We start from the raw sequence: 72089 nt of genomic DNA on the forward strand, positions 1-72089 counted from the left end.
GACCGGGACAAAAAAACTAAAAAGAAAAAAAAACTAAAAACTAATAAAAAAAACTAAAAAATCTAAAAATCTAAATAAGCTAAAAAAGAAAAAAAAAGGAAAAAAATAAAGGAGAAAAACAAAACTAAAAAACGAATGTATATACAGACCGGGACACCGGGATACAAATGACGACCGGGACACAGGGAATATAAATGACGACCGGGACACAGGGACACAACTACAACGGGGACACCGGGGGAAACAGGGGGATGTAAATGACGACCGGGACACCGGGACAGGGAATGGTCGATTAGCAATCACCATCAACAAAGCTCAAGGGCAATCATTAGAATCATGAGGTATAGATCTGAATACAGATTGTTTTCCCATGGACCATTATATGTTGCATGTTCAAGAGTCGGTAAACCTGACAATCTATTTATATGCAAAGACAATGGGACAGCAAAGAATGTTGTATATTCGCAAGTTTTACGTAGTTAAAACCATATATATATATATATATATATATATATATATATATATATATATATATATATATATATATATATATATATATATATATATATATATATATATATATATATATATATATATATATCTATCTATATTCACAGGTGGGACATAGGGACACAACTACAATGGCGCGTAACTATTATGGCGCGTAACGACTTACGCGCGCGGGGGGGCTTGGGGGGGGCGTGAAGCGCCCCCACCAACTAGGTGTTGGGGTGGCGCGAAGCGCCACCCCAACAGCTAGTATATATATATATATATATATATATCATTTATCATGAATATTTCATATTTCAGGATTTTATTTTCTGTGGTTTGTATATATAAATTAAAAGTGTGGCTCGCAAATGGTGAAATTGAATTTTAGATCTCATTTCATGTTTGGCTTCACGAAGTACGCCAGTGAATATCAAAATATTATCCCAAATTTTATTTAGACTGTTTTTTTACGACATTACTTAGTGCTATGCCAAGAAATTCCAAGTTTTTAACGAAAAATATATATTACCAGAACAAGATTCGTAGCCACTGAATATTCCTAAAGCAACTCTAGATAATTGATAACAAAAGATCAGAGCCAGTATCATCTAAGAAATAATGGTTTCATCAGACATTAATCTTCCAATGAAGAGACAAGGGGATTCTTTCTAAAAAACGAGTCATTAATGATATGGGTTTTTTTGGTTGATTTCTATAGAACTCTTGGGTGACATTTATCAAGAAGAGATCCTTTTGAGAAAGTGATTATGCTTGATGCATGAAACGATTTGATTAAGTATAGATCACAGAGGGAAGAGTTCCTTTATTAAAGTAAAAGAGAAATGTAGTAAAAGATCAAAGAGATGTGTTTTTACTTAAACTACTTAACAAATTGCTGTGTAAAAGTCATAAACTATATATTAATCATAGACACTTAAAATAGTTCTAAAATATGTATTCTTAATAAACGTTTTATGTCCACATTAACTACTTCTATACCATGTGCAGTAGCATTTTCTACATTAAATTCAACAGTCTTTCTTATATAGTCGCTATCACTTATATTAACTATTAATGCTTAACCTCTCTCATTGCCTTCCCCCTCGACTACCTATAAAATCGCTGCTTAAAATCATAACTGTTTGTACTCATGGTAGAAAAATTTTATTTGTAAATAGCACGGATAGTTAGTCTGCTCCTGGTGTGATGAGACCTTTTCAGAGGTCTGCTCCTGATGTGATGAGACCTTTTCAGAGGTCTGCTCCCGGTGTGATGAGACCTTTTCAGAGGTCTCCTCCTGGTGTGATGAGACCTTTTCAGAGGTCTGCTCCTGGTGTGATGAGACCTTTTCAGAGGTCTGCTCCTGGTGTGATGAGACCTTTTTAGAGGTCTGCTCCTGGTGTGATGAGACCTTTTCAGAGGTCTGCTCCTGGTGTGATGAGACCTTTTCAGAGGTCTGCTCCAGGTGAGCTCCTGGTGTGATCCAGGTGTTTTGATTTAAATTTATATTTGACATGCTTATGATTGTTTCACGATAAAGGTTTGACAGTTGTCTTCCTAGTCAAAGCTTTGGTTGCTCTTATAAGGAGTTATTTGGTTTTGAATAATTTTATGTAGCCCCTAATGAAAATAGTTACCGAACCCAGGATCTTATTTACCAGTCCAGATCAGAAGGGGAAAAGATATTAATTGTGAATCTTTTACCTATGGCTGTTCTAAATGAACTATCGAACTGAAACTTTCAATGACTGTTAGGTTAAAAAATATGAGTAGAGAGGGTAAGGTAGGCTAGATTGTTTTTTTTTTCACATTTGATCATCGTAAAAGCGTAAAGCGTGTAAAAGTCTTTAATAAAATTTCAATGGTGAGGTGTGGAGGGTGGGGAGGAAGGAGAGAGAGAGGCAACATACATATCTAGATGCTTTATTCATTTAGTTAGAAATGCTTGTATGATTTCACTTTTTAAAAAAGTGTAAGAGGCCCACCTCTCCTCTAAAAAGTTAGTTTAGGGAGGGTAGGGGTGGGGGAGAGGCCACTGACCTGCGTTGGCTCTTCAATAGTCCGGACTAAAACTCTTGCATATTTTGGCTCAAACGGGCGAGAGCACTAAAAAATTCAGCCAAGAGTTAGAGAAATTGAGGGTGGAAGGGCCAAGAAGGATGGACGACGGACCGAAAGATTAAAAAAAACTTCCGTATTACAATCATCGGCTTTTCACAAAGTTTTGACCATTATTAAAATAAAAATGTGCTTCTTGGAGTTTTAAGATTGGTTTTCTTGCCCTGGGCCAACATTATAATATCACTAACAAAAATGGAGGAAAAGAAACCTCTGTTTGATTTAGCAATGAGAGAGCTCCTAAAGTTTAGAAGGCACATGTGATTATATATACTCAGCAAAATCTTAGAGAAAATTTTAGATAGCCGGTTAAATGATTGACAAGAGGGTATTGGACTGGAAGAACAGGGAGGTCTTAGAAAAAGGTTATAGTACTGCGGATAGAGAGTTTATTTTGAGTGGATTAATTGAAAAGTATGGACCAGGAAAAAATAAGTTATATGTTGCATTTTTGGAAAAAAGGGTTTGATAATGTCAATAGAGTTTTGCTTGAAAAAAAGCCTACATGATATGGGGCTGCCTTCTTGTTTCAATCGTTTGGTTTTAATATGTATTTTGAAATTAGTGCAATAGCAAGAGTACGTGGGTCAGGTATTTCGAGACCTTTTAGAAAGTTAAGAAAGGAGTAAAGCAGGGAAGCGCCTTGTCACCTCGACTGTTTGGTCTTTTTATTAATGACATTTTTGAATATTTAGCAAAAAATGGGCTCCAATAGTGAGATTAGATAATAAAAACTCTTTAGATAATAATTTACAGAATCTCCTGGATCTTCAGATGATTATCTAAAGATGAAGTGCCTGCACGGAAATGTTCAGAAATCAAAAGTGGTTATATTTAACGAGAGGAATGATAAATGTGAAAGAAAATTTTGGTTTAAGGGGAAGGTGATACAAGTTGTGGATAAAGTTAAGTATCTTGGATATATTTTTCAAAGTAATGGAAGATAGAATTCTCATATAAAGGAAACTTTAAACCGGGAAGAGCAGCAATGTTTGCAATTTTCCAGAATAATGTAATGGGAATAAAAAATTAGTTGTTACATAAAAAGGTTTTTTTTTTATCGACAATAATGCCCATTCTACATTACGGAGCAGAGATTTGGGGCATGACGGAGTGGCTCAGATAGAGAGTATTCAATTAGGGTACTTTAAGAGATTGTTTTGGCTGCATAGAAGAACTCATTCCCAGTTTTTAAAAGGCAATGTAGGTACATGGCCACTAATAAATTACAGACTAGTTGCAATGATTAAATTTTAGTTGTATGTCGTCCAGTTACCGAAAGACAGGGTGCTTAAGGCCAGCTTATGAAGATTTACTATTGCAGGGAAAAAAGATCATGGCCACTAAAAATAAAAGACATTTTAGACAAAACAGGGTTTTCCTTTGTCTTGAATGAAGGTAGTGGACCAACGGATATAAATGCGAAGTTAGGAGAATGAGATTAAGATAGTACTAGAGAATCAAATGATTCAAAAAACGAGTGAGGAGATAAACAAAATCAGAAACATTAAAGTTTTATAAGGATATTAAGGTGGTTTGTGGACAGAAGTTCTACTTTAAGCTGAATCTACAAGCTAGATATTTGATGTTGTTGATGCAGCTCAAGGCTAACTGCCTGCCAATTAGTGAAAGATTTAGTATTCTAAAGAAAGATGTTCCAATGAAGGCAAATATACTTGCCCGCTTTGCAGAGTTAAAGAGGATTATTTAGTGCATTGCTTAAGCCGGTGCCTGGGGCTCTCTACGATAAGAGAAGGGAAAATTGGAAAAAACAAGTTGATACTTCCAGGTTTCTTATATAGTACGTCGCCTCAGTTTATACGCAGAGTAGCAAGGTATCTGAAAATTTTCTTAAATAAAAAAAAAATAATAATAAATAAATAAAAAATCTCAGTATAAAGTAAATGTAATGTATTATTTATGCTTTTTTCTGAGTGTTACGTGTTGTTTTCAAGGATCTTTTTTAAGTACTTAAGTATTAAGTACTAGTATTAGGTTAATGCAGTGTTTCATTTGTGTTTTATGATGATCGCTGATCAAAGTTTATGTTATTTATGTCTTTCGTTTATGTTCTTGTAATGTGTTCATAGCTGTATATTTGGCTTAAAAATGCACTTATCTATCCATCTATACTGATTCTCTAATTCAGTCCCAAATGCAGAAAATGGAATAATAAACTCAACCAAAATCACTAGTAGAAGTGGCAAACTGTTTTCAGTCTACCAAGTTTTCTATATGTTATTCTAAGAAAACATTTTGGTAATGGGGCTGGGAAGTTCTTTTTTTATCTTACATACTTTTATTTTCAATCAAAACTTCAATTTAAAACTACCACTAGCTTGCTTACCCGCTTAAAAGGAGGTTCAACTCGACAGCTGAATCGTGCCTCGAAAAAAGCTTCGAAGAGAAATTTCATATAAACTACTCGGCTGTTAAACTATAACCTTCCACCGTTAACTCTCACATTGAACGTTCTAATGCAAGAACAAGCAAACCTGTTCTTCTTGGCCCTTGCAAGAATATTTGGCTGTTTTCCAATATTTTACGTTTCATTCATCAATTTTTCCTGAGTTTCACACTTTCCGCAAACACTAAGGAGTTTGGAGTCTTACCTGAAATCAGTGCTATAAAAAAGAATAATCGGACGAAACTAAAACATCGCTCTGGCAAGACAATTAGATGGAGATCTAATGTTAAAAAATTATCCTGTAGGAATAATTATTTTTAATCTTTCAGTTTTCGAAAATTCCTACTTACAGCAAGATGTGGGAATTCATGTCTTCGCGCAAGCATGTTTTTGTGAAGACTTACGACGAAGGAATCCGGAGGGTCAAACAGAGCAAAGGAAAATATGCCTTGCTCATTGAATCTCCAAAGAATGACTATGTAAATGAAAGGCAACCTTGCGACACCATGAAGGTACAGGAACTGTATATTATAATTTTGTTAAAAACTATTTCTTTAAATTAGGAATGTTCTATCAAATTTATTTGTTCAAATTTAAGTTTTATATTTGATTGCAGAACACACATGCAGGGGAAGGTGGAGTTACCTTTTAAACGAAACAAGTTGTTTTGACCAAATATCATAATGGTGTGGCTTGAAATTCCAATTTCTGCCGTATCATTCTAGGCTAAAGGCTCTAATGTCCATATAGCCCCGTCATTCCCAACTCAGGGCTCAGGCTCCCCTGGTGGGGCATGGAAGTATTAGCGTAAAGAGCGGGGCGTTGATGAGGAAGCAGCCTTTTTCATATACGGAGTAATTTCTGTTCGTTTTAAGTTTTAATGTCGCTCCATACTTTCAGTTAAAAAAAAATTGTTTTTTTTTATTTAATTTCTGAACGTTTTTGAATTAATCCATGTTTTGAGTTTGCCTCTCCGCAGATGAATAATTAAAACGAAATATGCAAATTTATTATTTTTAGCTAGATGGCTTTCTCATAGTTTTGATCGAATGATTTTGAGAAAAAAAGAGCGGTGGAGGAGGCCTAGTTGCCCTCCGATTTCTTCGTTACTTAGAAAGGCAACTAGAACTTTTAATTTTTTACGAATGTTTTTATTAGTAAAAGATATACGTAACTTACAAATTACCTTACGTAACAAACTTTTGTATTCTCGTGTTTTTATTACGGATATGAGGGGGCTCACCCCCCCCCCCTCCCGTCAGTACCTCGCTCTTTACACCAAAGCTTAAATTTTGTCCCAATTCCTTAAGAATGACCCCTGAATCACAAAAGCCATAGAATAAATAATTGAAAATACTAAAAATACTTTAGCGTAAAGAGTGAGGTATTAGGAGGAGGTGAGCCCCTCATATGCGTAATAGAATCTATTCGTTTTAAATTTTAATGCTGCTCCTTACTTCCAGTTGAAAAAAAAAAATTTCATGCTTATTTTTTCATTGTTTTTTTTTATAATGCTAGAAAATCCTACGCTCCCTTCATGGAAATTTTGTTCCCCAATGACAAATTGGAACGTTTCCTCGATGGAAAGTTCCCACAACATATCCCCCTCTTCTCAACCCCTCTCCCAACCAAAAAATCCCCCTGAAACCGTCTGTACACTTCCCCATAACCCTTACTATGTGTAATCGCTGGTCAAAGTTTTGCAATTTGTTGCCCCTCCCACGGGGACTCTGGGGGAGTAAGTCGTCTCCAAAGACATAGTTATAAGGTTTTTCGACTACGCTGAATAAAATGGATATCTCAGAATTTTGATTAAGTGAGTTTTGGAAAATAATTAGCGTGGGAGGGGGCCTCGGTGCCCTCAAATTTTTTCGGCCACTTGAAAAGGGCACTAGAACTTTTCATTTCCATTAGAATGAGACCTCTCGCAACATTCTAGGACCGTTGGGTCGATACGATCACCCCTGGGGAAGAAAAAAAACAAATAAACACACATCCGTGTTCTGCCTTCTGGCAAAAAACACAAAATTCCACATTTTTGTATATAGGAGCTTTAAAATTCTACAGTAGAGTTCTCTCATACGCTGAATCTGATGGTGTGATTTCCGTTAAGATTCTATGGCTTTTAGGGGGTGTTTCTCCCTATTTTCTAAAATAAGGCAAATTTTCTCAGGCTCGTAACTTTTGATGGGTAAGATTAAACTTGATGAAACTTATATATTTACAATTAGCATTAAAATGCAATTTTTTCTATGCAGCTATTGGTATCAAAATTCCATTTTTTAGAGTTTTGGTTACTATTGAGCCGGGTCGCTCCTTACTACAGTTCGTTACCACGAACTGTTTGATAACACTTGTGAAGCTTTAGATGATTTGCCTCTTCTTGTGCTTCTCTTAGCTAATAAAAGCTGTGGCATCATCAAAAGTTTATGATAATTCAAAAACAAGCAAATTTTGCGAAAGAAAAAACATGGGTATTACAAATTTTTAAAATAACCACCCTATGGCAAAGCACAATTTGGGCTGCTGAATTTTTTTATTTTGTCTTTTATAGATTTTAGGCGTATTTTCAGTGACAAAAAGGCAATTAGCTTTGCGTTTTTTTTTGTAAGTATTTTGGTTTGTTCGCGTGCAAATTTATGATTTTCTAAATATTTTAAGGCTTTTGGTGAAATTTTTGAAGAAATTGCTACTGAATCAGCTGGGACTTGGTTCAAAATTGTATCGTATTTTTGGACATATGTTCATTTTTTAAAATAAAGCTAATTCAGTGTTTCTGTCGCTCACTCCCAATTGCCTTGAATAATGTGGTCAGAAATCTGCTGTTTGATGGAATATCATATGTAGTTTAAAAAATGATATACTCTTCAGGCAAGGAACTTATCACCAACGTTTCTATATAGATGCTGCATACTTATAATAACTGGCTAAATCCTTTAATTGCCTTGAATAATGTCGTCAGAAGTCTGCTGTTTGATGGAATATCATATGTAGTTTAAAAAATGATATGCTCTTCAGGCAAGGAACTTATCACCAACGTTTCTATATAGATGCTGCATACTTATAATAACTGGCTAAATCCAATAATTGCCTTGAATAATGTCGTCAGAAGTCTGCTGTTTGATGGAATATCATATGTAGTTTAAAAATGATATACTCTTCAGGCAAGGAACTTATCACCAACGTTTCTATATAGATGCTACATACTTATAATAACTGGCTAAATCCTTTAATTGCCTTGAATAATGTCGTCAAAAGTCTGCTGTTTGATGGAATATCATATGTAGTTTAAAAAATTATATACTCTTCAGGCAAGGAACTTATCACCAACGTTTCTATATAGATGCTACATACTTATATTAACTGGCTAAATCCCTTAATTGCCTTGAATAATGTCGTCAGAAGTCTGCTGTTTGATGGAATATCATATGTAGTTTAAAAAATGATATACTCTTCAGGCAAGGAACTTATCACCAACGTTTCTATATAGATGCTACATACTTATAATAACTGGTTAAATCCTTTAATTGTCTTGAATAATGTCGTCAGAAGTCTGCTGTTTGATGGAATATCATATGTAGTTTAAAAAATGATATACTCTTCAGGCAAGGAACTTATCACCAACGTTTCTATATAGATGCTACATACTTATATTAACTGGCTAAATCCCTTAATTGCCTTGAATAATGTCGTCAGAAGTCTGCTGTTTGATGGAATATCATATGTAGTTTAAAAAATGATATACTCTTCAGGCAAGGAACTTATCACCAACGTTTCTATATAGATGCTACATACTTTTAATAACTGGCTAAATCCTTTAATTTGTTTAAATAAGCCTTCAAGACAGCCTGTCATTGTACGTGATGTGTAGTCACTTAGACCAACACACTTCATCCGTCAATACCGTGACTAATGACAAAATCATTGTCAAGGTATTTTCTTACCGAAATTTTTCTACGTCTGGTGCCCGTGTATGACTCGCACAAACTTTATGACGCGCTCCTATAAAAATACCTAAAATTAAAAAGAAACTTTTCCACCATACGATAGATATGTCAATTGGTGCAAAGCTAGATATCTAGGAGCTAGTTGATTTTGCTCCATTTCTGTTTTGTTTTGTTTTTTGTTAAGAGCCTGTCGATATGGTATCTAAACTATTTAAATAACAACTACTGGACACAATTCTTCATTAGAACTAGCAAAGAGACTATAACCTTCATTATTACAGTATTGAAAAAAAGTATATAAAGTATCTCATAGGCAGTTCAACAGACAAAATAAAGCATATTGATCCGAAATGCTTTGTCTAATGGGAAACTGGACTGAGTGAATATCCTTTTATGTTCCCATTAATTCCGGCATATGCTCTAAATGGGGTTCAACCAAGCATAAAATAATGTAAAACTAATGAGCCATGCATAACGATGGGTACAAGTAAAGATGACCAGATGAAGTATAAAACTAGAACCCAAACGTATACAATTATTTTAAAAAAGAAAGAGGAAACGCCTTTTCATTTAAGATTTCGTACGAAAGAAAAGCTTAATTCAGCAACAAATTGTTCCCATTTGATTGTACCAGAATTGAATTCAACTATTCTTTTATAACTTGCTATTGTGGTCAAAACTATTTAAGCTGTATCATTCTTGCTATATTTTGCTTTCATATTATGAGCAGCAACCTACATACTATATATTGCTTACCGTGATCGTACAAAATTCGGAAGGGGCTCGTTCGATTTGGAACCAAAAGTTCTAGTTCCCTTTTTAAGATTCAAAATCTATCGTAGGACGATTCACCCCTCTCCCCCTCTACACTCTTTTTTTCAAAATGCTTCTGATGAGGATTTTGAAATACAAATATTGTTTAAAATAATCCAAAGAGCAAATAACTGTGCTTCTGGGTTTGACAACTACCCCACTAGCCCCTGGGACAAGACCTGTAAGTCATGCAAGTCGTTCATTGTTAACATATAAGGGTTTTTGGAAGGCATGACCGTGTAAATCTCGGAGGGACTCATTAGATTGGAAATTGGAAGGTATTATTCCCTTTGTAAGGGTCAAAAGTAGGGCGACTATCCCCCACGCCCAATTTTTTTCCAAATTTGTCTGATGAAAAATTCTGAGTTAGTCATTTTGTCAAAATAACCCAGTGGAAATATAATTATGCCTCCAGGGTTGACTTGACAAACCCCTCACAGCCCCCAGGGCGAAGGCAGTAGGTTATGCAAGTTGCCCCTAGTTAACATATAAGCTATTTTCTGGAAGGAGTGGTCGTATAGACTTTAGAAGAGGCTCATACAATTCTGAAACGAAAGTTTTAGTTTCCTTTTTAAGAGTCAAACGCGATTATCTTTCAACCACCCACGGACCCCACGCCCAATGGAAGTTGGCCATTGTTAACATATTAAGTTCTTATGGAAGGGGTGGTTGCATAAACTTTAGAGAAAGCTCATTCCGTTGGAAATCAAAAGTCTTGTGCACTTTTTAAGAGGCAAAAGTCGTCGGAGAGCAGCTAACCCCCCCCCCCCCCTCGCCCTCTTCCCATAAATGTATTTGATCTAAATTTTGAGACTGCCATTTTGTTCAAAGCTGTTCAAAGGTCAAATAACTGTACCTCCAGCGTTCACACCCCCCCCCCCCAAAAAAAAAAGAAAGAAGAAGAAGAAGGGCATGTTTGATGCCATATCTGGAATGTAAAGGCTAGGAAGCACGAAAAGAGTACCGGCATTGCCTCTATTGTCAAAAAACCTTAAAACTGAGTTTTACAATCGTCCTTCTTGTATATTCTTCCTCCCATCCCACTAGTAAACTGAAATTTAAAAAACAAATACAGAAATTTTGAAAAAGTTTTGAAAAATTTTGAAAACCCTCTTCCTGGAGTTTTCTATCCCCTTCTTGTATATTCCTCCTCAGCCTCTTAGTATTTCTTATAACTTTTCTACTGACTAATAGAACTAGAAGACTACTGCAGCATCATAGGTAGCCGTCCCAAGTCCCGCTTAAAAGTTAGTTTTATATTTATATGCTATTTTTAAATTTGCCTTTTATAACCCTCATAAAGTTCTATATAACGCCAAAAATGGCGCGTTTTGATGCCATATCTGAAGTGAAAAGGCTAGGAAACATAGATAGGATGCATTCATAGCCTTCATGGTCGGAAACCTTAAAACAGAGTTTTAAAATCCTTCCTCTTGTATACTCTCTATACTAGCGGTAAGTTTCATAAATAGTGGGCTGACTAGCAGAATTAGCAGGCTACTACAATCAAACAGTTCGTGGTAACGAACTTTAGTAAGGAGCGACCCGGCTTAATAGTAATCGAAACTGAAAAAAAATGGAATTTTGATACCAATAATTACATCAAAAGAATCGCATTTTAGTGCTAATTCTAAATATAAAAGTTTCATCAAGATTAGTCTCACCCATCAAAAGTTACGAGCCTAAGAAAATTTTTCATATTTTTGAAAATAGGGGTAACACCCCCTAAAAGTCACAAAATCTAAACGACAATCACACCATCAGGCTCAGCGTATCTTAGAACCTTATTGTAGAAGTTTCAAGCTCCTATCTACAAAAATGTAGAATTTTGCTTTTTTTTGCCAGAAGGCAGATCAAATAAACACGCAGATGTGTATTTATTTGTTTTTGGTTGTTGTTTTTCAAGGGTGATCGTATCGACTCAATGGTGCTAGAATGTCACGAGAGGACTCATTCTAACGGAAATTAAAAGTTCTAGTGCCCTTTTTAAGCGACCAAAAAATTGGTGGGCACCTAGGCCCCTTAACACGCTCATTTTTTCCCTAAACTCACCGGATCAAAATCGTGAGATAGCCATTTTATTCACCATAGTCGAATAACCTAATAACTATGTCTTTGGGGATGACTTACTCCCCCGCAGTCCCCGTGGGAGGGGCTGCAAGTTACAAACTTTGACCTGTGTCTACGTATAGTATTGGTTACTGGGAAGTGTAAAGACGTTTTCAGGGGGCCGTTTTTGGTTTAGGGGGGAGTTGAGAGGGGGTCACGTGGGAGCATATTTCAATGTAGGAACTACTCATGGGGGAAGAAAATTTCAATAAAGGGGGCACAGGATTTTCTACCATTATTTGAAAAAGCAATGAAAAAATAAATATGGAAAGTTTTTTTTACTGAAAGTAAGGAGCAGCATTAAAACTTAAAACGAACAAAAATTATTACGCATTTGAGGGGTTTATCTCCTCGTAATACCTCACTCTTTGCGCTAAAGTATTTTTAGTAATTTCAACTATTTATTCTACGGTCTTTATAATTCAGAGGTCATGCTTAAGGAATTTGGACAAAATTTAAGATTTAGTGTAAAGAGCGAGGTATTAACGAGGGGTGAGCCCTTTTATATACGCAATAGAAACATACTAATATAGAAGTTTGTTACGTAAGTTAATTTGTAAGTTACGTATATTTCTTACTAATGAAAACGTTTCTAAAATATTTAAAGTTCCAGTTGCCTTTTTAAGTAATCAAAAATTGAAGGGCAACTAGGCCTCCTCCCTCACTCCTTTTTTCTTAAAATCTTCCGATTAAAACTATGAGAAGGCCATTTAGCCAAAAAAAATTAATATGCAAATTTTGTTTTAATTATTTATGTGCGTAGAGCCAAGATCAAAACATGCATTAATTCAAAAACGCCCAGAAATTAAATAAAAATAAAGTTTTTTTTAAATGAAAGTAAGGCGCAACATTAAAATTTAAAACGAACAGAAATTACTCTGTATGTGAAAGAGGCTTTTCCTCCTCAATGCCCTGCTCTTTCCGCTAAAGTTTTCTACTATTTTAAAAAGTAGAGTTAAGAGAAAGAGTAAAAAAAAAATATATATTTTGGTGCTGATTTTAAATATATAAGTTTCCTCAAGCTTAGTCTTAGCCATCAAAAGTTAAGACCCTGAGAAAAATTTTCCTTATTTTAGAAAATATGGGGAAAGATCCGAAACTGTTTGATAGTGTGGTCCATAGTCATCTCCTTTTTTCTCTGTATAATTTGGGGGTCAATCTCTCTGTTATAATGATTCTATGGTTATGGTATTCAAATTCTTTTCTTCAATAAGATCCGCACCAGACACTATTATAAGGGTACGAACAGAAGTCAGGTAGGGCGATATTTTGTCCCCAACACTTTTTTAGATATGTATTTCTAGTGTGCTGGCTAAGATTTCAGGTACATACTTTTCTGGTCTTCCAGATGTTTCTTGTCTTGCGTATGCTGACGACTTGCTTCTGATTAGCCGAAAATTTTCAGAAAATTTTCAGTTCCTGATACAACTATAAAGTTGGAGATTCTTCAAAGAAAACTCCAGTACAGCTTCTGCGTGCCTATACCCTCAACACCGTCTTATCCATTTTTTTCGTTGATTTTGTTTTTCATATGACTTAAATATGATTTAAAGTTACTTATCTTATTTAATTATCCAATGAAAAACAATTTACATACATTAAAAAAAGTGCTCGATATTTAATTTTATTCTACAATTTTAATATTTAGATAAAACAAACGGTAAAAATATAAAAGAAATTTTGCATAACAGTCAATATAAACTTAGTGTTTGATTTGTTTTACGCATAAGCCTTAAAACTAACTTTTTCTCACAATTTTTGAAATGCTGATTAATCTGAGGATAGTAACTTTGAATCGGACGTCCAGCATACAAATAATGAGTTTGAATCTTCTACACAGATTACATTTTTATTTTTGGGTGTAATCCATTATCCTTAAAAGACTATAACAAATTCTTAACCTGTGGCGTGTTTACTGAAATGCTATAGATAACTCGGAGAATATCAATAATGGTCACATTTACTCCAATGTAAATATAGTCAGAAATAATTGGGAGGGCATTCTTCATTGTTTGAAATTGTAAATTCCTGAGAAGCTGGGGCTTTTGTCCTATTCTAATTGTAGAAGCAAATACATATTCAGTAATTATTTCAGAATTAGGAGATTGCCAACAATTTGTGTGGCAGATATCTTTATTGTAAGATTGCCCATTGAGTGTTTTTTTAGTCATTCTGTTCAAGTTACCCTGGATATGTGTCATTATTATAGACTTTCTATATAGCCACTAGTTGAGAGGAGTCATTTCCTGCCCATAGAAAGATTTCAACACACATCTTTAGACTAAGCGTTAACCTCCGGCACTCCCACAGCCTATCAATGCGGAAAGATCTTGGCTCTATTCCAGGAGTGAAAACAGAAATTTCGTTTGTGACCAATCCGCCTCCTTGAAATCCAGTTTCCAACTGCAAGAGAGTCTGGTTTTGAGGCAGCACCCATTATTGTCGCGACGATGGCGATGTGTTGCTTTTGAAAAATGTATGCGCAATTGGTGTCTATATAGGCTGTGAGTAGAAGCGATCTCAAAAAGCATAGATAAGTTTTATTGCAAAACGCCTGCGGGCCAGTGTTGCCAAAATTTCAAGACAAAATGTACCATAGACAAAAAAATTTACCATATCCCAATTTACACGTGGGGAAATATCCCATCAAGCAATGTATAGCTGTGCTCTGGTCACTTTGACTCTTAAAAAGGGCATTAGAGCTTCTGATTACCAATCCAAAGAGTCCCCTCCAATGCATATACGATCAACCTTTCTACACGAACTGTATATGCCCCCAGGGCATAACCTACAACCCTTGCCCTGAGAGCTGTAAGTGGGAGGGGGTCTTCCTTACAGACACAATTTCCCGACCCTTTAACTACGATGAACAGGGAGCATGTTTCCTTGGGAGGGGAATTTTTCGTAGAAGCGGAGCCAGATATAATGGCATTATTTATAAAACGATCAAAAATTAAATAAAAAAGTTCTCTCAACTGAAAGTAAGGAGCAACACTAAAACTTGAAACAAACGGAAGTTCATAGTATATGAGGGGGTTGCTCGCTTCTCGGCACCTCGCTCTTTACGCTAAAGCTTAATTTTGCCCCAATTCTTAACGAACAACTCGTGAAACACCAGGGTCGTTTAATTAGAACAATAAGTTGTTGTTCTTTAAGGCGCTAAAAAACTTAAGTGTCAAAACCGTGGTGTTGAGGAGGGGACAACCCCCTTCATATACGTAATAGCTTCTGTTTGTTTTAAACTTTAATGTTGCTCCTTACTTTTAGTTGAAATACTTGTTGTTTTTTTATTTAATAAGTTACTGAATCAAGTTGTCTTCTTGTCAAACAGTTCGTGGTAACGAACTCTAGTAAGGAGTGACCCGGCTCAATAGTAAACGAAATTCTAAAAAACGGAATTTCGATGCTAAAGATATATCAAAAGAATTGGATTCTTATGCTGATTTTAAATATATAAGTTTCATCAAATTTGGTCTTTGTCATCAAAAGTTACGATCCTGAGAAAATTTGCCTGATTTTGGAAAATAGGGGGAAACACCCCTTAAAAGTCATAGGATCTTAACGAAAATCATACCATCGCATTCAGCGTATCAGAAAACCCTATAGAAAAAATTTCAAGGTGCAATCTACAAAAATGTGGGATTTCGTATTTTTTGCCAGAGGACAAATCACGGGTACGTGTTTATTTCATTTTTTTTTTTAGGGGTCCATCTTATCGACCAAGTGATCCTAGAGTGTTGCAAGAGGGCTCATTCTAACTGAAATGAAAAGTTCTAGTGCCCTATTTAAGTGACCAAAAAAATTGGAGGGCACCTAGCCCCCTCCCACGCTCATTTTTTTCCCAAAGTCGACGGATAAAAATTTTGAGATAGCCATTTTTGTTCCGTATAGTCGAAAACTATAATAACTATGTCTTTGGGGATGACTTACCCCCCCCCCCCCACAGTCCCTGGGGGAGGGGCTGTTAGTTACAAACTTTGACCAATGTTTACATACAGTAATGGTTATTGGGAAGTGTACCGACATTTTCAGGGGAATTTTTTTGGTTTGGGTGTGGGGTTCAGGTGAGGGGGCTATATGGGAGGATCTTTCCTTGGAGGAATATTTCATGGGGGAAGAGAAATTCAATGAAAAGGGCCTATGATTTTCTAGCATTACTATTTAAAAAAAAAAAACAATGAAAATATAAACATGAAAAAGTTTTTTCAATTGAAAGTAAGGAGAAGCATCAAAACTTAAAACGAACAGAGATTTTTACGCATATGAGGGGTTCTAAAAATACTTTAGCATAAAGAGCGAGGTATTTAGGAGGAGATAAATACTTATCTCTTTATGCTAAATTATTTTTAGTAATTTCAACTATTTATTCTACGGCCTTTCTGATTCAGGGGTCATTCTTAAAGAATTGGGACAAAACTTAAGATTTAGTGTGAAGAGCGAGGTATTAACTAGGGGATAAAGCCCTCATATGTATAATCAAAAATATAAGAATATAAAAGTTTGTTATGTTAGTTAATTCTTAAGTTACGTATATTTTTTACTAATGAAAACTTTCGTTAAAAATTAAAAGTCCTAATTGCCATTTTAAGTAACCGAAAAATTGGAGGGCAACTAGGCCTCCTTCCCAACCCCACATTTCTTAAAATCGTCTGATTAAAACTAAGAGAAAGCCATTCAGCCAAAACAAAATTAATGTGCAAATTTCATTTTAATAATTTATGTATGGAGAGCCAAAATCAGACATGCATCAATTCAAAAACTTTCAGAAATTAAATAATAAAAACAAGTTTTTTGAAATGAAAGTAAGGAGCGACATTAAAACTTAAAACGAACAGAAATTACTCCGTATATGAAAGGGGCTTTTCCTCCTCGACACCCCGCTCATAAAGTTTGATTCTTTCTCGCAACTCTACTTTTTAAAACAATAAAAAAACTTTAGCGTAAAGAGCGGGGCGTCGAGGATGAAAAGCCCCTTTCATAGACGGAGTAATTTTTGTTCGTTTTAAGTTTTACTTTCATTTCAAAAAATTTTTTGTTCTTATTTTCTCGTAGACAAAAGCTGCTTTGCTTTCCTTGTATAGTGTAAATAAGGTATGGGCTAAACTTATTGAAATGTTTGAAATGAAATATTTCGTATAATTTTCATTTCAATCTTAATTTTATGGTTTTTAATATCTTTGTTCTGTATATTTAATTCATACAATTGTATGGCATAAATTAGATTTTATAATCTTATATAAATATTATACATAAAATGTTTCATATATAAACTTACAAAAGTTTAACTTATAATACAAACCTTATAAATGTATCTAACCCATTAATAAATGTTTTATTACTGAAACATTTTATATTATTGATTTCTTTTATTTCATTAAGACAGGAAGTTCTTTTAATAAAGACCTTAGCAATTCTTTAAATTACTTAAAACGGAAATATCCCTCAGGTATAATGAAAAGAGAAATCACCAATGCTACAGCACAAAAAAAAAAAAAAAAAAAAAAAAAAAAAAAAAAAAAGACAGAAGGAGAAAAGAAAGACTGTTTTCCTAAATTAGTGATTAATATAGACCAGCACTTGAATGAGGCCTTAACCCTACTCATCCATACAATCACATAGGTCAAACAGCATAGCCACACACAATCAACCATAAAGAATAATCCATGGACAGGCAGTCATGTCGTCAATAAGTATAAGTCGTCATTTACCAAACAATAGAAAAAATAATATAGACAAATAATTCAGAGGCAACACCCAACATAAGGGCTCATCAGGAGAATACACTGGCCTATATAGGGTTTCGCCACTCTAAATCCTCTACCCAGCACAGTGTTGTGGCTACCACAGAATATCCATGGCATCCCCGCGTCAGGTATCACCCCTGAAATACATGCCTATGAAAAAAAAAACAGAAAATGTAAAACAACCAAGTAAAACCAAAAACAAGCATATCCTGTTAATATATCCCTCCTTTTAGCAACAATAGGTAAATTAAATATTATAAATTGTACCAAATCACAAATATTAACACATTGCAAAAAACCTGAATGAACTAAACAATTATAGAATTCATCTTTACCATGTGGCTAATTTTTTTAGAAAATCCGCTCAATTAGAAACACAATTCAAAATAAATGGCGCTGTGACAACATTTCACGAACCTCCGAAATTAGTTAAAAATTTCTTTAAGTATTTCTAGATAATTCTTTTGATATTTATTTAAAAGTTCGTTATAATGAAAACTAAATTTTTTAAATTGCCAAGTTAATTTATTTGCAGAAAAACCTCTTGATATCAAGTTTTGGCTTAAGATTTTACATCTATTTTTAAAATCAATATAATTACTACAAATCCTTGCATAACGAAGTAACTGTGAGAAAAACGCTGAATATGTGATATTTGAGTGTATATTACTTTCAGGGAATGGGAAACTAATCACTTCAAAATCAAAATCATCCGTTTTATTATACATTTTAAAACTTAATTTATTATTATCACAAATATTAATATTTAAATCTAAGAAATGATCTTCATGACCAGCGCCATGACTAAGCTCAAGAATAAGCTCTGATGGATATATATTTTTAGAAATATCAATGAAATCCTTACAATTTAAGACCAAAATATCATCTAAATATCTTTTATTATTTGACAAAGCATGTTTTAAATTAATTGGATTATTCTTATCCATCATGTATTTATATTCTAGTTGACTTAAAAACAAGTCAGCTATAAATGGGCTGGCATTCCCCCCCCCCCATGAGAATTCCCATAATTTGCTTGTACAAATCACCCCCAAATCTTATATAAGTATTGTATAAAACAAATTCTAATAACTCGAAAATCATATCCAAGCTGTAACATCTCAAGTTAACTGTAGTATTAAAGCAGTTTGTCTTATCTATTTTTACTAGATAAGAGGAAAGATTTCTTTATAACAGTTTTTAAATTATCAAACACTAAATTAAGTGATAAATTAGTATACGTTGTCGCAAAATCGAAAGACTCAATTCTTTTAGCTGAAACCATTGTTAAAGAATCTATCACCTGCAGTGAATTATTAACACTCCATTATGGATTGAAATTCGAAAATTTTTTAATACCAGAACAATAGGTTTTAAGTTTATTTACAATTTCCTTTAAAATTAAAGAGAGGTCAGTAGCAGCAATGCGGGTTGGACATTTAGCTGCTCCAGCAATAAACCGTGGTTTAGGGGGATTCTTATGAAATTTTACAGTCCAATATAGGAAAGGGAACTTTTTATCATTGTCATTTATTTTGATATTAAAATTTTTAAAAAGTATTTCTTCAGTCTTTTCAATTAAATTCTCATCCTCTATATTTACCTTTTCGTAAACATTAGTTGTGCATAACTCCCTTTTTAAGATATCACAATACAGCTTCTGACAAATTATGGCAAAATTATTATTAGCTTTATCCACTGGCACAATTACAAATTCATTCTTTAGATTAGCAATTGCTTGTTTAATCTTCGCATTATAAAATAATGATTTAGTGTTACTATTTTTTAAGTTAGAATATATTTTATTTCTTACTCTACTAATAATTAAATTCTTCCAACTTTGAAAACTCTCTTTATTTTTATTCTCTTTCTTACACCACTTATCAATAAATAAATCAAAATCATTTTCCAAGCCATCAAGAACACTCGATGGTTTCAAATGATGAGAAAGACGGAAATTAGCCCCTTTATTCATTATAATTTGAAGATCATCTTGCTTTATTATTGACAAGTCCCCTGTTATAACATGTTTGTAAGTAGGATTTACAAATGGGCCAAGTTGCTTACAATTACAAACCGGTTTCCAATTTATATCACTATCTAGTTTTTTTAGTATTAAATTATAATTAAAAATAATTTGCCCAATAGTTTTTGAAAATTTATAAGTTAAAACTGGACTATCATTATAATTTAAATTACTAGGAAGGGCCTGTTTCACATGCCGCTGATTTAAAATTTCTGGTAAATTAATATCTTCAATCTGCTTACAAGTAAAATTAATAGGTAAATATAATCTGTTATCATTATTACAAATCTTATCGAACTTTTTCTTTTTTGAAATAAATTTCGTTTTAGTTAGAATGCAAATTGTATCACATATTACTTTAAAATTATAATCAAGAGCTGTATTATTCTTAACAATCCAGAAAAGTTTGATTAAATTCCTCTTGGATAAATTATTTAGACACTTTATTACAGAAATCATACCCCTAGATTCAAGTAGCTGGCATAGATCTATAGAAAGCATATGTACATCTAATTCATTTTTTCTATTAGTTTTCCTATGTTCTCTCGATCGTTTTTTATGTTTAGTAGGACAATCAAAATTGCTTTATTATTGACAAGTCCCCTGTTATAACATGTTTGTAAGTAGGATTTACAAATGGGCCAAGTTGCTTACAATTACAAACCGGTTTCCAATTTATATCACTATCTAGTGATTATAGTTCTCTACCGGCAGCTGTTCATAGGCAATAGCTGCATATTTTTCGCCCAAATTCTTAAAAGAATTTTTAATTATTTTAATTAAATTATTAGTTTTGTACCTTCATTAGTTGGTATAGTTTTCATAACTTATGGATGTGGTCACAAATGTCTTTTATGCGAAGGTTGCCAAATGCCAATGCTTCCAAATGTTTTTGCTTGCCAAATATTGTGACTACGCTTTCAGTAGCTGAATAAAAAAATGAAATGAAATTTGGAGGATTGTACAACACAATTGGGAAATATATGTAAAACAAAGAGGAATATATTTACCATGGGGCGTAAATACTCACGAAATATTATCTGTTAGTTACACTTTGAAGTGTAGAAAAACATTCCCTAATTAACTTTTTTCTAAGTTGAATATAGAACCTCATGGCACAGATATCAGTAGGAGGGAAAAGATTTTTCCTAATTAACTTTTTTTCTAAATTGAATAGAGGAACTCATGGCTCGGATATCAGTAGGAGGGAAAAGGGCAATGATCCCTCAGTGAAACAATGACAACGAAATATAACCATGTAAATCTTAATAAAAAAACAGATCCTGATAATGTTCGCCGTCCACCCTGGGGGAATTTCTTAGTGGGGCTCGCGTCTCGTGGGTTGTTAGATGTCGTTGGCTGAAAAGTAGTCCTTGATAATTTATAATTTTATTACATACTAGTATACCAGATTATTTGTCAAAAATCCAACAAATTATTCTGGCAAAAGAGAGCCAGATGGGGCGAGGGTCAGAGAGCTCTGCACACCCATACATAAATTGCAGCACATTTTAATAAATGGGCTGGTACTTATGTATTGTACCTACAACACTCTAGAAGTGAAATTAGGTTAGTCCTAGTGAAAAATACCAAAAAGTGAAAAATACCAAATTGAGGCTATATATTTGCATAAGAGAGGGTTGGGTGGGGTAACCTAACCAACTCCCCCCTTAATGTGCAAATATATAGCCCGAATTATATAATTCCAATGTATTATGTCGCCCGCCACTTGTTTTCCATTGACCATAAGCTAATTGTTTCTGAATACAGACATATAAAATCGGTTTGTTCTCAAGTTTGACACAGCATAAGGTTTAGATGCGGGTGGTATAATACATAAGTTCCAATGGGCTCTGCGTCCTTAAATACAACAACAAAAGAGAGAATAATGAGGACTTTTTTTCCCAAGACAGTGAACCAACAAAACCTATTTGAATATTTCGGCCCTATATCTAAGGGCCGTCTTCAGCAAAGAAAAAATAAAAAACAATAAAACACTAACTATAAAAGTTCTCAGTTAAAAATCCCTTTTTTATTTTAAAATAGAAAAAATCTTTATGTTAATGATGCCAAGGCTATTTTAAAATAAAAAATGGATTTTTAACTGACAACTTTTATTGTAAGTGTTTTATTGTTTTTTATTTTTTCTTTGCTGAAGACGGCCCTTAGACATAGGGCCGAAATATTAAATAGGTTTTGTTGGTTCACTGTCTTGGGAAAAAAAAGTCCTCATTATTCTCTCTTTTGTTGTTGTATTATGGAAAGGCAGTGTGGTCTTCGTCATTATTTACGTCCTTAAATACAGGCTATAAAAAGACGTTGTCAATTCGGCTCTTACCCCATGTGCATTGTTCCCTTTGGTATGGGTGCAGTTCAGGTTTTTAAGCTTTAGCTCACAATTTGGCTTAAATCATGATTTTCAAACAGAAAAAAGTTCATCGAATTCTATTCAGCAAATATATGACCCCTTCTAACCCCCAAAAGATAAATAATAAAAGCAAACTTGAACAAACAAATACATAAGCATTGTTCAGGCCCCACCCTAGGTCATTTGACTGAGAAAAACAAAGGAACGTTTGCTATTGAAAAGCTGGAAAAAAATGAAAACAAGAATTATTTGGTGTTATTGTAAAAAAAAAGGAAGACCGTGAAGTAAGTTTTGAGATTATTTTGTAACCCAAATGTTCACTGTATAATTTCCCTTAAAAACTGTCGTAATTTGAAAATGTCACAGGTTAGAGAGAAATAACGATCTGGGGGTTTTCTCGTGTTTTCTCTTACTAGTCCTAAAGACTGCGTTCTTTACCAACTGTTCCTGGGTGTAACCGATAAAAGATAACAACCAAATACTTTGGGGTAACGACGTCTCTTAGGTAAGTCTTCGATGGATTTGTAGACTACTCCCTGTATACTGTATTACTTACATACCTCAATATTTTTCAGAAAATCCGCAAGTTTGAAAATTTTAATGATTAGTTACGGTAAGTTAAATAATTAAAAGTTTGATAAAAGTTAAAAGTCTTTTCCTAAACGAGTTTTTTAATTTTTGGTTACTACAAGCTGTGGTTCACTCTTTACTAGGTTCCAGCTACCGCTGTAACCGTGATTTAAAAGTTACTGTTTTTTCTTTCAAAATATGTTATATCATCTTTTTTCACTCACTGAAATGGTTAAGAATTGATTGTTCTATTAAAGAGCGAAAGTGAGTACTCCAACAGATACTATATCTTTGTTTTTTTTAGTGAAAAGGTAGGCGAGAGGCACCTTTATTGAGCCTAAATCAAGCAATGATTTTCAGTCTATACGATCGGAAGAGATCTAATTAGTATAAAGATAGCCATGTGGCACCTTGTTTGAACCAGTGTCAAAATATGATGTTCAATCAGTATTACTGGAGGCAAAAAGCGAGTCCGTTGCCTCTTCAGCACCACCGCCAAATTTTAAGCTGAAAGTATACAGAGCTTTTTCATGGATTGGCTTGAAACTTAAGAGGAAAGTAGCTTGACTGATGGGACATAACAATGATGGGTTGAAGAAGCATACACCCCTTTCTCGATGTCTTTTACAAAAGAGGTCATATCCACTCGAAACTCATAGGACAAGTACTTCCAGCCAGTGAGAAAGAGAGAACGGGCTTTCACGGACAAAAGCAACTTCCTAGCCCAACCTATCTCCACAGAAACGTGAACAGATTCACTTAAAATTTAGGTACCATATAGGTACAGACAAGGATACTTTTTCTAAGTAATTCTTTAAACTCCGATAATCGCCGTCAGCAGCCATCAAAGCTTCTTTTGTCAGAGTTTTTTTGAAATTATAAAACCTTGTACCATGCTAGTGACTGAACTGTAAAAGTCAGCGGACTCAAAATGTCTTGGGCGAAGTCTTTTTTTGCTGCAGGTATCTTTCCAAACAAACGGCAGCAAAGGTTACCATTCCCTGGGGAATCAATCAGAATTATTTAGGCCCTAGCTTTTGTCAACCACGCTAGCTTTTACATCCTTTGGCTCAGAAGCTTCACTGCCATACACTTAGGTGCAAATCTGCCTTAGGTGCTTTGTGTTTGTAACCTATTACTTATATCTAATATGTTTGCAGCCCCTAATTCTTGGTAATAAAAAAATGGACCCGTTACCCGTCCATCATCATCCACCATCAACACCAACTTCGATTATGCTCTCGAAAGGATAGGTCTGTTTTAGTCGGAAAGTTACCGACCCTCTTCAGGATCTGTAGAATCCTTATTTCTGAAAAGGGATTGTTTTATTTGAAGCAAATATTTTGTTATGATGCCATGAATATTCTTCAGCAAATCTAATTTGTATCATAAAGTATTATCTGGCTCGCCTTAAAAGCATTCTGCTAGAACGGACCTTGCAATTAAAAGACAAAGCCTAGCTTTATAATAAAAAGGGAAGCTGAGCTGAATCACTTCGGATAGCAGCTTCATCAAATTGAAAACTTACAACAAAAACTAAAACGCGCTGGAATAACACGCTACGTAAGTTAAAATATTATTTCATAGTGTCAAACATGATCTGCTATGTTGGAACTCTTCATTTTGGATTCTTTCCCTTTTCTTCATATACTATTTTCAATTTTATAGTATGAGTTTTGACACAGGTTTTCTGTTTGGGTTAACAATTGGTTCAAAGAATATGAGAAACTCATAAGAGTTAGCATCAAAAAGATAATCTTCAGCACTATCTAGTATTTGGTGATTTTTTCCTTTTTAATTTATTCTCAACTATAGAAAAGTTGTCTTTCAGGTAGCCTATTTCAAAATGTAGGGGTAAAAAAAGCAGTTATTTCTAGTAGACCTACCAATTTAAACTCAACTAGCCTCCCTAGTGTGCCAATAATTTAAACTCTGTAACATTACTCTACTTACATTGCCCAATAATACTCTGTAATTATTAAATACTGATTTTTAAATTGAACTAGAAATCGAATCAAACTGCTGAAATTTAGATTAAGTCACTAAGCCTAGTCTTAAAAAGTGAAATACCCTTGGTCACCACACATTTCATCAAGTCAATTGCATTGGCAACATATCAAATTAAAAATTCCTTTACTACCGCAAAGCTTCTTGGAATATTTAAATAGGGGGACCTTTGGCTGCAGCAATTGATCGACCTCTCAGTTACATTAAAATTATTTTTGGGCCTGATTACTGAATATTTATGTTATTTTCTGTTGATATAGTTTTAGTACCATATCATTAAAGTTGCATTGAATCGCTGCTCATTGAATATGTTTTCTTATCATATGCTTTTTTGGCCCGTATTTACTTGATTAAACCTTGAATTTCTTATTTCTTTCGAATCTTGTTATAAAAAACCCCTTGAAAATTTACTACGATTTATTTTTATATACCCAGGTCAATCTTAGCAATTTTCATAGCTCTGGCCTCTCCTCATATTGAGTTAATCTTTCGCCTATTATATAAGATTACCGTAGGGAGGGGCACTTGATGAGTCTAAACAAATCTTTTAAAGCCTAATGCAGACTAGCCTATACCAATGTAGTATGTTCGAATATTTTAATATTACTTATCTCTCGATTAGGGGTCAAACAATTAACCTTGGAAAACGCGTGATAATTGAAATCATATATGAACAAAAATCCAATCTTTTCAAAAATGAAAAACAAATTGTGAAGTTATGGGCAGATCAAACAGTTCGTGGTAATCAAACAGTTCGTGGTAAAGAAACTGTAGTAAGGAGCGACCCGGCTCAATAGTAACCGAAACTCTAAAAAATGGAGTTTTGATACCAATAGTTACATCAAAAGAATCTCATTTTAACGCTAGTCTTAAATGCATAAGTTTCATCAAGTTTAGTCAAACCACTAGAAAGTTAAGAGCCTGAGAAAATTTGTCTTATTTTAGAAAATAGGGGAAAACTTCCCTTAAAAGTCATAAAATATTAAAGAAAATCATACCATCAGATTCAGCGTATCTGAGAACCCTACTGTAGAAGTTTCAAGCTTCTATCAACAAAAATGTGGAATTTTGTATTTTTGCCAGAAGACAAATCACGGATGCGTGTTTATTTGTTTTTTTCTTATTTTTCTCCCAGGGTCAAAACATGCATTAATTTAAAAACGCTCAGAAACTAAATAAAAAAACAAGCTTTTTCAACTGCGAGTAAGTAGCAACATTAAAACTTAAAACGAACAGAAATTATCCCGTATATAAAAGGGATTGACCCCTCCTCAATGCCTCGCTCTTTACGCTAAAGTTTTTTATTGTTTTAGAAAGTAGACCTGTGAGAAAGAGTCAAACTTTAGCCCAAAGAGCCAGGCACTGAGGAGGGGTCAACCCCTTTTATATACGGAATAATTTCTGTTCGTTTTGAGTTTTAATGTTGCTCCTTACTCGCAGTTAAAAAAAACTTGCGTTTTTTTTTAATTTAGTTTCTGAATCAGCTTCAAGTGGCAATTTCTCTCACTAGACGGTCTTTTTTTCAAAAATCTTTTTTAAACTGTCAATTACAGTGGGCTGTGTTTTCCCTTTTACTAGATTTTTAATGGGCCTGATAGGGTAACACTAAAAGTAGGGAATTGTGGATATATTTTTATTCCTTTTCGATCATGTAAATTTGTATGGTACATTTTCATGCTGCTCAGCATTTGTACTCCAGAAATTGCACCAAAAATGTAATTTTTGATGCCATTTGGCACTTTATAATGGAGTTATGATGAAACATCTACAAAGAGCACGTAGACACTATCGAAAGATTTAATATTAGTCATTATACGTCTCTTCATGATATTAAATATAAAAAAACAAGTTTTTTAAACTGCAAGTAAGGATCAACATTAAAACTTAAAACGAACAGAAATTATTCCGTGTATAAAAGGGGTTGACAATTCCTCAACGCCTGACTCTTTACGCTAAACTTTGACTCTTTCTCTAAACTCTACTTTTTAAAACAAAAAAAAACTTTAGCGTAAATAGCGAGGCATAATTAAAGTGAAATTTACATATTATTTTGTTTTTGGCTCAATGGCTTTATCATAGTTTTGATCAGACGATTTTGATAAAAAAAAAGGGGTGGGCGAGGAGGTTTAATTGCCCTACAATTTTTGGTTGCTTAAAAATGCAACTAAATTTTTTTTTTTTTTACGAATGTTTCTGTTAATAATAAACATACGTACCTTACGAATTAACTTACGTAACGAATTTCTATATTTGTGTATTTTTATTTTGTATATGAGGGGGTTTACCCCCTCGTCAATACCTCGTTCTTCACACTAAAGCTTGAATTTTGTCCCAAATCTTTGAGAATGAGCCCTGAATCACAAAGGCCTTAGAATAAATAGTTGAAATTACTAAAAATACTTTAGCGTAAAGAGCAAGGTATTGTGGAGGAGACGAACCCCCTTATATACGTAATATTTTATGTTCGTTTTAATTTTTATAGCCGCTCATTACTTCCAATTGAAAAAAAATATTTATTTTCTCATTATTTTTTTTCTAAATAATGCTAGAAAATTCTCTTCCCTCATGAAAAATTCCTCCATGGAAAGATCCTCCCACGTAACTTCCTCCCCGTGGCCCACCCCCACCCCAACGCGAAAAAGTCCCCCTGAAAACGTCTGTACACTTCATAATTAACAATTACTATATGTAAACAATGGTCAAAGTTTGTAACTTGCAGCCCCTCCCCCGGGGACTGGGGGATGGATAAGTCATCCCCAAAGACATATTTATTAGGTTTTTGACTAAGTTGAACAGAATGGCTATGTCAAAGTTTTGATCAGTTGACTTTGGGGGGAAATGTGCGTGGGAGGGGGACTAGGTGCCCTTTAATTGTTTTGGTCACTTAAAAAGGGCACTAAAACTTTCAATTTCCGTCAGAATGAGTCTCCTCCCCCGCTCCTAATTTTCACAATATCATTCGATCAAAACTATGAGAAAGCCATTTAGCCAAGAAAATAAATATACAAATTTCGTTTTAATTATTCATCTGCGGAGAGCCAAAATCAAAACATGCATTAATTCAAAAACGTTCAGAAATTAAATAAAAAACAAGTTTTTTTAACTGAAAGTAAGGAGCAACATTAAAATTTAAACGAACAGAAATTCCTTCGTATACGAAAGGGGTTGCTCCCTCATCAACGCCCCGCTCTTTACGCTAAAGTTTTTTATTGTTTTAAAAAGTGGAGTTGAGAGAAAGAGTCAAACTTTAGCGTAAAGAGAGGGGCGTTGATGAGGGAGCAGCCCCTTTCATATACGAAGTAATTTCTGTTCGTTTTAAGTTTTAATGTCGCTCCTTACTTTCAGCTAAAAAAAATTGTTTTTTTATTTAATCTAATAAAGGGCAAAACACAGCCCACAGTAATTGACAGTTCAAAAACGATTTTTGAAAAAAAGACTGTCGAGTGAGAAAAATTGCCAGTTGAAGCTGATTCAGAAATGGTAGCCACCATTTTGATTAATCTTAAGGTTTTTAATTCGTAATATTTCCCTAAATCTTTAGGATCCATGAAAAAATAGTGCTTTACTGAAAACTGATCTTACTTGAGTTTTGAGACAATTGAAATTTTAGACTAAAATTTACATGGCCAGTATAAGATGATTGAAAACCATATAGGCTAGTTTTTTACTTTCTGCACTGTACTTAAGTTCTTTTGTGGTTCTAATCGTATTTTACTGCGTCGAATTTGCTTTTTCAGTAAAGTTCTAGTTTTTCATAATACCACAAATTTAGAGAAATATTACAATTCAGTTTATTTGCACAGATATTCCACATTATAATGTGTTGCATTAGCTGCAAAGCAATAACTTTTTCCGTTTTAATCTTCGCTCTTTACTTTTGTCAGAAAAAATTGTTTTTTTCAAGTTTGACTCAATAGAATGCTTATCACCAAGTTTTTTTGTTTTTTTTGTTTTTTTTTGAAAGTTAGATTCAATAAAATGTTTATCACTACTTGAATGGTTTTGTATCTGGTTTTGTCAACATCTTCCCATTTTCTCAGAGCATAAAAACAGGGTCGTGACTAGGCTAAGGGAGCTTTTAGCACTTGCTGCAAGTCGCTACCACGATTACTGTTTACATACATTATTTTAGTTTTAATTAGAGACAGCTATCTTCGTAGGTTGGTCAAAATCTTGATGCAAAAGGATTCGGAGTAGCCACCCCACTTGGGTCACCTCTTCGTGAGCGAATAAATCTTGCTGTTTTAGACCTGAAGGAAAACGGAGATCTTCAAAGACTAGAAAATAAGTGGTGGTATGAAAGAAGCGAATGCTCCAATTCAGATAAGCAGGTTTGTTTTATTGGTAAAATTTGCTTTGGTGCTGTCTTTTCCTAAAATGTATTGAGAGTTAAACCATAACCTCGATTTGGTTTTATATTTAATATTTAAAAAACAAGTTTTTTTTCAACTGAGAGTAAGGAGCAACATTAAAAATTAAACTAACAGAAATTATTAGGTACATGGGGGGGGGGGTACTCTCTCGTCAATACCTTGCAATTTATGCTAAAGTCCGAATTTTATTTCAATTATTTAAGAATGACCCGTGAATCACACTGAATCACAAAGGCCGTTTAATTATAATAAATAGCTCTTTTGAAAGTACTAAAAAAAAACTTTAGCGTAAAGAGCGAGGTATTGTCAAGGGGCTGAACCCCTTCATATGTGTAATAATTTCTGTTCGTTTCAAGTTTTTATGTTGCTTGTTTTCTTTTATTTGATTTTTGATTTTTTTTAAAATAATGCCAGGAAATATGGCACCCGTTCATTAAAAATTCCCTTTCCCCGTACAAAATTCATCAATGGAAAAGATCCTCCCGCCTAACACCCTTCCCATCCCCCCCCAAAAAAACCTGAAAACGTTGATTTTTGAATTAAAATTGAATAGCTGTGGGCATAAAGTCATGGTCAATACCATATGTAAACAATCAACAAAGCTTATAACTTACAGCCCCTCCCCCGGGGACTGCGGGGGGTTCAGTCATCCTCGAAGATATGGTTATTGAAATTTTCGACTATGCTAAACAAAATAACTATCTTAAAATTTTCATCTGGTGACTTAAGGAAAAATGAGCGTGGGAGGGGTATAGCTGCTCTTCAGCTTTTTTGCCACTTAAAAAGGGCACTAGAACTTTTATTTTCTGTACGAATCAGCCCTCTTGTGATATTCGGACCACTGGGTCGATACAATCACCCCTGGGGATAATAAACAAACAAACAAACACACATCCGTGACCTTTCTTCTGGCAAAAAAAAGATCAAGTTCCTGAATCTAGAACAGTAGGGTTCTCTGATACGCTGAATTTGATGGTGTAATTTTCATTAAGATTCTTTGACTTTTAGGGGGTTCTTCCCTCTTTTATCGAAAATAATATAAATTTTTCAGGCTCTTAACTTTTGATGGGTAAGATTAAACTTAATAAAGGTTATATATTTGAACTCAGTGTAAAAATTCGATTCTTTTGATGTATCTATTGGTATCAAAGTTCCGTTTTCTAGAGTTTCGGTTACTTACAGTTTGTTCCTACGAACTATTTAAAATATGTGGGCTATGGATTAAATCAAAGAGTATGGATAAATTATAAGAGTGAGAACTGGCGCTAGTACCGACAAAGAAACTATCAAAGGCATCTAGTGTTTGGCGACACTTGGCATTTTCTCAAGTGGAATAACAAGAATGATTATTTTAAGTAGTGTAAATGGTAAAATTAGGACAGTGGGGGATCGAAGTGTCTGATCTAAACTCTTGAAACGACTGTAAAGCTATAAAAAAAAACGTCAAGTGTCACCAAACTCTAGATGATGTTGATAGTTTTATTTTGTCGGCGCTAGAGCCATTTTCTACTCTTATATGTTACCCCTACTGTTTGGATTATGTAATATGCCATTTTTTTTTTTTTAACCTGAATGAACGATGTATATTAATGTTGCACCTCTTCATAATTTTTTTTCATACGAGACAAAAGAAAATAATGGCATAGGTGAAGTAAGGAAAAAAATAAAACTATACAATAAACAGAAAATCATCTCCAGCTTATAAATTTACATAGAAAACACCTAAATTGCTCAAAGGAAACATATTTTTTGTCTAGGGTAAAAGATTCAGAAGACATTCGCCAATTTAAAACAATTTATTCTGACTTTATTGAAGTTTCCATGACAAATCGATTGAGTATTTCTTAGAATTTGTATTTCCCGTCAAATCAGCCCTGTTTGACTAAAAATTGATGCTCCGTGACTCAAAATGGCAGAAAATACCACTTTGCTGTGGCGAGATCTCTTTTGGTGCTTAAAGAAGGTACTAGTTTTTTTCAATTTTTTGTTCTTCAAAATTAATTCTCGCGCAATATACTAGGATGATTATCACCAGTTTGATATGATTAACCCTCGGAAAAAAAGACATATCAGTAGTACTCGTGCAAAGAAGTAATTCCCTTTGCTGTTCCAGGTAAGGGACTGTAATTCTTCAGTTCAGAGTCTCCAAACATGATAATTTCAATGTTGTACATTTTATTTCAATCTGCCACCATTTTTAAGTTATTTCGAACTGTTTTTCAAAATTCCCAAAAACTTGTTTTCTCAATACGTTTTGCTTTTAAGTTAAGACTTATATATTAATCATCATTTCTGGATCACCTTTAAATGAAAAATCTGTTTTACTATATCTCTACAAGAAATCTTCACAAGATTGTTTTTTACAATTATTTTTTTCGAAACACAATTTAAAGCTATATTTTAGTAAGGGCTGTTATTCGCTCTCTACTAGGTTGCAGCTAGACATACGATGTCTAAACACCTTTAGAGGGGAATAATCTTAATGACAATGACACCCTTAAATATAAACTACTTGAGAAGCTTAAAGTTGAGGTTTCAAGTCTATATCTGCAACAATACGCAGTTTTGTAAACAGGAATCATGTATGGATGCCAGCTACATCAGCCAGCTACTTTCCCCAGTATTGTTGATCATTCAAATAATTATAGTTTTACATTTTAGGAGACAGCACAAAATGAGCTATCCCTAAGTAACGTTGCCGGCATATTCTACATTCTGATTGGAGGACTTGTTTTAGCTATGGTCGTTGCATTGATCGAGTTTATCTACAAATCTCGAGTTGAAGCAAAAAGAAAGAAGGTAGTTTTTCCTGATTTAATTGCGACTGCTGGGTTTCTTGCTCCTTCCATTACTAAGTAATTTACATAATTATTCAATTACAGGTATAAAGGTAATTTATAGACATAGGAGAAAGGATAGTTACTACCGACTATAAAGGAGGAGAAAGTTCCACACTTGATTCTTTTTCCACAAACCATGCCTTTTACTTTTATTGCGTAGATGTAATATATCTCTAAAATCCTAAAACAAAAATGCCTTCAAGTTTTCCTAAAATGGTAAGAAACTGAGAAGTACAACTTTTCTACCGTTTTCGAGAAGAATGCAGTCATAGTTTAAGTTTAGCAATTTTTGCTGTTTTAGTAATTTTTTAAAAGATTTTAGTGACTTTATTCTGGTGGCATCCCTCTGTCTATGCATTTTGTGTCTCTTCTTCAAGATCCTTTTGTCCGTGCAGATTTTCAGCTGATTAGTTTTTTTTTCTCCGTATCTTTCGCTTAGTAGTACTCCTTTAAGTGTAGCTGTGTTTTCTTTTGTTCTATATATATATATATATATATATATATATATATATATATATATATATATATATATATATATATATATATATATATATATATATATATATATATATATATATATATATATATATATATATATACATATACATATATATATATATGTGTGTGTGTGTGTGTGTATATATAAAACATTTTTTTCAAGAAGAAAGAATAGTTTTCTATTACACAAGTAATTTGCAGCTTTTTTTTACTAGGAAATCACACTTACTCTTTACTACCTCAAGAGGGTCTAATTCTATACATACTTTGCAAGAATGTATAACAAATACTACTGCTACTACTTCTAACAGCTCATCACAGCACCAAGCTGCCTGAGGCCAACTTAACTATACCGACTCTTCCTCCGCCGCAATCCATTCAAAGCTTGTCTCTTTACACCCTCTCGAAAAGTCTCGACTTTCTTAAAATACTTTCTTATGTCCTCCTATTACTCCAATCGGTGATAACACGCTTTTCGTTTGGCCTTAGATGGTTTGCCGAATAGGATTATCTTTGACAGTCTGTCATCCTTCTTCAATCTTTCTCTCATTATAGCTGTCAAAAAGTGAAATATTGCCACATTTTCCGTGCAGTTTAATGTTTGAAATATTGTCAGCAGGACTAGTATTCAAAAGAGTTCCTTTAGAAAACATCTTACAAATTCTCCTTCGTCTTTCAAAGCCCCCACACTTCAAAACCATATTTGACCACTGTCTTAAATATAGCTCCTAACTATTTCTTCAGCCTTATCTTTCTATTTTTCCCAATTTTTTTCAATTGCGAAAAAAATAGTCTTGGCCTTGGCTATTCTACTTTTAGTACCTTCACTGCGTGGAGCATCTTTATCCATGAATTCCACTTCACACCTCCTTAATTCATATTTTAGTGTTTTCTCTACTTTTCTTACATTTAGGCTCTCATATGATGTGTCTTTCATTTGCTTCTTGTAAAAGCCCTTCTCTTTTTTTTACTAAATTTAAAGTGTTTTCACTAATATTCCCAGCTACGATATTAACTTTTTTTCGTGCTAAGTTTGGATGCAAAGTAAAAATCTAAGATATTTGAAATATGCCACTTTAAATTTGAAAAGAAAAGAAGGCCAAAAATGTGTTAAGATTACTACCGGAAAACAAAAGGGAGAATAATTGATTGATAAAGTCAAGCTAATAAAGGAACTCGTAATATTGTGCTTATTCGGCTCGTATCCTGTCTCACTCAGCCACGCAGACAAATGAGAGAACCACAGTTTTTTCAGTCTTAGCCTCTAAGTGAACCATTAAGCCTCTAGCCTAGTGAGCCTCTAAGCCTAGTGAACCATTAGCCTCTAAGTGGAAGAGAGTGGAGCACAAAGGTACATCACCCAATCCGAATCATGGGAAAACAATCCATTACCAAAGGGGGAGAACCAAAGGTATGATTTATTGCAAAATATTGACATTTTACAGCGTTAATTCCTAGACCTTTTCTCTCTAACTCATTCACCAAAATTTTAAAATACCCCATCATCGTGTCTGGAAATCCTGATTTCATTTTGCACTTTAATGTATTTCATCGACATTCCTGATTCCATACTCGATGGTGGGTATGATCGAGCTGAGAGGCAGAAGGTTTTTGCAGCGAAGGGCTATCCCTAACTTTCTTTCGTGGGATGTTTTTACCCGATCAAGGTGGATGTTCCAAGAGAGATCTGTGGAGAAGTTGATTCCTTCGACAATACCCTTGGAAGTTTGTCTGTCCTGGTAAGACAATATTAAACATTAGTTTTTTTTTTAGATCAAGTTTTTTAAAGCTTTTAGTGTTGGACCTGGGCGCTTGACTTCAAATATTTTAAATTGATTCTTAAAAGAAAGGACAAACTCAGCTCGTGCCTCTGACTGTTTATCTTTCAAACACTTACAAAATTGGTTATAGCTGTTTTTATTTTTTCTTCGGTAATTATATCCTTAATAAGTAACTGTGGGATAATTGTTGATCTAATAAAAGATATTTACGCTGGCCCCCATAAAGAAGCACCAAGGGCCGGATTTCAGTTTCGAATATAGTGTTCACCCTACAACTTTGGCTCTGACAATGTCAAAATTCCAGGAACGTACGATGATATTTTGTCTGGAATATCTTTTGTGTGCTAATAGTAGTTGTTGTATTGCTTGTAAAAACAATCTTCAGTTAAATTTGTCACTTGTCAATTACGTTTTTTATTGTTGTAAAAAGTGTTTAGCTGTCTAAAAAATTAGAACCCAATTTGTATTTTAAATGATCATTGTGTCTCCACCTTCTCATACTTGATAATCTTTTTTGGTGTAACAGACAAGATTTTTTAAATTGTTGGTGCTCTGAACAGCCTATAGCTTTTTTCAGCGAATGGTGTTCACCAGGGAGGAATTCTTCTATCTTCTCCTTCCCCTTTTACGGTGTATTGTGATGATGTGATGATCATATTTATATTCACTTGGGTTACTCTTAACTACACTACATCCAGCATGGTAGATTGTGTGGTAATGATTTGTCCTCCTTTATGAAGAATTCTATTATATTAATTTGATTTTAATGACCATTGGTTATTTTGTCCATTTTTAAGACTATTTCATGCCAGTTTATCTCTGAAGTAGTAGCTGCTTCATGGATTTAGTCAAAACCCAGATAATATAAAACAAAACAATCTTAATGTGCGAATGTTAGACTCTGTCTTATTTTCAATTAGTAGACTCGTGGTTTTCGTGGTTCTTAAGTCTTGTATAACGATTCTCTACCTGCTTTACCTAAATTAGCTTGCTGTGTCAGTGCTGCTCTGATGTGTTTGAAGAATTTAAATATCAAACGCTTTATTAGTTCCGTATTGGCTCCTTTGTTCCCTGTGTTAAAGACTAGCTTTATCTGAAAAAGCATTGATCACTGCTTTACACTTGTGTTGCAATTTTTTGACTATTGCTCCAAATTTGGAGGATGTTCTAAAATCAATTTAAAGCTGCCTTAGTCATCTTTCCGTTGCTTTTATTCTTTTCTTTCTTCTGTTTTTTTTTAAATATCTAGACTTTTGACTGTAAAAAGGCATTAAATTGAATAACGGAAATTTGAACTGAATCTGAATTTAATAAGTAAGCTCTTGGAACCAAAACGGTAAGTTTTTGTGTTTTTACCATAAAAATTAGATCATTTTTTCTCTTTAATTGGCTTTAAATATGTAAGGAATTTAATTTCTTTAATTAAAGTGTAGATAATTTTAGCATAGAGGTCAAAGACTCTAAAATATCACATTTTGTTACAAACTGCCTTATTATTGTAAAATGAAAAATTTAAGTTGGCAGAATATTAGAGGCTTATCTCAATTTTTCTGCCAATAACTTTAGCTGATATCTTTTCATGCAGTGTTTATTGTCGTCTAGACTCCTCATGTGCAAAGAGATCCTAGAAACTACTTCTAATCTAAGGACGCGTAAAACAATAGTCATCAAATGACTTTTTATAGAATAGAATAGTTTTGGAATAAAAAGGGAGGGGAGACTCTCCTCAATTTGGTTAATTAAACTTATTATATAGGTTGTTTATCTTTGGTAAATGTCTTGAAAGTCACATACTGTCATTTTTACGCGTTTACACTTTCAGCTTTGTGCGATAAAATTCTAGAGCTGATTTTACCTTATGTTTCTTCTACCACTGCTGAGCAGCCAGACTCCAGGGTCATTTGAATTCTTGATAATTCCATAATTCAATAAGTAGCGGAGACGAGTAAGTGACACCTGAGGAGGCCAAGTAATATCCAAAGGGAGGTCAACTTCTTTTAATCAGAACTCTAGTTCAATAATTAGCATTGTCAGCTAGTCAAAAGCAGATTTGCCATTGGGTGAATAAACTTGAGGGTGAAAATTTAACTCTCTGCTAGAGAGGCAAGACAGCTTTATAGTATGCTTAATATTTGCGCATATGTGACTGTTTTACATGTCTTGTTCTTATTTCCTATGAGAAAATCTTAAAACAACAATTATCTGATGCAACACCTGATTTTATTTGTGAGAAACTATAAATAACGGGCTTATGTTCTTTTTTATTCCTAAGTTTCATGTAAGTCCAAAGAAAGTTGGATTTACCAGGTTTCTGTGAAGTCGCATAAGTCATTTATTTTGACCTTATTGAGGTCCCAGGTACAAATCTGTTGTTTAATAGTAAAAAAAAAAAATCTCTGTTCAGAACTGGAAAAATTTTAAGAGGATGTAAGACTTTATTACGTTTTGGTATTCTAGAAAATGCTTTCCTGTTTAACGTATTCTTCTTTCATATTTTCTTTTTTTTTTTGCAGAATTCATAACAACAGCAAAGGTCAAAATATATTTTCTAAGAAAATACCAATAGAAATTCAAAAGGCAAATTAAAATAGGCTGAGCTTAGAACATGAAAAAACCTGATGAACATGAAATTTGGGAGACTTTGTCAGATTCATGAGGCGTTATGCCGCGTGACAAATCTATAAAAGATTCAGCAAACAAAAAGTGGGTTACACGTTTTTTTTTGTAGTATTAAGGACAAATTGCTCGTGTAAGAAATCCACAATAAAACCTACTTATCTTTCAGATTGCATTGGACGATGCGATGAAGGCAAAGGCTAGAATCTCAATTACAGGTGGTTATGATCCACATGGTTAAGTTTTTTTTGTTTATGTGTTTTATATTAAAGTTTTATCCATTATTTTGCGCTTCCATTTAGCCCAAATAGGCAGGATTTTTGCACTAGCCCCGAGTTCAGCCGTATATTTATTTCCTTGTAATGATTTCACACTGCAAGCCTAGGTTACAGAATATACTGACCCAGTCAGAAAAGAATATTACTAGCTGTACACTATGGACGTTGGACTTATGGTTGCATATTTCGTGTTACAGTCCAATATTAGATTCAATAAATTATTTTGGTCCTTAAATTTTTAAGACTCTTGAAAATATTGCTGATGGACTTTGGCATTTGAGCAGTAGCATTAAAAATTTTTGCTCTAAAATCCCAAATCATCATTTTTTGGGCAATATTGAATAAGTTTGATATCAGTCAAACAGTATGTAGTTGGTGGTTTTACACTTGGCAATTTGTCGAGTAAAATTTTGGTTTATACAATAGAAATTTTGTAATGGAGGCTTTTCAAAGAATATGAGATATGATTTTAAATTTCATGTTTGATCTTAAACCTCTTCATGGGAATTTCTGAATTGTTCAAAAAAATCATAATGAATATAAGGTTATTTAATCGTCTCCACAGGAATATTTCTGAATTGTTCAAATGTTCAAATAATTTACTCAAAATGGAGTTTTGTGTTAAATGTGTTTATAAATTGTTTTATCATTCGAGATAAATTAATCTATCTAAAGTCTAAACCTAAAAATGTATGCATTAAAAATTGGCTTGTTTTCATTTTATTGGTCAGTTCCTTTAATCTCAGAATGGCTGCAGAAGCTTTACAAAAAGGAGATGTCCGTCTGTATTATTTTTATTGGGAAAAAAGATGACAGACATAGTTTTTTGTTGAGAAAAATTCTATTTCTATTGAAGTTATAAAGAAAATTAGATTTTATTCTCCACGGCGAAGCACATCTTGAAATTTGTCATGGTGTAAGAATGGAATCGAGGCTATTGAAAAAAAAAGAAATACATGAAGAAAACTATTGGTACTTCAAAGTACATAGGAAAATTACAGATAATAAATTTTGACAGCAATTCCACTATAATTTAACCGAAGCTCCCCTAATGTGCAAATATATATAGCCCAAATTGTATATTTTCCGAATCTTTTCCGTTTCTGGATTTCGTCCGAGTTGATTTGATTTTCGGCCACATGGATTGAAAAAAGAGTGATACATAGCAAAATATATGGGAAATGTACCATTAGGGCTATATATTTGCACATTAGGGGGAGGGAATTTGGTATAAGGGAACCACTTTCAAAATTCATGAACTACAATTCTTTTTTATTCATTGCCAAATAAGAATTGTTTTCTTAAGATATTTCCTTCTAATTAACCCGAATTTTATGGTTATGCCCTAATTATTCTGGAACACAAAAACAAAAGTTTATCATATTTTTATATGATATTTTCATATAGTGAATGCTCAAAATGTGATTAATGTCGATATTCACCGGTGAATGTCCTAAATTTCTTTTTTCTCTGCATGAATTCATTTAGCATTGCGACTCAGCTTTTTCAGTCTTATGCAAGCTATGATGGTAGAATTAGGTTAGAATAAGTTAATTTAGGGTAGATTTGGTTAAACTTGGCTATTAATATTAGGAATAGGTTAAAAATCTAACCCAACCTAACATAACCTGTCATCATCAAACCTCGCGTAAAATTTGAAAAGTTGATTAACGCTGATTAAATTCAAAAAGAAAAAAACATATTTCGGACATTCGCCGGTTAATGTCGATATTAAATAATTTTGGACTTAATCTTTAATAGATGACGCTAAATTAATAATTATTCAAAACTTTGAAACACTATTTAAGTGATCTGAATCTATGAAATAGGAATAGATCTGTTTAGGTAGCATACTGAGTAAGCAGTGCTAGTAAGAGATTGTATATTTTGCTGTGATCAGTACTGCATGTGTTGTAACAAAAGAGTAATGGCATTTGATTTTCCATTCAGCACTCTACTTCATCAATAGTTGGTTTGTAATACCAATTTGAAAGAAAACAACACCAATAGGTACTTTTAAGAAGATGGGGGCCCATAAGACAGTTTTCATGTTATTGTCTATCAAATTTGGGAAAAATTCTAGCTAAGTGACATCTTGCTATCTCAAAAAGGGTTTAGGTTAGGAAAATGAAACTTTTAGGGATGGGTCTACAGTCTAAAGTATGCCCCAGGAAGGTATTTTAAAGTACCCATCTCTACTCCTTCTCCCTGTAGAGGGCCCTCAAATTTACCTACATGACAGGTCTATACCTACTGAAATTGTGACAAAGCAACATTTACCTTAATTTTCAGTTGCTAGTTGCTTTTTCTCTGCCTTTAGTTCTGAAAGTGCAATTCCTGTTATTTGAGTAGAATTTTGAGCCATATCAATGTTTTTTTTTTCAAAATTTAGTATGTGTATTTGCATATCTTTAAAACCTTATAAAATGGAATTGAGCAAAGTTATGAAGCTGAAAACAATTTTGTTGTACTTCAATTAAGCAGAAGATCTATTTTGCAAGGTTTCACTTTTATAACACACATAATTTTAAAGGTCAGGACCTTCTAGAGGGACAAGGAGTTGAGGTAGTTACTTCAAAATACCTTGCTGGAACATACTTTAGTCTGTAGATTCATCCCTGAAATTTTCATTTTCCTAACCTAAACTCTTTCCAAGATAGCAAGAAGTCAATTAACTAGAATTTTACCAAAATTTGGAAATATTGTAGTTGCTCTTTTGTTATCATAGGATTAGGTTCATAAAAAGGGATCTTGCACCAAGATTACAATGCTTTACAGATTAGCTTTGAGGGAATATTTAGTGGTTAAAGTCTTTATAAGGAGATACTATAAAACCAGTGTTAGTTGAAATACTCCAAAAAGTATTTAAATATGTATATCAAGTGCTCAACCAATATTGTATATAAGTGTCAGGTACAGGTGCTCAAATCAAATTGTACTCAAGTTTTCAGTACTTAAGGAAAGAACAACATGGATTAAAGGCTTTTTGGCATGGTAAAAAATGTATTCTGATTGTCAGGAGAGAAACCAACTTTTGTTGCTCTATTAGTTGCAATGAAGAAGATGTCCATTATGGTTCTACCCACAAAAATCATCTTTCACCAAATTAGAACTTTTATAGTAAATAATCAACATTTAGCTTTTCATTCATTAAACCAATATGAGCCTTCTAAAAAGTGTACCAGTATCATCTTTCACAGCAATTCATTGGGTGAACACAAAAGATGACATAATAAGCATACCATAGCCAATTATTATCTCAAATAAGCTTTTTTTATCTTTTTGAACATTTTATTCTGTGTTATCACTCTGAGCACAACATTAAACATTTTCATATTGATGTAATTAGGGGAACAGGAAAATGAACATCAGTTCCATTTTTTTTTATGCATCAACTGTAATAATGCTTAATTGATGGTATCAATCTGTAAAGTAAGATATAAAACTCAAAATGAGCAAAGATATTAGCTTTATGTGGCTGTTCTATTATATCTTAAGTGGATGAAATGAGTAGCATTGCTTTTCAGACCTATGTGAACACCACATTACATTTTCTTAAAATTAAACCATGAAAACCTCTTATGAACAGTATTTGCCATAGCAGCTATAATAAATAGCACATTTAATATCCTACTACTTTGACCCCTTAGAATTGTTTGCTAATAATAGATGACAATGCCTGAAAAATAGTCCTTATTTTAATGAGAAGTCATGACATATTTGTTTAACTTTATTACCAAAAGCTTCTCAAATTTTACATCATCTAAGCAGTTCTTTTTGCAGTCAATATGTCTCCTGCAGCAGAAGATAAGCATTCTATAGGTTCATGCAGTCAATGTGTCTCCTGTAGCAGAAAAAAGGTGCAGATGATGGGAAAGGGGTATTAAATACAATTACTTTTAGCAGCAAAAGCTTCTCAAACTTAGCATCATCTAAGTGTTCAATTTTTGCTGTCAGTACATCTCTTGCAGCAGAAAATAGGCAGTCTACATTACAGGTGATGAGAGAGAGTATTAAATATCTAAAACAGTTTTATAACATTTGGATAGTCTTTTAGAGAATCTATGGTCCTCCCTTTGTCCTTAACAAACTTGAAGAATTCAACTCCAAGGCTCATGACTAGATTTACTTCTTGATTACTTACTGTATTATCATCTTCCATAAACAAAAAATAAACTATTAAACTTGTGTGCACCCGACTTAAATTTTCAATTTGAAAAATTGTGTAAGTATATTTGGATTATGATTTTCATCTTTTGGCATCAAATTTGAATCTTCACACGTTCAATAGACAAGCGACTTTTTTTTTTTTAGGAAATATCAGCGTCAATTTATGTTCAAATTTGCTGCTGTAGAAATAGCAGGTTTATGTACATAAAACTCAGGGTATATATTTGACCATCAAGGGGTTGGGAAAAGGTTCATTGGTATACCTTAAGCAATGATAGTAGAACATATTTTGGAATGTTTAGAAGTAGTTTTCAGAATTTTATAGTGTTTCCTTCTGAAGAGTTATAGTGCAGCACTAATACCCCCAAATCATATATACTTAATGAATTTTCGATGCTGTCACTCTTTTCTTCTTGTTTTTCTTTCAGAAAATGTATTTTATTTTAATATTGTCCTTTTCTTATTGCTATAGGGACTAGATATTGCAAATCCCTTTCAAATGGCCTTCTAACAGCTTTCTATATGTTCCAGTGCCTGTTAGCAATGAAGAAAAAAAAGAATGAAAAAAGGAGGACACATCAGTCCTACTACTACTTTTAACAACTTGTTGCAGCACCAAGCTGCCCGAGGCCAACACAGCTATGCATTCTTCTCCTCCATCCCAATCTGTTCAAAACCTCCCTCTTTACTCCCTCCAAGGAAGCTCCCATTTCCCTTAAATCTTTTTTGTGACTTCCTCTCATCATAATTAAGGATGACCTGCTCTCTGTTTAGCACTAAATGGTTGGCCTACATCTTCATGGACAAAATGATCTAAGTCACAAATGAGGTCACATAGGGTGGATTACAACCATAAATGATGTTACACTAAAATTAAAAAAAAATAAAACTATGTAGTATATCCCTTGTGTTGACATATTAAGTGACGATGAGTTCCCCAAGTTTTGTTCTTAAATAGATATTTTTCAAAATGCATTTTTAAACTTTTGGTTTCTATGGGCTGTGGTTTGCTCTTATGGCTTTTTACCATAGCAGTCCTAGAGCTAGCCTTACCATAGCTAGTGTTGCCTCTGATTTTTGTCTAGGTAACTTCTCTTGTTCTTTCCTTGATTTAAACAATATTTAGTATTAGGTTGCCATGAAGGGGGCAACCTTGATTAGGATATATATTGCACACAAGAAAAAGCTGCCAGCTTAAAGAAGGAGCCCAAGATTTTTTCAAATTCTCACCCATTTGTAGGTAGGTATATGTTTTAGCGATTGTAATTCCTCCTCTGCCTTAATTGTTTTCCTTTTGGTATTAAAAGGAAATCTCAGTTAGTCTTAAATCACAGTTGCATTGTTTTCTGATGATATATGCAAGTTTGTTAATGTTTGCTGGTGAGCATCATTATTAGAGTTTTTGGGGCAATTAATCCTCACTATCTTGAATCATGAATTTTGTGTCCAAATGTGTTGATGAAATGCTAAACATCTTCTATGGTCAGTGCTGAAACTTTTTGTAAAGCTTTTCTGGAATGATACCCCATATACATAGATTCAAAGAAGAGCTTCAACAACAAGAATTCAAATAAACCTGTGCAATTTTTCCAGATGTGGGTAGCCTAAAATTTTTTGCTGCAGGGGTTGGGGGAATTATTGCCAGAAAATGGACCCATTTTTGTTGAAAAATTCAAAATGTAGTAGTTTGTACATTTTTCATTGTCTTTTGGGGAGTTGGGCCATCCCCTTGCTTGATTCATTTTACCCCTCCTCATAATTGCTCTAAGGTAATGACTGGTATTACTAGACTGTCATCTATTTTGCTCGAATGACAATTATTTGAATGGTAGAAATTTCAGTAGTAATGAGGAACTGAAATTGTATACAGTTCATTCTTTCATTGATAAAGTCCTATATTTGATTCGTAGGATGCTGAATACTAATTAAAGGTGACATGGGTTCATTTGATTAAACTATACATATAGTTCACTATTGAACAGTTTGTTCAATCTATGAAAAGCTATCCTTTACTTTCTTTTAGAATGGCACAACTTAGTTGTCATTTCTGTATAGTGCATTTTCCTTCCATAAAGCTTTTGTATTTGGCTAACTCAAAATTAATTCCAATCAAAAAAATAAGAGATTTATTCATCTATATGGATTGTATCTATTATATTTTGCAGGAATCTCCTAAACTTATGTATTATTTTCATTAAAGTATTTTTCTCTTAGAAAACTAATGTTTGACATAACTGAAGAAACAGAATTGAGGAATTTGCCAGATTCTGTTAAATGTACTCTTGGCAAGCTTCTTGATAAGGAAGGTATCTATCATTATCATGGAACAACTGGGACCCAGGAAGAGTGGAAGACATTAATGGCCCATATTCCTGAGTTTATGCCTGTTACATCTGATAATCTGATTCATGGGAAAAGAAAATATAAAATTGAACACATTCAGTATGTAAGATTCTTTATTATATAACAAAATTAGGCTGCAACCTCATGTTTTTAAAGAACATACCTAGAACAAATTTGTGGCATCTAGATTCCCCCCCTCCAAAATAAAAAAAGATATGAAAATTTTGGTTCATTAAATATTTATGCCCTGACAAGGAATTTTATTCTTAGAACCGTCCCCCTAAATGGGTTAAACTTAATTTTCATTATGGCCCGTTTTTATTGATTATTCACTTAGAATGTTGCCTTCATGCATGATTTTGCTTCTTGTTCGACTTGCTATCTATATCAGACCAATCACTAAATTATACTACCTGTCTTGTTTGTATTCTTATAGTGCAAACTTTGAGGACTGAAATATTCTATGTTTCATGCTTACAGATAGATTTGTGCAAATGTAGATTATTTCCTCTACTGTTCATGCAATTGTTGCTGTATTGGAAGGGCCTACTGACCATTAGGAGAAAGTTTGTCAGAACTTAAAATTCCAATCAACAAATTCATGTAGTCTCCTAGGCCTTTTCAGGCCAAAGGCTTGAATGTTTTGAATGTATTTTATGCATTTTGAAGCTTGTCTATCTTCATTATTGCCATATATATGAATATATATATATATATATATATATATATATATATATATATATATATATATCATGAAAAGAGAAATCACCAATGCAACAGCAAAAAAAAAAAAAAAAAAAAAAAAAAAAAAAAAAAAAAAAAAAAAAAAAAAAAAAAAAAAAAAAAAAAAAAAAAAAAAAAGAAGACGGAAGTCGTCATTTACCAAACAATAGAAAAAATAATTCAGAGGCAACAACCCAACACAAGGGTTCATCAGGAGAATACACTGGCCTATAGGGTTTCGCCACTTTAAATTCTCTACCCAGCCAAGTGTTGTGGCTACCACAAAATATCCATGGCATCCCCGTGTCAGGTATCACCCCCAAAATACAAGCCTATGAAAAAAAACCCAGCAAATGTAAAACAACCAAGTAACACCAAAACAAGCTTATCCTGTTAATATATCCCTCTTTTTAGCAACAATAGGTAAACTAAATATGATAAAATTTACCAAATCACAAGTATTAAGACATTGCCAAAAAAAAAAAATATTTAATGAACTAAACAATTATAGAATTCATCTTTACCATGTGGCTATTTTTAAAAAAAATCCGCTCTATTAGAAACACAATTCAAAATAAATGGCGCTGCATCATCATTTGTCGAACCTCCGAAATTAGTTGAAAATTTCTTTAAGTATTTCCAGATAATTCTTTTGATATTTATTTAAGTCATTTGTGTCCTGGTGTCCCAGTTTGTAATTTCTCTTTGAGTGTCCCGGTCGTCATTTATATTCCCTGTGTCCCGGTGTCCCGGTCGTCATTTGTGTCCCGGTCTGTAATATCTATTCGAACAATCCCTGTGTCCCGGTCGTCATTTATATATCCCGCCTGTGCCCCCGGCGTCCTCGTTGTAGTTGTGTCCCTGTGTCCCGGTCGTCATTTATATTCCCTGTGTCCCGGTCGTGATTTGTGTCCGGGTTTCCCAGTCTGTAATTTCTCTTTGAGGTTCCCGGTCGTCATTTATATTCCCTGTGTCCTGGTCGTCATTTGTGTCCCGGTGTCCCGGTATGTAATTTCATCTGTTGACCAACATGACGTCAGTTGACAAACAACTTCATGACGCATACAGCTCAATCCTTAAAATGAAGTCAGTCGACAAACATGACGTCAGTCGACACACAAACATGACGTCACTCGACAGACACACACACACACAGACAACTTATTTTTATATATATAGATATAGACATATATATAGATATAGACATATATATATATATATATATATATATATATATATATATATATATATATATATATATATTCGGGATCCTTTGTCTGAGAGGACGCGGGTTCGAATCCCGGTGTACCCAATTCTTCAGTTGGGACGGGGGTCAGTGGCGTGACTCTGTAAGCTTAGCCAGAGTCGACCCAGCTCTAAATGGGTACCTGGAGTAATCTGGGGAAGGTAAACAGGAAGGGTGTGTGAAAGCACAGGATGGCTGGCCCCCAACCCCCTATTGCACTTCCTGGCTGAAGGGCCAAGAAACGGAGATCAGCACCGCCGGTAGGGACTGTAAAGTCTAATGCCGTATCCTTTACCTTTACCTTTTATATATATATATATATATATATATATATATATTCTTCATTAAAAATTAATTTTGCTGGTTTATAAAATACATCTGTAAATGAACTCGTTCTAAATAACAGTTTAGTGGTTTTCATTACTGTTGTCTAATATTATATGTATCTCTTGTCTGATGCACAGGCACATATGGTGTGCGTAGCTAAGTATTTTTTTTTTTTTTTTGCCCTTTGAATTCCATTGTAATAAAAGGTTTGAAAAGGACCAAATGCACCAGCACAGTTTGAAATCTTCTTTTATAACTTGTGTTAATATGATAAACATTAACTATATTTGAGTGCTGTGTCTAACATTTATATCAATTTAGTTTTTTTCATAGAAAATGGAAATATAAACATTTCTTGATTTGGGTTCGATGTTACCTACAAAGAAAGAGACAAATGTAAGGATGACATACGGTTTCTGGTTGCCTTTGGCATCGAGCAAGTTTCGAATCGTTAAACATTAACTATATCTCAGTGTTTTGTCGAACATTTATATCAATTTAGTTTTTTTCATAGAAAATGGAAATGTAAACATTTCTTGATTTAGGTTCGATGTTACCTACAAAGAAAGACACAAATGTAAGGATGACATACGTTTTCTGGTTGCCCTTGGCACAGACCAAGTTTCGAATCGTTAAACATTAACTATATTTGAGTGTTGTGTCTAGTATTTTTTATCAATTTAATTTTTTTTTCATAGAAAATGGAAATATAAAGGAAGAGGGGGGAACAAGCCACCAGTCCTAACCTCACCCAAATGCTATGGTATTTACAATTATTTTCATAACAATCACTTATCTTTTTCTGTTTTGATAGATCCCCCCATAAACACACACACACAAGCATCAAATTGTTAAATATGGTCATTTAGGCCCCTTGCCTAGATAGGCTACTTATCAGATCAATGGCCTTTTGCTCTTTTTATAATTTATCATCTTCCTTCCTTTCCTTTTTCTTTTACCTAACCTTAATTCACACTTCGGAGTGAAATAATGTCAAATGTTGGATCTGTTCCGCTCCGTTGTTGAGATGGCGGTCAAAACATTTTATACAAAATGTAAAAGAACAGGGTTATGACTGTGTTTACGGCCCAGTGACACGTCGTCCGACTGAGAGTGTGCTAGGATAGGTGCAATTTAAGATCCATTGGTAACAGTGACCACAGATGGGTATGATCAAGGGGGCCATTCTTCTGTAGTTTGAAGTAGACACCGTCGCACAACGTCAATTTCTGACAGAGTATGCGAGTTGGCTGGGTATGACAAGCAGCGTCAGCATTCTAACACAATTTTTTATTATATACGTATACATTAATCACTATTTATGAGTCACAGTTGATGAGCAGCTCCAATTGTATCTTGAAGATTTGGTTTCCCATTCTTGTCGAGCCTCCTTTTAAAAACTTCTGCTGGTGTTGAAGACACTGCCTCCTCGTTTAAACGGTTCCAATCATTGACGACCCTTTGGCTAAAGAAATCTTGTCTGATTCAACAGTTAACTCTGGGCTTATGAGGCGTCTTAGAATGATCTCGTGTTTGTCTTTCGTTGGGTAGCTGGGTAAAGAGCTTATTTTGGGGTTGGTTGACAAATTTGTTTGTGATTAGCATGTCACTCCGCTTGCGTCAGAAGGTCAAAGATGGGAGTTTTAGGTTAGATAGCCTTTCACTATAGATTTCACCTTTGTAAAAAGAACCAGCGAGGCAGGTTCCAAAGTCAAGAACCGGTCTCACAATTGTCTTGTATAGCTTCAAGAAGATTCCATGTGATCGGCTAGTAAGTGTTCTTTTAGTAAGTCCAAGGCTAGAATTTGCATTGGAAACAGTTTGTGCAGAGTATTCATTGAAAAGAAAGTTTCTTATTTGATCGTTCTACAAGGTCCTGACTCGTCATGACCCAGAACCCGCGACATTTTCGCCCTCTTTTGGTTCTGGACTTTGATTTGAAACACCTGTTCTTATTTAAATTTTACCATGTTTAGAGACAGATTTTGTCCTTAAATGAAGAGGCCTAAATTTATCAATTTCATAGGTGGCAGTCTACTTCCTCTTAGTATACTTGGCATGTTGATGTGGAATTTGAATCTTCAAATTTGTCAAATCAGTTTTTCCTACTTAGGCTTTTGCTTTTAAATTATGTATGAAATTTAAGCATCTTCATTTGAATAAATCTCATGTTATTATTCTGCTCTCTATTCATAGGAGTATTGATGAGAAGTGACTTTAAGTTCGGCTATGAAATAGAACAGCTAGTCCTGGATATTTTTCATTCAAAAATACTTCAAATCTAGAATGTATTCCGGCTTCTTTCACATGCAGTTTTTGAGTAGAGTTCATTTGTTTAATTTATCTTTCTCCATTTAGGATGATTGAAGAAGAGAGCAGGCGTCGAGGTGTGCCTCCATTTAAGCTTCTCTTGGGAGAATGGGGAACAAGTGGCAGAAAGAGACCAAAAGTGGGGGATCTTGCTCTATTGATGAGGGCCCTAGATATGCATAGAGCGGCATCTTATATAACACGAGAGTTATTGAAATGTACGTTTTGTTTTTATTTGTATAATTTAGATGTCAAAATGACAATGAACCTAAACATAAAATAAAATTAACTTCACCTTCGATGTTGGAAGAATAAACTCTTTAAATAAACTGTCAGGTCTTTTCACCGAACCATTTCTCTAAACCAACATATAAAAATAAGTCCTTGGTTGGGCTGACTTACCGATCTATAAAACGAAATAATTCTTACTTGGATATGCTTGAACTATTGAAATCCTTAATATAAAAATAAATTGAATTTTTTTCTGAAACAATAAGTAATATATTGTTTTAACTGGGCAATTCTTACAGTATATTTAATAACTTTTGTTTTGCTTTAGGCAATTCATCTCTTGAAACCAATGCAGGAATTTTAGTTTGACCTTACAAAAATCAGTTTTGAGGATCGTGTAAAAAGGGTCTTATGTATACAGATTTCTTTTTAGTTCAGTGAGGTAAATATGTAAGCCTGTGTCTATTTATCATTAAAGTGCTTAAATAACTGCTCGAAGTTATTAAAAATAGATAATTAAAGCACTTCTAAGGTCCTTGAATAAGTTATGGCTCTTTCTTAAAAGATGACATTTGCAGCACTTTTGTGAATAAAGTTTCAAATGATGATGTATCTTAAAGGAAATACGTGTATATAACTTTGCATGTTGTACACTATTGCGTAATTTTTTTTTTTTTTTTATTGGTTCTGAAAATGTCTAGTCTTGTGCAAAATCAAGTGCACTCATAAGGAATTTTATTAAAATAGTTTATTCAGAAGAAATAGGCAGTCGAAGCACACGGAATTCATTTTGAGACCTGTGGTGGCAATGTGCTCTGTCAGCGACGACGTTAAGAAAATGGTTCCGACACATCAAAAATAACGAGCTTGAGGATAAAGAGTGCTCTTGCAGAACTTCAAAAAATTTATATGCAGATGAGCCAACGGTTTCAGAACTCTTTAAAGCAATAGGAATGATCTAGAAGGAAGGATACTGGGCGCCATATAAGGTGAAGCCAAGAAACGTAGTCCCCTTCCGAGCATCACTTGTCATGTTTAATGGTGAATGACTTGGCTGAGCATTACTTTCATTCTTTAAAAAAATACAAGAAATAGATCGATCCTTGGATTGCCTCAAAACAGGTATCGCTCTTCCTATTTGGAATTCATGTACTGCCATAAAGATGTGAAAAAGTTGTCTCTAGTGATAGGCAACACTTTAGGTGAAATGTTGTTTACCTTGCATTTTAGATACTGTAAAGCATTTATTTTGAAATAAAAACACACTGAAAATTTATTCATATACCTTTTATTAGATAATATACCTTTTATTTCCTTTCTTCAGAAGGAGACACGCTAGAACAAAAAGAGACACATTTTTAGATTGCTAATTTTATGCTCGTTTTCATGGTTTGGTTTGTGTTTTTGACAATTCAGCCCGGCATCCCTCTAATGGTCTCATTCAGCCGTAGGCTATGTAGGAAAAAGTAGTATAATTGTTGATGAAAACTGATTCATAAACAGATAAATAGGGGGGGAAAAAAGGGAAATACGATTCCTTGATACTTCTTGCGTAAAAAAAAAAAAGAATTCCCTAGTTTTTTTGGTTAGTTTCTTTGTGTAACCTGGGAATATATGACAACATTCGAGCCTAGAGTCCAAGATAGACCATTATGTTGCTTAGGACTAGGCTGGTTGAAGTAACTTCCAGCTAGGGAGGCTGGGGAAGAATTGTCAAAAATGTGAATCAAACCATGAAAATAAGCATAAAATTACCAATTTAAAATGTGTCTATTTTGCTCTGGCATGTCTTCTTCTGAAGAGGTTCAATTCTTAACCTTTAACAGACTGAATCTGTAAAATAATAGTTCTGTAGAGGTGGAATTTTTAAAGTTTGGTTTTTATGAGTCTATGGTGAACTCTATCGAGCTCGCTCTATCAAACTCTATCGAGCTCGCTTAGTAGCTGCAATAAACAAATCTCCAATCCTAAAATATGTATAGTTGAAGTGCTCCCAGACCGATTCATTTTGTGCCCTAATTAGATTTTCTCTTTTGATTTGATAATAAATTCCTGGTGCCATGTCTGATTGCCAATATGCAAAGGGCTTGAGGCTTCAGGGGGGGGGGGATGGATTTTTCTTTCTAGCTAAAGGAATCTTATGACTAAAAACCTACCATTTATAATCCAAAGTATGCAGATTCTCACACCATTCCATAGAGCTTTTTGAAAGTTTCCTAACTGTTCTCAGATGCGCTATATAGATGACTCTGTCCTTCTGTTCTTCGTAATAATTTTCTAATTATTTTATGTCATAGATGATAATCCGCCTGAAACAGAAGACGAACTTGAAAAGGTGATGCTTAGTCTTGAAGGATTTGAGCCCCAGTTTACCGATCTTAGCATCAGCGAAGCAACAAAATATATCCTAGAAGAAGATGAAATTGACATTGAATCTAATTGTAAGTATTAAATTAGAAAGTTAGTTGTTGTGATTTAACTTTCATTAATCAGCAATTTTATATACTGGATATACACACTGAAGAATCATGTTTTTAGCTCGCGTTCTGTAACAAAGAAATAAAAATAAGAACATAGTTGTAACAAGTGTGAATCTATTAAGAAGAAAATTAAATATACCACCTTAACATGAGTCCCTGAAGCAACATGAAAAAGAGTGAGTTTGTATATGATTATTGTTGAAGTGGTAAAGACAAGGGAGTGTGTGAAAAAGACAATGTCATTGACAATATCAAAACACAATTTGTATATATTTAAAAGAGGCCTTACGCTAATTCTTCCCTCTCATCTGGTCTTTGTTTATTATAAGATTTAGTTTTTCTTTTTTTCTTATTATTATAAAGATATGTTAGGGATCAGCAAATAACTCAATAACTGAAGAAAGAGTCAGGGTAAGTGATATTCCGTTGCCTTGTATACTATTGATTTAAGAATTTAGCTTTTCTGATCTCCGTTGAAATGTTTAATTGGAACTGGATTATTATTTTTGTTTCAAACAGGATAGAACCTCCCGAACCAACTTGTTTCTGAATCTGAACCGGTTTTCCAGCTAATGAAAGTACTGACTTAAAAGTCAGTCACGTAATCAAGCCAATATATTTTTTTGTAAGATTTGACTCATAATTTTCAATATCACGGCTGATTCTTGTAGCTTTTTGGAGTTCCACCCCCTCCCTCATGGCACTTCGAGAAATAATTTCTTACTATATTTGCGCCTTCTTTGAAATCTTGAACTATTTTATGAAATCCAATCCACATGTAGAATTGGTTGAGATCCGGCATATCTAACCAGATACGTGCGTAGTTAGGTATATGCGTAAATTAGTCTTCAATCTCTCTTCATTCTTATGAATTTTTTTGGACTAAGCCTGCAATATTGGTGCTACCGATGATAACTCCCTTCTTACGACAAGAGAAACTTTGTGTGAAACACTAAATATAATAGTGATATGGTTACCGACACAAAACGGGGTACATGGGTACTTGGGGACCCTAATCTCAGTTAGCCTCCCTTCTCATAGTTCAGTTGTGGCTGTGGCCTCTCTTGTCCCACGTCTTGTTTAGCCCTACTCCATTTCCCGAAAAATTTTCTGGCCAAAATTTAACAAATTTTTAATTATTAACAAAATCATTTTTAATTTATTAATTAATTAATAATTTGTTAATCTATTATATAAATTAGTTAATTATTATTAATTATTTTCATTTATTAACTGCAGCCTCTATTTTATTTAATAAAAATGACATTAAAAAAATTACAAAATGATTATAACCGTTAAACTATTTATCCTAAATTTTGCGCTCCTAAAATTACTGTGCCCCTGGCAAGTGGCCACTCTGCCCCCTCCCGCTAAAACGGCTCCAATTACCTTGCCTTCATTTGCCGCCCTAAATTTTAATAAGCATATAAAGAGGCTGGCTAATAAAAACACTGTCATATTGGCACCATTGATATTACGCGGAGCAAACATAAATCGTAAATTGAACGTAAACTAGTAGAATTACATCAGTTTTTATTTATTTCAACTATCTCTAATATGTTGTTCAGGATTGCATTGAAATTCTTCTGGTTTGCTACTGTATTTTAGTTCTCCGTTTTCTAGCCTCGGCGATTATAATAATAATTATTTCCCTTAGATACCAATGTACCACTTGAATTATCACCAGCATTAATCAAAGAAATCACCGACAATTTCAACGAGAGAAGTTTCAAAGATGGTGGTCGGAAGATGGATGGACGTGGTTTATTTGGCTCTGTTTTTGTTGGTGTTGTACCCTCCAACACGGATGACAATATGATGCATAAACTACGAATTAAGAGCTTAAAGTAAGCGTTGAATTTACGTAGAGCATAGAATATGCTGTAGACTTACTAGTCAAATTTTGTTTTCATTTTTCGCTGGCTGAAACGATTCATCTTATTTTATAACCCATGACAAAGGTAAACAAATGACAAAACTAAAAGAGAAGAACAAACTAACATAGGAAAAACAAATCAATATAGGATAAGTACAAATATAGAGAAGAGCAAACGAACAAAACTAAAAGAAAAGATGGAAAAAGCAAACAAACATAAGAATCCTGGATTGCCAATATAAATCATAATATCAATTATTAATAATTACAATTATTGTCAGTAAATGTAAAATCAAATTTCATCATCAGCAGAAAAATCCGAGCAACCAATAGAGGGAACAGGCATGATGGAATTAAATTTGATATTGAAATTTGGGCATATATTACCACTTAAAAAATAATATTACCTCCCCCCCCCCTCCAGCTAAAGCTCTGTTCACCTTTTACAGAGGACTTGAAAAATCCTTTTTGTGGAATTTTTTTTTCGTCTTTTTTTTTTAGCAAATACAGCTTTAAAAAATATTTGTGCCCCTATTGCAGATTTTTAAGTTGACTTTTAAATAAGTTAATTAAAAATATTCCTTATTGTCTGCAATGCAAAAAAAAAAAAATAATCTGCAATAGGGGCACAAATAAATTTTTAAGCTGTATTTGCTAAAAAAAAAATAAATAAAAAATAAAAAGAAGAAAAAAACAAAACAAAAATTCCACAAAGAGGATTTTTCAAGTCCTCTGTAAAAGGTGAACAAAGCTTTAGCTGGAGCTGAGTTTTGATCATATTTAGGGGGGGGGAATATTATTTTTTAGGTGGTAATATATGCCCAAATTTCAATATCAAATTTTAATCCCATCATGCCTGTTCCCTCTAGTGGTTGCTCTAATTTTTCTGCTGATGATGAAATTTGATTTTACATTTACTGACAATAATTGTAATTATTAACAATTGATATTATGATTTATATTGGCAACCCAGGATTCTTATGTTACAGTTTGTTGATGTTTTTTTCTGTCCATAGATGTATTTAATCATATGATTTTCAAGACATTAGTCATCTTTATTAATTGTCTTAACAGACGAAGTACGTGCTAAAATGCTCAAGTCCTAAATGTATATAAACGTAGTATACTAATGTGTTGGAACTTGAACTCGCCAATTTTTTCATTTTTTTTTATTATTTATTTACAAAATTTTGCTCTACGACAATTTTGCTAATTTGCCTTATGGATTTTCATGGAAGTAGTCATCTTGAGTTAAAAAGTTCTGTGACCAAATTGGTTCATGATTATACATGAAAAAAAAATCTAACAACAAAAACAGAATTCAAGAGAAAAAAATCGGCTAATGAAAAGAAACAATAAGAGAGACGAATGTATCGAGGAGGGCGTCCACCAAGCCGCCGGCAGTGCTAAATGATAATAACCACCAACCTTTCAAGAGAATGCGGTAAGCAAAAAAATCAACTTTGGAAATTAAGAAAATCTTACTAATTTTACTGCAAAATGGTGACTGAATTAGAAAAAGTATTACTGAGATTTGATTGGAACAACTTTTTTGATTCTTACTTTTAAAATATAAGGGTGTGTTCTAATTCTCTTTCAATCAAATTACCGCATTCAGGTCATATAAAAACGTCCCCTACGAAGCCATTTTCTCTGGCGACTGAATTTGACAATCAAAAATTACAACAAAATGGATTTTGTTATCAAGACCGTGGTGGACCAGGGCTGAAAGAGGGATGGAAGAGGCATTTTGTATGTTTGGATGTGCCAATAGCAACGAATAGAATTTATGTACAATTAAATCATTTATAGTTAATTTAATGTATTTTTTTCTCTTTCGATTCACTTGCCGTTTTGATTTCAAGTAGTAAGGTGATTCGCCTTTTATTGATTTTTTCGCCTTCAGTATCGAGGTTGACTCATTTAATTTCTATATTTGTTAACTGTTGTAGTTGTTCATCATTGCTTAACGCTAAACACGGCTTAACACTAATGGCTTAACATTGCTTAACGCTAAACCCGGGTCGTTGTTCAAGTATTGCCTTTTGTTTCATTTTCCATTTTATTTACTCAAATTTACCTTGTTCAAGTTTCTTTTTTTTCAGGTTTTATCGTTTTTCGTTCACCCTGGGAGATAGTAAGACCAAAAAAAATCTTTGCAACACATTTGTCTGTTCTGTCAAAATTCAATCATTAATGTCGTCTGAAATTATAAATCTGGGATGTATTGAAAATAGAATTTAATTTTTTTTTTTTTTTTTTTTTTTTTTTACGTGACGCATGGCTAGCGCTACTTATCTTACTTCTTAGTTTAGAAAATGGCTGAATTTCAAAGGCCCGTTTTTGAACCGGCTCATTTTCGAAACTCATTTTGAGGTGCGTTTTCAAAGCTAAAAAGAATCCAGGATCCTTTCTCTATTTTAAAATCTATCATTTTGAGCACAGGATTTTTTCTCATGATGGTATAATTAGTAATCACATCTACAGGCAAGTGAATAGGAATTCGGTGCTTCTTTCGAGATTTTTTTTTTACAATGTTTCATTTATTATATTTGGCTAAAAAAATTTTATGCAATAAATTCTCTATGTTTATATCTTTATTGTGTGACTTATTTTACTGCGTAGAAAGTTTAAAAATGCTATATAGTTTATCTAAGGGTTTAATTGCTAAAATAGGACTTTTTTTCTTTTGTAGATATCAGCCATTCAGATATGAGGATAATACTACGAGGGTTGCTGTAAAACGACTCAAAGCTGGAACGGACAATGAATATACGAAGAAAATGTTCAACGCAGAAGTAAACGCTCTTAAGAGGTAAACTTTTTTACTGTGTTCTTCGTCAGGTTTCTGTATACCTGCTCCTGTATTGCAATACTTCTTTATATCGCTTTGTATCTGTTCAGATAATAAATCCACAGTTGGTAGAAAACAGCACAGTTGGTAATCTAAAGTTGTTTGGGACATGACAAATATGAGAAGAAACCAATAGCTTCTGTGAGACATAACACTGCAATACAACCTTATTTTCTAGCTATTTCAAAGGAAATCTATATAATAGATATTGCTTTTAAAATTGTTGTAACCATTATAACATTTAGAACTTGTTTGTATATTTAATATGTTCTTACACGGAAAGGCTTCCACTAATAAGTGATGGGGTATAATCAACGGGAGGAAGTAACCGTTGGAAAGCATACAAAAATTTATCTAAATGGGTACCTGGAGAAATCTGGGGAAGGGAGGCAGGAAGGGGGTGTGAATGGACAGGATGGCTGGCCCCCAGCTCCCATTGCACTTCCTGGCTGAAGGGCCTTAACACAGAGATCAGCACCGCCGGTGTGGACTTTAAGGGTCTAGTGCCGCATCCTTCACCTCTTTTTTACTTGATTCGAACTTCAAGCACAAGCTTGCAATTCACGAATCAGAGAATCAGTGAAAGATCACGTATCAGAGGAGTTACAATGAAGGAGCCATAGGTTTTATTATAGATTTCACAAAGCTTGAAATAAATTATTATTATTTCAACGCGTTGACAAGCCATAAAGTATAAGGTTTCCATCAAGCGGAAACCGTTCCATCTTAGTTGTTAAGAGCAAGACAACAAAGTTTTATTCAGCATTGTGAAAGGCTTTGTATGGTTTTAAGTTCTATTGCTGATATTCTTCGAAAGAACACTAATAAAACTGGAAAACACGTTTCTCTTGAAAAATGGAAAAAATCTGGAACAAATTAAAACATTATTTGCAGTTTGCTACTATAGTAGCCTATTGATTGATTAGAGCAACACCTGGGTACCGTATAATACAGATTTATGCATTATTTAAAGCAGTTAAATGTCTATTTAATGCAGTACTAAAGTTATCGAGGAGTTTTATTTGTAGAGACATAGTTTGACTTGTTTACATTCCTTTAAGTCTTTTAATTACCCTTTTTTAACCGTCATTTATTGTATTTACTACACGTATCCTTGCTACTTTGATCAAATAAGAAGAAAAAGTTTCACTTTTAAATGAAAATAAAGAAAATATCAAAATTATATGTCTACAACTTATGCTATATATCACCTTTTTGGAAAGTGCAGCCACCCCTCGAGGACTCTGGGGGATTAAGTCATCCTCAAATATATAGTTATTAGACTTTTCGGCTATGTTGAACAAAATGACTATCTCAAAATTTGTTCGGGTGACTTGGAAAATGAGTGTGGGAGGGGGCCTAGTTGCCCTCAGATTTTTTTGGTCACTTAAAAAGGGGCACTAGAACTTTTAATTTTTGTTTGAATAAGCCCTCTTGCGATATTCTAAGACCTCTGGGTCGTTACGATCACCCCTGGAAAAAAAAAAAAAACAAAGACAAAATCAACACGCATCCATGATCTTTCTTCTGACAAAAAAAATATGAAATTCCACATTTTTGCAGATAGGAGCTTGAAACCTCTACAGTAGGGTTCTCTGATACGCTGAATCACAAAGATTCTATGACTTTTAGAGGGTGTTTCCAAAGGCAAATTTTTTAAGACTTTTTCTCAGATTTTTTATGCATTTATTGGTATGAAAATTCAGTTTTTTATAGTTTCGGTTACCATTGAGCCGGGTCACTCCTTACTTACAGTTTGGTGCGACGGGCTGACGAACTGTTTGATACCTTCTTTTATTAGTAATCTTTTTTCTGTGTAGGTTGGAACATATCAATATAATTCCGCTGCTCGGCTACAGCTTTGACGGACAACTGGCCAACATTGTATATCCTTTAATGATTAATGGATCACTGGATTATCGTCTTCTCTCCGAGGTGTGTGCCGTTAACGTCTTTACTCTTTCAACACTAAGCCTAGTAATAGAACGATAGTTTAGTAAATTTAAAAAACAAATGTGGTAAACTTCTAGAAAAAGAAGATTTATTAATTGTAAAATTTTTTGTTTTAATTTTATTTTGTTCGGATTCTTAATTTCATTTTATTTTATTGTTTATTTTTGTTATTTAAGGGAGAGTAATTAGAAAGCAATAACTGTGATATGAGCATAAACAGGATTCATTAGTTAACAAAAAGAAAAAGTATTTTCAAATATGTATGGACATTTTTGTGTTTTTTAATAAAGGACTATAATAATGAAGATTTACTGTAAGAAATCTACATATATAAAAACAAGTTGTCTGTCTGTTATGTCTGTTATGCCAGATTTTATCTTATCTATATATAAAAGAAAACAAACTAGAATGTAAAAACTGGAAATTGCATAAATATTTCGAAATATTTTGACAATAGATTAAAGTAATTCGAAAAAAGAAAAATGGTAAAAAACTAAAAAAAAAATAAAAAGATAAAAAACTAAAAAGAAAAAAAACTAAAAAGAAAAAAAAACTAAAAAAACGTTACGCCAGATTATATCTTCTATATATATAAAAATAAGTTGTATGAATTTTTGTGTTGAGAGTTCAAATGTAAAAACTGGGAATTGCATAAATATTTCGAAATATTTTGACAATGGATTAATGTAATTTGAAAACCTTAAAAAAGATACCTAAAATTTTGAGGTTTATTATAAATTGTTGAGCTTTAGCAAGCTTGGCAAGTGGAGATTTCTCCAACTGTCAATGTTAGAATGAACACTGACAAACTGAAAAACATTGAAAAAGATAGAATGTTACCAAATCCTACAATGGCGGAAGAAACAGCCGAGAAAGCTGCTCAAAGAGTTAATGCCAAAAGGCTTACGGCTAAAGGACGCAAAACCGCGCTGTTAGATGAAGATCAACCTGGACAGCGAGAGTCAAAACATATCAAAACTGAAAATGATAGCGATGATGATTGGGTTTGGGATTTTGACTTGGATAAGGTCATCAATGCCTACCAGATTTTAGTTATAAAAACAAAGGTTTGGCGATATGTATTTACGTCTGAAAAATAAAGAAGAAAAAAAAACTGGAACTAAAAATGTAAAAACTGGGAATTGCATAAATATTTCAATATATTTTGACAATAGATTAAAGTAATTCGAAAACAATATAACAGATACTTAAAAATTTGAGGTTCATTATAAATTGTTGAGCTTTAGCATGCTTGGCACGTGAAGATTTTCCAACTGTCAATGTTAGAATGAACATTGACAAATTGAAAAAGATAGATTATTACCAAATCCTACAATGGCAGAAGAAACAGCCGAGGAAGCTGCTCAAAGAGTTAATGCCAAAAGGCTTACGGCTAAAGGACGCAAAACCGCGCTGTTAGATGAAGATCAACCTGGACAGCGAGAGTCAAAACGTATCAAAACTGAAAATAATAGCGATGATGATTGGGTTTGGGATTTTGACTTGGATAAGGTCATCAATGCCTACCAGATTTTAGTTAAAAAAACAAAGGTTCGGTGATATGTATTTATGTCTGAGAAATAAAGAAGAAAAAGAAAACTGAAACTAAAAATATAAAAACTGGGAATTGCATAAATATTTCAAAATATTTTGACAATAGATTAAAGTAATTCGAAAACCTTAAAACAGATACTTAAAATTTTGAGGTTTATTATGAATTGTTGAGCTTTAGCATGCTTGGCACGTGAAGATTTTTCCAACTGTCAATGTTAGAATGAAGATTGACAAATTGAAAAACATTGAAAAAGATAGAATGTCACCAACTGAAAAAATAAAACTGAAAAAAGAAAAAAGGTAAAAAACTAAAAAAAGACTAGAAAGAAAAGAAACTAAAAAAAGAAAAAACTAAAAAATAGAAAACATTAAAAAAAGAAAAAACCTAAAAAAATAAAAAAATAAAAAAAGGTAAAAAACTAAAAAGAAAAAAAAACTATTAAAAAGCTAAAAACTAAAAAAAAGAAAAAACTAAAAAAAAACTGGGAATTGCACAAATATTTCAATGTATTTTGACAATAGATTAAAGTAATTCGAAAACCTTAAAACAGATACCCAAAAGTTTGAGAATTATTATAAATTGTTGAGCTTTAGCATGCTTGCCACGTAAAGATTTTTCCAAGTGTCAATGTTAGAATGAACATTGACAAATTGAAGAAAACAAATGAATAAAAAGAAGAAACTAAAAAAAAAAGAAAAACTAAAAAAGAAAAAACTAAGAAAAGAAAAAACTAAAAATGAAAATAACTAAAAAGAAACTATATCTATATATATATAAAAATCAGTTGTTTATATGCATGTTAATTTGTTTGTGGGTTTGCATTTGACGTCATTATAAGTATATATGGCTTTGTATATGACGTCATTATAAGATGACACTACAGACCGGGACACCGGGACACAAATGACGACCGGGACAGAGGGAATATAAATGACGACCGGGACAGAGGGAATATAAATGACGACCGGGACACTCAAAGAGAAATTACAGACTAGGATACCGGGACACAAATGACGACCGGGACACAGGAAATATACATGACAACCAGGACACAGGGACACACCACCTACAACGGGGACGCCGGGGGCACAGGGGGATATATAAATGAAGACGGTGACACAGGGAATGTTCGATTAGCAATCAACAAAGCTCAAGGGCAATCGTTAGAAAAATGCGGTATAGATCTGAATCCGGATTGTTTTCCCATAGACAATTATTATGTTGCATTTTCAAGAGTTGGTAAACCTGCCAATCTATTTATATGGACAGATAATGGGACAGCAAAGAATGTTGTATATTCGCAAGTTTTACGTAGTTAAAAATATATATATATTCCTACTGCAATCTTTCAAAGATTTTAGATTGTTAAAGCAAGTGATTTTTAACAACGATATAAGCTTCAAACTTTTCGTTTTCTTTTTTAAGGTTTTTGAATTGTTGTAATCCTTTGTTAAAATATAAAAAAATATTTTTGCGATTATCAGCCGCCGGGCCCAGGCACTCGACACGTGACAGGCTTCTATATACGGATTCTCATTGCCGCTTGTCTTCTAACCGCAGACAATTTGCTTTCTTTTCATACTGAGGTCTTATCAAAGATATTTGAGTATTAAAGCGATACTGAAATAAAATACAAATATTTTTGTAATTTCCAGTTTTTCGCTCTTTACATAATCCAATGTCTTTTCACACTGTTTCTGTACAAAGATATTTGGTCATTTAAGCTAGTCCGATTTCTAACAACGTATGTACTAAGCTTCAAACTTTTGGTTTCTTTTTTAAGGTTTTGAATGGTTGTAATTCCTTGCCAAATAGAGAATAACCATTTCAATTGTTCAATTGTTGTAATCCAAACAAATACAACGTAGAAACAATAGGGAAAGTTTTTTCAAGACAATGGAAATTATTTATGTAGATATTTCGGCCCTATGTCCAAGGGCCGTCTTCAGCACAATACAACACTATATATATATATAAAAGAACTTACATCAAATTGTGAGAATTAAAACTGAATATAAAAACACTTATTAAAACAATTTTTTTTTAAAAATATAGCCCTAGCATCCTTACTTCAGCGAAGTTCAACCAGGACTGGCGAAAAGAATGAAATGAAGAAATATAAACTCATTCAAACTAAAGAGAATAAAATGATTAGATGCAATTTCTTAAAGCTAATCTTGCTTGTTTAGCAGCCTGTCTCAAAGGCCTTTTCGTAGTTGGTTCAGTACTATTATAAATTGGTTTAGTAAAATATTTTGTTAGATCATTTTTAATTAAATTTGAGTATAAAGAATTTAATGAATATTCCCCCAAGTCCCTGTTCAAAGAAATATTTTTATTTATTTTGAGATTAATTTCAATTGATTCTCGAACCACCTGTTTTATTCCCAAATCATTACTAATGAGTGAAGAATTTTCAAAAAGAATCATGTGGGACGGATTATTAAATATATGCCAACCTAGAGCAGAATCAAAGGAATTGTTGGAACCATTTGAAATTAAGGCCTTGTCTATGTCATTTTTATGCTGTTGTAACCTTTTGTCTAGATTCTGATGGGTCCTGCCGACATAGTATTTTCCGCAATCACAGGGTATTTGATAGACCCCTCTTTGGCGAGTAACTGGGGTCTTATCTTTACCCGAATTTAAGAAATTGATGATTTTAAAATTATTAGTAAAAACTACGTACAGATTATTTTTTGTGCAAATATTTTTTAATTTTGTTGTAATCTTTGGGATATACGGAAGATAGACAATATTTGAGGGCTTATCAATAGCCTCACATTGTGAAGTATCTTCTTCGATTTTACAAGAATATCTTTTTATTCTGCGGCTAATTATTTTATTTACAAAAGGAATGGGGTATCCATTACCAAAAAGAATATCTCTGATAAAATTTATTTCTGCATTTATATATGAATGGGAGCAAATATTTAGGGCCCGATCAATGAGGGAAATTACAACTGCTCTTTTAACTTGTGGGGGGTGATTTGAATTAAAGTGAAGATATCTATTGTTTTGTGTTGGCTTTCGATATATAGTAAAATCCAGTTTATCAGCATTACGAATAATTAATACATCTAAAAACGGTAGTTTATTTTCAATTTCAACTTCAAGGGTGAACTGCAAATTTCGGTCATAAGTGTTAAGATGATCTAAGAAGCCCCGAAGTTCAGCTTCCCCATAATTCCAAAGTGAAATTACGTCATCCATATAACGACCCCAATAGACATGTTTTAGAAAATAAGAATTCAATGCCCAATTCTCAAGATTCTCGACATAAATATTTGCTAGTAGCCCAGATAAAGGTGCCCCCATGGGTAATCCATTTTTTTGCTGATAAAAAGAATCGCGAAATTGAAAATACATAGAAAACTTATTACAAATTTTAACAAGAGTCATTAAAACTTCACAATCAATTCCTGTCGCTGAAGTCTCGATCAAGTGGTAATTTTCTTCTATTTTGTTTTTTAATAATTCCTCTGAAATAGTTACATCTATATTTGTATACATGGAAACAATGTCGAAACTACTAACTATTGTGTTTTCTGAAATACTTGTGTTGCTAAGTTTTTTAATCAAATCTGCCGAGTTATGAATATAGGAATTTTGAGAATACAATAAAGGTTTGAAAGCTGCACAAAGCCATTTTCCAATATTGGCAGCGGGAGCTTTAGTACAAGCTACAATAGGTCTTAAGGGAATACCCTGTTTATGTATTTTTGGTAAACCGTAGAGTTTAGGACAGAAACTACCTCGGGGAAAAAATTTATTGTATAGTTGTGGGGTGATTTTACCATTTTGTTTTAGCTGCTTTAATTCATTTATAATATTATTAGTGAACTGATCAGTAGGATCATGAGTTATTGTTTGATATGTAATTGTGTCATTTAAATGCGAAAAAATTTTGTTGTCATAGTCTGTTGTATTCATGACAACAAGTGAATTGCTTTTGTCTGCTTTAGTTATTATAATAGAAGGATCTTTTCGGAGATTAGATAGTATTTTTATGTCATGCAAATTTTCCGGTGTGGAATTAGTAGGAGGCTTAAACTTTTTTTGGCTATTATAGAGGATATTTATTAGACCAGATCTAACTTCATCCGGGTTAGAGACAGAAGGATAGTGTTTATGCAAAGCGGACTCTAGAGAGGAAACTATATCTGCCACAGGAACCTGTTTCGGTAGAAAAGAAAATTTTGGACCTTTTTCTAGTGTTTCGATTTCCTGGGGTTCCAATGTTTTAGAAGAGAGGTTAACGATAGCAGGCCCAGGAGTGAATCTTGGAGAATAAATACGGTTTCTCATCGAAGATTCATTTCGTAAGCCCTCTAATTTTTTATAGAGGCGTTCCTTGGACAAGCGAAAATCGTGGCTAAACAAATTCCTTTCTAATCTAACAACTTGAGCAAAATCAACAGTGGACAGGTTTTCCAGCAAAAAAGTTTCCAACGATTTTCTCTCTGAAGAAATAATATGTCGTTTCTGTTTTTTGTCCTTAATAATATGGACTAGGGTTTTTAACTGTAGTGTATGGGCAAATTGCGCTTCTTTTCGGGTATTTAAATGTAATTTATATCTTAAAGACTTGGGAATAAGGTTTTCCTTTCTACAGGATTCTAAAAATTTTTGTTGATTGATAATATTAGCATGTTTTTTACCTAGACTAATAAAATAAAAGATATCATAGGTCAACTGCTCCCCATAAGCTAGACGAAAATAGCGACGAAGACCACACTGCCTTTCCATAACAAACAAATACAACGTAGAAACAATAGGGAAAGTTTTTTCAAGACAATGGAAATTATTTATGTAGATATTTCGGCCCTATGTCCAAGGGCCGTCTTCAGCACAATACAACACTATATATATATATAAAAGAACTTACATCAAATTGTGAGAATTAAAACTGAATATAAAAACACTTATTAAAACAATTTTTTTTTAAAAATATAGCCCTAGCATCCTTACTTCAGCGAAGTTCAACCAGGACTGGCGAAAAGAATGAAATGAAGAAATATAAACTCATTCAAACTAAAGAGAATAAAATGATTAGATGCAATTTCTTAAAGCTAATCTTGCTTGTTTAGCAGCCTGTCTCAAAGGCCTTTTCGTAGTTGGTTCAGTACTATTATAAATTGGTTTAGTAAAATATTTTGTTAGATCATTTTTAATTAAATTTGAGTATAAAGAATTTAATCCCTGGTCAAAATAGAGAATCATCATTTTTAATAATTGTAAATTTTCGTTTTTTCTGCCTTCTTACTGATATTATATAACTGGTTGCTTTCAAACCTGTAATCTTAATCACGTAGCGAGTTGATTTTATCTAACAAAAAACAAACTAATTTTAAAATTATCCGGTATTTTTCTATTTCGAATTAAAACATTCAAATTATTGCTCAGGCATCATATATATTTTTGCAGTTTACATAATAACTTCAGTGATTCTGGACCAAACTTGAAAAATTTTTCAACTTTTTTTCATGTTTTAAAAAGACATTGCTTATACTTAAAAGATAAGAAATTTGGTAATGATGTTTTTCTAGCAACGGTTTCTACTAAGCTTTAAGCCTGTGATTTTCTTTTTTAAGGTTTTTGAATTGTTGTAATCCCTTGTCAAAATACATGCAAATATTTTGCTTCAATTACCAGTTTTTTGCTCTTTAAGCAATCTATATATATAAAAATAAGTTGTCTGTCTCTCTGTCTGTCTGTCAGTCTGTCCGCATATGACGTCTTAATTATTTCATCATATACCAATTCAAAAACGAAAGTATTCAAGCCGATGTAGCTTAGCATTAATACAAAAGAAGAAAAAAAACTAAAAAAGGTAAAAACTACAAAAAAAAAAACTAAAAAGAAAAACTTGCGAATATACAACATTCTTTGCTGTCCCATTGTCTGTGCATATAAATAGATTGTCAGGTTTACCGACTCTTGAACATGCAACATATAATGGTCCATGGGAAAACAATCCGTATTCAGATCTATACCTCATGATTCTAATGATTGCCCTTGAGCTTTGTTGATGGTGATTGCTAATCGACCATTCCCTGAGTCGCCATCGTCATTTATATATCCCCCTGTGCACCCCGGCGTCCCCTTTGTAGTCATGTCCCTGTGTCCCGGTCGTCATTTATATTCCCTGTGTCCCGGTCGTCATTTGTGTCCCGGTGTTCCAGTCTGTGATTTCTCTTTGAGTGTCCCGGGCGTCATTTATATTCCTTGTGTCCCGGTGTCCCGGTCGTCATTTATATCCCCCTGTGCCCCCCGGCGTCCCCATTGTAGTTGTGTCCCTGTGTCCCGGTCGTCATTTATATTCCCTGTGTCCCGGTCGTCATTTGTATCCTTTATACTCCCTGTGTCCCGGTCGTCATTTGTGTCTCGGTGCTTTGTTGATTGCTAATTTATATTATATTTATATTTATATTTTTTATATTTATTAATATTTTTTTAGTTTTCTTTTTCTCTTATTTTTCAGTTTTTTCCTTTTTTTTTAGTTTTTTCTTTTTTAGTTTTTAGTTTTTTTTTGTTTTTTACCTTTTTTTAGTTTTTTTAGTTTTTTTAGTTTTTTAGCTTTTTTAGTTTTTTTATTAGTTTTTAGTTTTTTTTTAGTTTTTGCCTTTTTTTAGTTTTTTCAGTTTTTTTTAGTTTTTAGTTTTTTACCTTTTTTTAGTTTTTTTAGTTTTTTAGCTTTTTTAGTTTTTTTTCTTTTTAGTTTTTTTTGTAGTTTTTACCTTTTTTAGTTTTTTTTCTTCTTTTGTATTAGTGTGAAATAATTCAGACGTCATATGCGGACAAACACGACGTCACTCGACAGACAGACAGACAGACATAACCCACAAACAACTTATTTTTATATATATTTATTCATATTTTTTTAGTTTTCTTTTTCTCTTTTATTTTTCAGTTTTTTTCTTTTTTTAGTTTTTTTCTTTTTTAGTTTTTAGTTTTTTTTAGTTTTTTACCTTTTTTTAGTTTTTTAGCTTTTTTAGTTTTTTTATTAGTTTTTATTTTTTTTGTAGTTTTTGCCTTTTTTTATTTTTTTCAGTTTTTTTTAGTTATTGGATTTTTACCTTTTTTTTAGGTTTTTTTAGTTTTTTAGCTTTTTTAGTTTTTTTTTCTTTTTAGTTTTTTTTTGTAGTTTTTACCTTTTTTAGTTTTTTTCTTCTTTTGTATTAGTGTGAAATAATTCAGACGTCATATGCGAACAAACATGACGTCACCTGATCCATCCACAGATCCACACACAGACAACTTATTTTTATATATATAGATTAATATATATATATAAATAATATATATATATATATATATATATATATATATATAAATATATATATATATATTTATATATATATATATATATATATATATATATATATATATATATATATATATATATATATATATATATATATATATATTTATATATATATATATATATATATATATATATATATATATATATATATATATATATATATATATATATATATTTTAAACTACGTAAAACATACAAATATACAACATTCTTTGCTGTCCCATTGTCTGTGCAACATAATAATTGTCCATGGGAAAACAATCCGTATTCAGATCTATACCGCATTTTTCTAACGATTGCCCTTGAGCTTTGTTGACGGTGATTGCTAATCAAACATTCCCTGTGTCCCCGTCGTCATTTTTATATCCCCCTGTGCCCCCGGCGTCCCCGTTGTAGTTGTGTCCCTGTGTCCTGGTCGTCATTTATATTCCCTGTGTCCCGGTCGTCATTTGTGTCCCGGTGTCCTGGTCTGTAGTGTCATCTTATAATGACGTCATATACAAAGCCTTATATACTTATAATGACGTCAAATGCAAACCCATAAACAAACAAACATGCATATATACAACTTATTTTTATACATATAGATACAGTTTCTTCTTTAGTTTTTTTTCTTTTTTAGTTTTTTCTTTTTTTTAGTTTCTTCTTTTTATTGATTTGTTTTCTTCAATTTGTCAATGTTCATTCTAACATTGACACTTGGAAAAATCTTTACGTGCCAAGCATGCTAAAGCTCCAACAATTTATATTAAACCTCAATAATGGGGTATCTGTTTTAAGGTTTTCGAATTACTTTAATCTATTGTCAAAATATATTGAAATATTTGTGCAATTCCCAGTTTTTTTAGTTTTTTTTTCTTTTTTTTAGTTTTTTAGCTTTTTTAAGTTTTTTTTTCTTTTTAGTTTTTTATCTTTTTTATTTTTTTACGTTTTTTGTTTTTAGGTTTTTTCTTTTTTTAATTTTTTTTTTATTTTTTATTTTTTTTAGTTTTTTCTTTTTAGTTTTTTTTTAGTTTTTTACCATTTTTCTTTTTTCGAATTACTTTAATCTATTGTCAAAATATTTCGAAATATTTATGCAATTTCCAGTTTTTACATTCTAGTTTGTTTTCTTTTATATATATAGAAGATATAATCTGGCGTAACGGACAGACAACTTATTTTTATATATATAGATATATATATATATATATATATGTTTTTAACTACGTAATACTTGCGAATATACAACATTCTTTGCTGTCCCATCGTCTGTGCATATAAATAGATTGTCAGGTTTACCGACTCTTGAACATGCAACGCATAATGGTCCATGGGAAAACAATCCGTATTCAGATCTATACCTCATGATTCTATTGATTGCCCTTGAACTTTGTTGATGGTGATTGCTAATCGACCATTTCCTTTGTTGCCGTCGTCATTCATATATCCCCCTGTGCCCCCCGGCGTCCCCGTTGTAGTTGTGTCCCTGTGTCCGGGTCGTCATTTATATTCCCTGTGTCCCCGTCGTCATTTGTGTCCCGGTGTCCCAGTCTGTGATTTCTATTTGAGTGTCCCGGGCGTCATTTATATTCGTCAGGATATTGTAGGGCATCGTAGCATCGATGAGTTTAAGCAATTCTTGTCAACTGATTGTTTCGCCTATAAAGAATATTATCTCGAGGTAAGAACTGATCACCGACCACAACGATTGCCACTTTGTTGATAGTTGCGTATCAGGAGGCATCAATTCGATTGCTGTTTTTAAGCAGAAGCACTAAATTATTATTTTTGTGGAAAAGATGATATATATAAATATATATATTTATATATTCTTTTTAGTTTTTTTTGTAGTTTTTACCTTTTTTAGTTTTTTTCTTCTTTTGTATTAATGCTAAAGCCAAGGTTCAAACCTGGAGCCTCTCGGACCTAGAACCTGAAACATAACGCTTTACCAACTAAGCTACTTCGGCGTGAATACATTCGTTTTGAGCAGCTTCCTCGGGTGTTGCCATTGTTGTCCTGGTCGTCATTTATATTGCCTGTGTCCCGGTCGTCATTTGTGTCCCGGTATCCCAGTCTGTAATTTCTCTTTGAGTGTCCCGGTCGTTGTTTATATTCCCTCTGTCCCGGTCGTCATTTGTGTCCTGGTCTGTAATTTCTCTTTGAGTGTTTTTTCTTTTTAGTATTTTTTAGTTTTTTACATTTTTTCTTTTTTCAGTTTTCTTTTTCTTCTTTATTTTTCAGCTTCACTATGAAATACATATCGCCGAACCTTTGTTTTTTTAACTAAAATCTGGTAGGCATTGATGACCTTATCCAAGTCAAGATCCCAAACCCAATCATCATCGCTATCATTTTCAGTTTTGATATGTTTTGACTCTCGCTGTCCAGGTGGATCTTCATCTAACTGCGCGGTTTTGCGTTCTTTAGCCTCAAGCCTGTTTCCTTGCTGTTCTTTTGATTCCTCGGCACGCTTTCTTTTCTGACTTTCTCTATCAGCAGCAAGTTTTTTGGCATAGACTCTTTGAGCATCTTCATCGGCTTTTGCCATTATAAGTTCATCAGTCATTTTAAACTTAAACATTAATAGATTTCTACGTGAACATATATGTCTTAAATATCTTTAATGACGTCACCGTCATAGCAAAAATGACGACAACTAACTTCATGACGCCAGTCGACACAGAAACATGACGTCACCTGATCCACAGACAGACAACTTATTTTTATATATATAGATAGATATAATTCTAAAATTGTCAGGTAATTTTCTATTTTGAAATAAAAACTAAAAATTATTGCTCAGACAACATAAATATTTTTGATATTTACATAATAGCTTTAGTGGTTCTGGACTGAAAACTAAATATGCTAATCAAATTGGGAATTGCAATCTTTTAGGTTGAAAAGGCAGATCCATTGGAATCATGAGAATGCGTGGAATAAGAAAAGCCTCACCCTCAAAAGGCCCTGTCAAGATTGTTGCCTCTATTACGTTATAACAGACATAACACGTCATTTGTGTCCCGGTGTCCCGGTCTGTAGTTTCGTTAGTCGACAAACATGACGTCAGACGACAAACAACTTCATGACGACATACAGCTCAATCCTTATAATGACGTCAGTCGACAAACATGACGTCAGTCGACACACGAACATGACGTCAGTCGACAGACAGACAAACAACTTATTTTTATATATATAGACTAGCTGTTGGGGTGGCGCTTCGCGCCATCCCAACACCTAGTTGGTGGGGCGCTTCGCGCCCCCCAAGCCCCCCCGCGCGCGTAAGTCGTTACGCGCCATATTAGTTATGCCCCATTGTAGTTGTGTCCCTGTGTCCCACCTGTGAATATAGATAGATTTATATATGTGTTTCAAACTACGTAAAAATTGCGAATAAACAACATTCTTGGCTTTCCCATTGTCTGTGCATATACAAAGCCGTATGTACTAATAATGACGTCATATGCAAACGCTCTTTTTACAAACAAACAAACATGCATCCACACAACTCGTTTTTATATAGATAGATAGATAGATAGATACAATACAAATTAACTGCGTAAAACTTGCGAATATACAACATTCTTCGCTGTCCAATTGTCGCTGCATATAAATACATTGTCAGGTTTACCGACCCTCGAACATGCAACGTACAATTGTCCATGGGAAAAACAATCAGTATTAAGATCTATACCACATTTTTCTAATGATTGACCTTGAGCTTTGTTAATGGTGATTGCAAATACTAATCGAATTGGGAATTGCAATCTTTTAAATTGAAAAAGCAGATCCGTTGGAATCATGGGAATGCGAGGAATAAGAACAGCCTCACCCTCATAAGGCCCTGTCAAGATTGTGGCCTCTATTAGGTTTTCCATTGTTTTTTTTACGGCAAGTCGCGTGCCATTGCAAAGCTTTGGTGGGTTGATATTTCTTAAAAGTATTATTGGTACGCCTATTTTTAGTTGTAGCACGTGTGGTGGAAACCCTGAAGGATCTATGGAATTTAAAAATTCAGATGGATAATTAACCGCTTCATTTGGTTCCAAAACTGTGTCGACTGACTTGTAAAGGACTGCCTGGTCTCTTGGTCAAAACAATATTGTTGATTTCGTGGACGTCTATATTTTTGGGTGCGAGAATCGCTCTTTCACTTAGCCATTTATTATTTTTATAATTTTTTAGAATATTCGGAAATACTTTTTCAATCAATTCATTTTTGGACGTCACTAAATTACAGAAATCAGCAGGTAGTTGTATACGTCCTGAAATTGAGTCTACTGTTTGACCAGAGTCATCGTTTTGCAATCGGACACGCATATTTGTAGTTAATTTTAATATTTTTACGTGTGCCCATAAATTAGAATTTTTTAGGCAAGCATTCATTTCGTCTGCAGGAGTTAAACTACGTAAAAATTGCGAATATACAACATTCTTGGCTTTCCCATTGTCTCTGCATATACAAAGCCGTATGTACTAATAATGACATCATATGCAAACGCTCTTTTTACAAACAAACAAACATGCATACACACAACTCGTTTTTATATAGATAGATAGATAGATAGATACAATACAAATTAACTGCGTAAAACTTGCGAATATACAACATTCTTCGCTGTCCAATTGTCGCTGCATATAAATAGATTGTCAGGTTTACCGACCCTCGAACATGCAACGTACAATTGTCCATGGGAAAAACAATCAGTACTAAGATCTATACCACATTTTTCTAATGATTGACCTTGAGCTTTGTTAATGGTGATTGCAAATGCTAATCGAATTGGGAATTGCAATCTTTTAAATTGAAAAGGCAGATCCGTTGGAATCATGGGAATGCGAGGAATAAGAACAGCCTCACCCTCAAAAGGCCCTGTCAAGATTGTGGCCTCTATTAGGTTTTCCATTGTTTTTTTTACGGCAAGTCGAGTGCCATTGCAAAGCTTTGGTGGGTTTATATTTCTTAAAAGTATTATTGGTACGCCTATTTTTAGTTGCAGCACGTGTGGTGGAAACCCTGAAGGATCTATGGAATTTAAAAATTCAGATGGATAATTAACCGCTTCATTTGGTTCCAAAACTGTGTCGACTGACTTGTAAAGGACTGCCTGGTCTCGAATCTTGGTCAAAACAATATTGTTGATTTCGTGGACGTCTGTATTTTTGGGTGCGAGAATCGCTCTTTCACTTAGCCATTTATTATTTTTATAATTTTTTAGAATATTCGGAAATACTACTTCAATCAATTCATTTTTGGACGTCACTAAATTACAGAAATCAGCAGGTAGTTGTATACGTCCTGAAATTGAGTCTACTGGGAGCTTTCCGTTTCCAATTGTCAGCAATTGATCTGAAAATGTTTGACCAGAGTCATCGTTTTGCAATCGGACACGCATATTTGTAGTTAATTTTAATATTTTTACGTGTGCCCATAAATTAGAATTTTTCAGGCAAGCATTCATTTCGTCTGCAGGAGTTGATCTAGGTATTATAGGTAATGTTTGCCTGAAATCTCCCGCAAGCAATATTAATGTGCTGCCAAAGGGTTTCGACTTCCCTCTCAAATCTTTCAAGCATTGATCCAGAGCCTCGAGCGATTTTTTGTGTGCCATTGTGCACTCATCCCAAATAATAAGTTTGCATTGCTGCAATACTTTACCCATCCCAGATGATTTGGAAATATTGCACGTGGGAGTTTCTGTAGAATGCAAATTCA

At 33.4% G+C, this 72089-nt stretch overlaps 2 protein-coding genes and 1 non-coding gene across 6 annotated transcripts; all 3 read left to right on the top strand.

The window, feature by feature from the left end:
• Positions 1-5347: 5347 nt before the first annotated feature.
• LOC136042541 (glutamate receptor 1-like) lies at positions 5348-36996 on the top strand. The gene is made up of 4 exons (XM_065727508.1): positions 5348-5532; positions 28765-28935; positions 31639-31776; positions 36882-36996. The coding sequence occupies exons 1-4, from the start codon at positions 5377-5379 to the stop codon at positions 36951-36953; spliced, it is 537 nt and encodes a 178-aa protein (XP_065583580.1). The 5' UTR covers positions 5348-5376; the 3' UTR covers positions 36954-36996.
• On the top strand, positions 25061-25175 carry LOC136042542 (U5 spliceosomal RNA). The gene has a single exon (XR_010621344.1). It is a non-coding gene; the product is annotated as a U5 spliceosomal RNA (small nuclear RNA).
• Positions 36997-38768: 1772 nt separating the features above from the next.
• Positions 38769-57953, top strand: LOC136042540 (uncharacterized). Of its 4 annotated transcripts, none has more exons than XM_065727504.1 (7): positions 38769-38847; positions 43375-43602; positions 48158-48327; positions 50638-50781; positions 52478-52667; positions 55392-55511; positions 57371-57952. In XM_065727504.1, the coding sequence occupies exons 2-7, from the start codon at positions 43382-43384 to the stop codon at positions 57540-57542; spliced, it is 1017 nt and encodes a 338-aa protein (XP_065583576.1). In that variant the 5' UTR covers positions 38769-38847; positions 43375-43381; the 3' UTR covers positions 57543-57952. The 4 variants fall into 4 exon arrangements, with proteins under 4 accessions (XP_065583576.1, XP_065583578.1, XP_065583575.1 ...); XM_065727506.1 differs by having other exon boundaries at positions 38769-38835; XM_065727503.1 differs by having other exon boundaries at positions 38780-38860.
• The last annotated feature ends 14136 nt before the right edge of the window (positions 57954-72089 follow it).

This window comes from Artemia franciscana, unplaced genomic scaffold, assembly GCF_032884065.1.
Source record: "Artemia franciscana unplaced genomic scaffold, ASM3288406v1 Scaffold_1435, whole genome shotgun sequence".
NCBI classification, from domain to species: domain Eukaryota; kingdom Metazoa; phylum Arthropoda; class Branchiopoda; order Anostraca; family Artemiidae; genus Artemia; species Artemia franciscana.

Bases quoted from the DNA above. Each gene is read 5' to 3' on its own strand.
- LOC136042541 (XM_065727508.1), top strand. From the start codon at position 5,377: ATGTGGGAATTCATGTCTTCGCGCAAGCATGTTTTTGTGAAGACTTAC. The intron at 28,936-31,638 runs GTTTGTTTTATT...TTTACATTTTAG, and splicing joins GCTCCAATTCAGATAAGCAG to GAGACAGCACAAAATGAGCT. The intron at 31,777-36,881 runs GTAGTTTTTCCT...CTTATCTTTCAG, and splicing joins TTGAAGCAAAAAGAAAGAAG to ATTGCATTGGACGATGCGAT.
- LOC136042540 (XM_065727504.1), top strand. From the start codon at position 43,382: ATGTTTGACATAACTGAAGAAACAGAATTGAGGAATTTGCCAGATTCT. The intron at 50,782-52,477 runs GTAAGTATTAAA...TATTTCCCTTAG, and splicing joins AATTGACATTGAATCTAATT to ATACCAATGTACCACTTGAA. The intron at 52,668-55,391 runs GTAAGCGTTGAA...TTTCTTTTGTAG, and splicing joins CTACGAATTAAGAGCTTAAA to ATATCAGCCATTCAGATATG.